Source organism: Myotis daubentonii, chromosome 9 (assembly GCF_963259705.1).
Source record: "Myotis daubentonii chromosome 9, mMyoDau2.1, whole genome shotgun sequence".
Taxonomy (NCBI): Eukaryota; Metazoa; Chordata; class Mammalia; order Chiroptera; family Vespertilionidae; genus Myotis; species Myotis daubentonii.
Window position 1 is genome coordinate 45,904,532 of NC_081848.1, and position 62,083 is coordinate 45,966,614.

A 62,083-nucleotide genomic window follows, 5' to 3' on the forward strand; every position below is an offset into this window, starting at 1 on the left:
GATAGCCCAGAAGCTATGATTTTCAGAGGTGCTGTCACACTCCAACCAAGTGGAAGAGGAAGAAATCTACACTTCCTCAACCCAAATGTGAGCTCAGTCATTCTCATGAAGTTCTAAGTTAAAAAGCCCTCCAGACAATAATTCAGTAAATAATTGTGACAAAATTCTAATCTTAAAGGGATACAGGTCTTTAAGATGTCCATATCCTTCTCTTAGGGGTTCCTCTTCAATAAATCTAGCCTGACAAAATAATTACAGATATGAACAAAGATGTATGCTATAAGATATTAGATTGCAAAAAATGTTGACAGTCCTGTCACTCACACACACACACACACACACACACACACACACACACCATATTTTGCCTTTCCCCTCTGGTGCATGAAAAGTGAAATCGTGGCAGCCAATGTTCATAAGCAATGAATTCTGTCAGCCTCCCAGCACAGAAAGCCTCTCTTCTAAGGCAGTTTCGCCCCCTGGTTGTGCACAGCTCCCCAAGGCAGCTGATTCCAAAGCTGTGCACTGTTCATCATAAGAACTTTCTTCCTTGCAAGCTAAAAATCCACCCCCTTGGGCATTTGTATTTTGTTTTGGATTGGGATTACATACATATCTACCATGTGATGTGTTTAGAAGGCTTTACCGGCACTCGCTTGCTCCTCGAAACACCTGAGAACAATTATAAGCCCTTATCTACAATTTCAAAGGTAAAAAAAACCTCTCAACAAACAAGTGTTTTCATAACTTTGGCCCAGAATGTCACCTGAACCATTTACAATTGTATTTATATATTTATATTTATATTTATATTTATATTTATATTTATATTTATATTTATATTTATATTTGTATTTATATTTGTATTTGTATTTATATTTATTTTCGAGTGACTATTCATATATTTAGCTGCAGATGTTGATCAGAGAGCACTGCCCTAACTCTCACTGGGGTATGTACGTCTCTGTACCTCGGCATCTGTCTCCGCCTTGCACTGTCAGTCCATTTTGCTCCGTCTGTCTCTCACATAAGGACACTATATTACCTTTCTAAAATCTAAAACATTCTGAATTACAGGCCTTGGCTGATGTGTCTCAGTTGGTTGACATTGTCTCGTACACTGAAAGGTCACTGGTTGGATTCCTGGTCAGGGCACATGCCCAGGTTGCGGGCTCCATCCTCTGTCAGGGTGCATGCGGGAAGCAGCTGATCATTGTTCCTCTCTCACATAGATATTTTTCTCTCCCTTTCCCTTCATCTCTCTCTAAAATCAATAAAAGCATGTTAAAATCTTTAAATAAATAAAAAATTCTGATTACAAAACACACTTATCCCTAAAGGTTTCAAATAATGGATGGATTAGAAACTTATACAATTATTCCTGTATCCTGAAAGAAGTGAAGACGTGTTAGGGTTCTTGATCACCCTAAAGCAGGGGTGGGCAAACTTTTTGACTTGAGGGCCACAATGGGTTCTTAAACTGGACTCAGAAGAAGGAGCTGCGGCCATGTGTCCCGACGTTGCCATGTTAACACTGCTGCTGGTGAAGGAACGGAGGGGAGAGCAAGAGAACCATCCGTTCTTTCGGCTCTGCGGGCCGGATAGAACAGCCGAACGGCCCGGATCCGGCCCGCGGGCCGTAGTTTGCCCACGGCTGCTCTAAAGTCTTCGCTATCCACACTATTCTATCCTGCCCTAGAGGTTGCCTGCAGAGAACCTCGTGTTCTCTGGATAATCAGTCCCACCAGTTGGTTGATCACATGATCTCTACTCTGGTCACCCCATACGCTGCAGATGATCTGTGTTTTTCCCAGGGAAGTCCCCAGAATTTGCCACACTGGAGGCAAACCCCATGAACAAAATATGGCTCACATAGCCCAGCTTCTGGGCTCATCAACTCCATCCAGAAATCAATTGTCATCTGTTTTCCTTCAGCGACTTTCAGTCTCAGACTTTCTGAGTCAAAAGGAAAGACAGACTTATTTAATGTCAGGATAGGGCAGTGTAGAATTTAGAAAACCTAGAGAATCATGGTAGCCCAGCCAGCATGGCTCAGCGGTTGAGCCTCAGCCTATGAACTGGGAGATCACGGTTCGATTCCTAGTCAGGGTTCATGCCCAGGCTGTGGACACAATCCCCAGTGTGGGACATGCAGGAGGCAGCTGATCAATGATTCTCTCTCATTGATGTTTCTCTCTCTCTCTCCCTCTCCCTTCCTCTCTAAAATCAATAAAAATATATTTTTTTAAAGAGAATCATGGTAATTAGACAATAAAAGACAAGACAGAGGTATGGACTTCTGGGTGCGAGGTTCATCAGTACTCAATTTCCCCTCAGCCTCCTCTATGAAAATTCAAAAGAGACCCTCTATCAACTTACCAATAGCCCATCACCCCTGCACCTACCTCATCCAAGCCCTTCTCATTCTGGAATCTTCTCAAGATATGGATGTGCACATTCTCTGCCAGTTTATCAATAATTCCCATTGTCTTTGTACCTCTGCTTCTCTGTCTCCTTCCACTGTCAGTCAATTTTGCTCCAGGTCTGTGTCTCTTGTCCATGTGTCTCTCTCTCTACCTCTGTGTACCTCAGAATTCCTTTCTGCAGGGAACAGAGGTACTAACCATACTACACCAGGTGACTTCTCCTTGTCAACCATAATTTAAAAATGTGCTAACTGAGCATTAGGAGAAACTTGGTTTCACTTATCTCAACAGGGCACGGGCTTTCTAATTTTGTCTATTGCACTCTTCTTTCCTCCTGCCCATTTCCTCCACTCCACCACTTTGCACTTCCATCTAGCATGTATGCACCTCTCCCATCACACACACAGGCGAGCAGAAGGAACAAGTGGGTTTCTCCCTTCACCAAAAGGAACTACTTACCACTTGATGTTAAAAGCTGGAATCAGGCAGACTTGCACTCATTTAACCACTCTGAGCCTGTTCATTCACTTGTAAAATGGGGAAATAGTGCCTACTTCAAGAGGTTACTAAAAGGATGATCTAAGACAGTGGTTCTCAACTTTCTGGCCCTTTAAATACAGTTCCTCATGTTGTGACCCAACCATAAAATTATTTTCGTTGCTACTTCATCTGTAATGTTGCTACTGTTATGAGTCGTAATATAAATATCTGATATGCAGGATGGTCTTAGGCGACCCCTGTGCAAGGGTCGTTCAACTGCCAAAGGAGTCGCGACCCACAGGTTGAGAACCGTTGATCTAAGATAATGCACTCAAAGTGCATAGCACAGCACATAAGAGTTCAACAAATATTTAATAGTAATTCCTCCCCTGGAGCATAGGCTCATGCCCACTGTCAAACCTTTGTTCAAGTACCTGGCACCCACATTCTTAGCTCTGTCTAGAGCAGGGGTGGGCAAACTTTTTGACTCGAGGGCCACAATGGGTTCTTAAACTGGACCGGAGGGCCGGAACAAAAGCATGGATGGAGTGTTTGTGTGAACTAATACAAATTCAAAGTAAACATCATTACATAAAAGGGTACGGTCTTTTTTTTTTTTTAAGTTTTATTCATTTCAAACGGGCGGGATCTGGCCCGCGGGCCGTAGTTTGCCCACGGCTGGTCTAGGGAGACCTGCCCAGTTACATCCTTTAGGAAACTTTTCTTGGCAACACTCTCCTACCATCTTAGGACCCTTTCCTGTGCCCCATACTCACACTACCTGGGCCAGCACGGGCAATGGCCAACTCTGTGGGATAGCTCTCCATGCTGAGCCAGGACAGGGAAGACCCCCTACATGAGGGGTCTTACTAGGCACACAGGAAACTCAGCAGAAGGACTCAAGAGAGCTCTTTGGATAGATAAGGGGCAGAGCGGGAAAGTAGCTATCAGAAAGACTCTCTAGAGCAGCGGTCACCAACCTTTCAGACCTCCCAGACCACCCGTGGTCCATGGACCACAGGTTGGTGACCGCTGCTCTAGAGTACTTCTTTTTAGGAAATACCACTCTTCTTTTCCAGCAAAAGAGCAGTTTGAGATCTCTAAACAGACACAAGGGTAAATCACACATAGATTAGAGCTGTAGTACGACAGTATGTACTAGAAACAATCAGGTGAGGACAGGGAGTGGAACATGAAGAAAAATTTCTACAAATTTACCTGAGTAATTCTGACTTCCTGAGAGCTCTCTCCAGTTACTAAGGCAACAGTACCCCAGTTAGAGTCTTACCCTCACACTATCACCATTCAGCATGGCACTCTCCTACACACACACCTGGTTTTCACTGCTATTGGAACCCACTTGTTAGTAATGGGTTTCATCCCAGGCTGCATATTAAAATTGCCTGAAGAGCTTTTAGAAATCCTGATGCCCACACACACTCCAGACCAATTAAATCAGAATTTTTATTGACATTTGTTTGTTTGTTTGTCTGTTTGTTTTTGAGAGAGAGAGGAAGGGGAGGGGAGAAACATCAATGCAAGAAAGCAAAATATCGATCAACTGACTCCCACACGCCCCCTATGGGAATTGAGCACGCAACCAGGGTATGTGCCCCTGACCAGAATCGAACCAGCAATCCTTCAGTGCACAGGATGACACCCAACCAACTGAACCACACAGGCCAGGGCCAGGCATCAGTAATTTTCAAAGCTCTCAGGTAATTCCAAAGTATGGCCAAGATTGAGAACCACTACTTGATTCTCAGTTTAAGTCCTGATCTATTCTTCTCCTGTGTGCTTCAGGACTCCAATGCAACCTCGCAAAGAAGTTATCTGCAGGTAACAAGACAGCATATCAAATTGTTTGAAGGAGGCTGCTGAAGGGAGGAAAGACCTGATCCTGTTTCCTTAAGGAACTACATACACACATACATACCCTAATGGTACCTGCATTTTCCTCCTCGAAAGCAGAATAAGTAGATGACTCAAAAGAATAGACTCAGACTGTGAGAACAGTGAGGCTAAGGTGACTGCCCTCTCCAACCCAATACCCCATCCCCCAGCAGGACCTCTATGACCTCATGCTGTAGTAGGTCAGAGCCTAAGGCCAAGCCTCACCTCTCTGGGCAGCTCGGGGTTCCTGCAGCAGCCATTGCCCTGCCTAACCCTTCCCATATCCCAACATGTTGGTTGGTACCCCTCAACTGCTAACACTGGATGAAGCTGATACCACATGGACCCTCATCAAAGACAAGGTAGGTAAAGTAAGAGGGCTAAAGAGGAAGCAACAAAGTGTGACCTAGGTGGGTCTGAGTAGCTTATGAGGAGGGAAGACAGAAGATAATAATAACTAACACTTATTCAGTGTTTGCTTATGGGCCAGGCACTGTACCAAGTGCTCTGTATAAACTGTCCAATTGAATCACAATTGCGAAAGCAGTAAGAATGGTTTCTTGAATGTAGAGAGAGCTATGAGAGCAGAGAGAAGTGCTAAGTCAGGGGCAGGACTTAGGAGGTCACTCCTAAAAAGAGTGACATTCTAGCTGGGCAAGTAGGAGTTATTCACACATAGAGGGAAGAATACCTGGCACATAAACAATGCTTAATAAACACCTGAATGAGTTCATGAGTGGTGGATGGGTGAGTGAACAGTGTACTAATTAAAAAGGCAGAACATATGCAAAGGCAGGAGAGGAAAATGGAAAATAAAGATTTATGAACTGCAAATACCCTCTTTGAGCAGAGTTCAAATTATTAGTGGTAAAAATAAGGTCAAAGAGGTGCAGGGGCTAATCATGAAAGGCCTTTTAAGTTTTCTAAAGTACCTGAACTTTACCTTTGACCTCTTCATGGCTAAGTGCAAAAGACAGTAATCTTCAAGTTTCCTCAGCTTATCCAAAGTACACACAATTCCATCAGTTAGCTACCCTCCTCTTATGCTAGGGGGCAGCACTGGAGGGGAAGAAAAACACAAAACTATATAGCAAAAAGCAGATCAGCCTTAAGGGACCATTGGTGAATTCTAAGGGAGGCCAGCCAAGTGGACAATGCCAATGCCATCAATAGGGGCACAGATGTGGATCTTGAGGGCTGGGACAAAGAGTAGAGCACACAGCATTTAAAAAATAGGGCTCTAACATGAAAGAGGCCCAAAGAAGGAATTTTGTATGCTCTCTAGCAAAACATTGAGCCAGAAGTCTCAGCCATCCATATCCTGGATGAGTTATCATACCTAACTACAATTACTAGAGAGGATCTTACAGGGTTTCTTAGTGGTCATGAAGTTAAACTTTCTATAACTGGGTTACCAAACCCAAAAAAAGCCAAGATAAAAAGGACAAAACCAAGAGGAACTACAATCCCTAAAAGCATATTGAAACTAGATTTACAAAGATGAAGCTTCAAATCCCTAAAGGAACTATGTCCTGCCACTAGGGCAGAAAGTGTATTTAAGGGATGCTAGAAATAGTGTAAGAATGGATAGTCCAAGCCTATTTTTGTACACCCATTCTTGGTAAATGACATAACCCATCTAACCAATCACCTAAGAATAATCCTTGAGTTTTCCTTTTCCCACACTTCTTAAGAGACCAAGTTCTCCTAATTCTATAACCTAGATATCTTCCTCCATTATTTTAGTTGAAGGGCTCACCATGTCTTGCCTGGAGTATTTTAATACTCTTAACTGTTTTTTCTCTCTCCCCTCATTTCATGCCTTCCTGTTCAAAATTAGCTTTTAAAAATGCCTATCTAATCCTGCCCCTAACCAGAGCCCTTCAAGTGGCTTCCCACTATCCTCAAGATGAAAGTCCCCATCACTTACTATACACGCAGGCCTCTCATAATCCAGTTCCTGTGTGCCTGTACCTCCTCATACCCTACATTTACGCGATATGAAATTACATGTTCCTGAATGTGCCCCTTAATTTGTAAGCTCAGGGTTTCTTACCAGCTATTCCTTCTGCCTGGACTGACCATTCTCCTACCTGGCTAATTCTTTCAAAGTTCAAGTATTATCACGTGGAAACCTTCTTTGATCCTCTTCTATCAAAGACAAAGGCTGTTAAATAACTTCTAATCACATCTTGTTATTATTTTACTTAGCTGACTACTACTTACATTTTTGTCATTAGACTGAGCTATATTAGGACAAGGATAACGTCTCATTCTTTCATGTATTCCCCAGAGTTTGGCACATGATAAACATTCAAGGTTTTGCTGCAGGACAGAAGTGGGAAGTAAGCAGGAAGTATGATAGTCTGAGCACATTGTGGAGATGTAATCAAATAGTGACAATGGGAGGGTCAATCTAGAGTAAGCTACCAGGTAACTCCTAACCCTAACCTGCTCCCATAAACTGGCTATCTGCAGGTTATCGAAGAGCGCTTTGGGTCCAATGTAGTGGCAGTACCTTTCCTATCGGATGCAGCTTGCTATGATCTACTGGGTGTGCTAGTGAAGCAGTACCGCCCAGGCCACAGCCGCCTGGTTTTGACAGGTCGGCAGGGCCGGCGGGCATTGCAACCAGTGGGACCACTACCAAACCTCCTGGAGCAGGCAGGGTCTGAGGGTGCCTTTGCCCACTGCACACGGGAATACTCACCAAAAAGCGGAACAGAGCTAGCCTATGAAGAAATGCGACTCTTGGACGGGCAGCCCTGCCGGATCCACCTACAAATGGGTGGCCTGCGCAAGAAGGTGGCCTTTCTGTTGCTGCCACCAGGGCAGGTGAGCCTACAGAAGACTCTTCCCTGGCTCCGAAGCACCCACAGCATCTATGTCATCTACCAGGTCTTCTCCTGTTCCTGGATGCAGCTGGGGTTACTGCCTACAGGTCATGAGCCCCAGATGCTCCGGTTACAACGGTCACTGCCTATTGCCTTCTCATGCCTCAAGTTTTCACTGCAGCCCAAGGGAGTGCTGGGACCACAAAAGGCCCTGACCAAAGGCCCACTACTCCATGGGACCAACTGGGTCAGACCCAACCTCAACATCATGCCACCTCTGGCGTCCCCATCAGCCCTTGACAATATCACTGAACCTGCTGATGTGCCCCCACCTGTCCCAGCCCCATCTACATCACCTCCCCAAGAAGGGCCAGAGGGCAGACTCACCAGAGTCTCCTACAAGGGTCGAAACCCATTCCGAAGGGGGCCCCAGATGCTATCAGGTACTACTGGGGAAATAAAAATGAAAGGGATGGGACAAAGTGCAGGGAGTATAGCTCAGGAATGTATGGGATACTTGTAACCCTGGTAAGGGGAATGGAAGGAGCCAAGGGACAGCAAGGTGGAAGCATGGTCTTGGTGTGGGGGTGGGCACAGCACAGAGAACCAGAGGGAGGGGCCAGGGAGGCAAAAAGGCCAGGATATTGAGTCAAGCTGTGACTATCCCCAACCCTGGCAGAGAACTGGCTCTTCAGCCCCCGCAGCCCCCCACCAGGAGCCCAGGGTGGGGGTCCCGGGGACCCCGACCGGCACTCCATGTCCCTGCCCCTGCTTCAGGGTCTGTCCTCGGAGTTCGACAGCGACGACTGAAGTTGCAGAGAAAGATGCAAGGGGCAAGGCCCCCAATATCTGGCATAAGGATACTGGTCCCCAATAAACATCAGCTGCTGCTCCCCCAAACCATCCTGCGCCCCTACTCATTCTTTCTTTTGGGGTCTGGAGAAGGGGGAGAATTCCTATATTTTCCCTAGGCTTCATGTCCCCTCACCCTCCAAGGCAGGGTGGGGAATCTTTTTCTGCCAAGGGCCATTTTGGATATTTATACCATTACCTGCAGGCATACAAAATTATCCACTTAAAAATTAGCCTGCTATATCTGGTCAAACATTTAATTAACTCACCCCTAATGTCTTGTCAGGGCCAGACCAAGTGATTTCAAGGTCCTTACACAGCCTGCGGGCCGGCCAGACATTCCCCAACCCTGCTCTAAGGGAATAAGGAGTACCTTGAAACTTTGGCATCAATGTTCTCACCATAAAGAAAATATCCCTGACCAATTCCCCATCTATGTACAACCTTTTTGAGTACCAGTCCCATAGAAAAAGGGTGGGAAAGAAGAATGAGCACAGAATAGAGATTTCCCTTTTATACATATTGCAACAAGTTCTCCATAAAACATTCATCTGAAATAAATTAAAAAGTCCTCTTGCCACTCCCTCCAAACATAAAAAGGAGCCTGTACCATGGCCCCAACCCAGGCCACTCAAGGCCCTGATTGTCCATGGAAGGAAGTTAAGGATTGAGGGGCCCGAAGCCTGAGACAGGAGGGACATTCCCCTCCTCTGAAGTATCCAACAAGAAAGGCGAGGTGACAGCATGGGCCTGGGAGATGGCAGCCAACTCCTTGAGAAACTCCGGGAAAATGACTGCACAGTAGACAGCATTCTTGACTCGCAGAGCCTCACCTTGGCGCTCAGTGGCCCCGGCCCGGGGAGGTAGAACCGGAGTGGAAGCCCCAGGGGAGCCCCCACCTAGGCCAAGTCCTGCGCTGTCTCTCCCAGGCTGATGAACCAACTGTGCCGCCTGCCGGGCCCGGGTTGGACTGTGTGCATGTCGCAGGAGCAACTCCCCCAAGGATGGCCTCCGGCTCTTCACTACAAATAAACAGAGTGAAGGTGCAGAGGTCAGGCAAACTCCCTTAGTCTAAGAGCTGAAATTTCCCCACCCCTCCTAGGTGCATGGACTTCTCAACTAAGAGTCTAACTAACACCAAAATGCTGCCTGCCCAGCCTTCTTCCCTCTATCCAGCCTCCCCACCCAGCAAACCATCCTCCGTCTTCCCAGTCAGTTAACACTTCAGCCACTATACTCCCAGCCAAGATCCCTTCCTTTTCCATGACCCTTCACCCTGAGGGATTCGCTTACCTCTCCTCTTTCCAATGACTATTCTACCATCACCAAGCTGCTTCTCCTCAGTCCATAACACGGCTTTACATCATACTTCCTATCACCCTCTTGAACTAGTCAACCACTTCCACCTTCCCCCATCTATCTCACCTGACCCATACCCTCTCTCTTTCAATGCCCACAGATGCTACCTATGCAATCATACAGTTCAGTGACTTTATCATTTCTGTCATATTACACCATCTATCCAAGATCTGCTCTCCTGTGCCACTTCGCCTTCTACCAGTCCCTCTCCTATATTCGCCAAAGCCACCTTCCCACGGGTTGTGGCCAGACAGCTTCATGTCAGCTTAAACTCAAATAAGCCACTTATAATATTGACTTCTTTCCTCTAACTCTCTGTCTAGATTCCTGGCTGTGGGTCTCCGTCCGTATCTAGGACATAACTCTAAGCATCTAGCCTCTAGGTCATGATATGGTTCCCTTTCTCTGCCTCCAATTTTGAGTGATGTTGGACAGATTTATTAAAGTTGGCATTCAGAACTCTTCACCACACAACCAGGCCTACACTCCCCCAACCTCCTCTCAAAACTCTCTAGACCTGCTTTTGCACCCACATCTAGCTGCTCTTCCTGGAACCCTCCAAGCTCTTGCTGTGCTTCTGTAGCCCTCTCCACCTTAATTCTGCCCTCTCTACAGTTTCCATCCTTGGACTAATTTCACTATCTCCACCTCTCTGAAAAATCCTCTCTGATTTTCCCTCCACTGATTTCCCATTTCACTGCCCTAATCACACTGTATTACTAACTTGCTTACATGTCATCTACCTCATACACTAATCTGTGAGCTTAGGGCTTGGACTCTGTCTCATTTACCTTTGTATCACTGGCCCCTTCACAGAGAACACAGTACTATAATGTGGAAAGAAGAAATATGCACAGCACTAGACCATCAGGAAATCATGCAAAGGAACTTCCTGGGTTTTCACAGCTGCATAATAACCCTTCTAAGGCTCTCTAACCGCTCCATGCACTTTTTTCCTTAAGCCCCATTTGACATCTGCACTCTTGGTCTTGGCATATTATTTCGGCTCCTTCTTTGAATAACAAAGGGTGACTTCAATACCCTAACTTTCCCTTCCACACCTCACAACTCCTTTGATACATATCATTTCCTCCTTTCAATTGCCCTCATTTGCCTCAAAGGAGGAAAAAACCTTTTCCTATCCAAAGTTAATCCTTCCTACTGCTCTAGATCACACCACCTTTGGGACCTTGCTCCCCTGGTTATGAGATTCCTCTAGTCTCTCTCCCCTCCTCTCTCTCCAGACTGTAAGCTCTTTGAAGGCCAAGATCTCATCTTGTCCCTCCCTGAGTCCCCTGTATCAAAGACAATACATAACACATATGGCAAGTGCTCAGATATTTGTTGATGAAAGATTTAGATTTAAAATTTCCTTCTTTCTTATACTTCACAACCACTCACCAAATTCTGGGGTTACTTCCATCCCATTTCCACCTTATCAAATTCTTCCTTTCTATTTCTACTATTCTAGCCTTAGAGGTCACATCCTAAATACATTTCCTCCTACCTCCAATTCACCTAGCACATGAACTAATATACTTACCTCTCCACTCCCAGATCTAAGAACGTCCAACGGTTTCTCACAGCCTAAAACTTCACAACTTCTACCCAGCCCAACTTCAACTCTGAGAACCTTCTGTTCTAGTCAATCTTTCTAGCCTTACTACCAACTGTTCCACCACCTTCCAAATCCCCTGCTCCAACTAGGTAGTTCATGCCGTTTCCTAAACAGAGGAATAAGGCCACCCCACTCCTTGCCTACCCAAATCCAAGAGCAAGAGAGCAGATGTCAATGGGGCTTAAGGAAAAAAGAGCATGGAGTGGTTAGAGAGTACCATCAAGCCCATGTCAAATGGCACACCCTTTACAAAGCTGTAACAATACCTAACCTAGAGACTACTCTGTCCCCTGGCCTGACCCCAACTACTAGAGCAGCTCTTGCTGGTACTGCTGCTTTGGCTCTTAGAGGACAGAACTGTATCCTGATAACGAGCCTGAAAACAAACACCAAGACTCAGTTTGTGGCCAGTTCCCAGTTCCCAGCACAAGGCTTCACCCTTAATAAGTGTTCACTTGACCTACATTAATTAGCTGTGTAGGGAGGCTCAGGAGAGGGGTGGTAGCGTAGGCTTTACCTAGAGAATCAGAGCGGCGAGGAGCAGGTCCTGCTGCAGGGCCCTCAGCCCAGTCCAACTTGCCACGAGCAATGAGGTACTTCTTGGCTTTGGAGAGCAGTGCTGGGAAGTCCTCCTGGGAGGCCGCAAAGCTCTCAATCTTATTCTTCACGGAGCCCAACACCTACAAAGCACAACTTCATGACATCTCTGTGTAGCGCTAGACAGACATTCCTTTCTAGAAACAGTGGGCCTGTTCCCAGCCCCCCAGGGCCACTCCAGCTGCGGGCCTGGCCCACCATGGAGCCTGGACGCACCCATGCATGCATGCATCGCACACCTGCAGCAGGGACTTGACACTGGGCTGGAAGACCATGTTGGTGTTGAGCAGGAAAGAGCGGAGCAGGGGCTGGGGGTGACAGGCCAGCTGGGCCACCAGCCCTGTCAGCAGGAAGTTGACATAGACGGAGTTCTGCAGCATGTTCTCAAGTTTGGCAAAGAGCACAGCCATGAAGGGGCCTGGGGGAGGTGGGCACAAGGATACAAGGCCTGAACACAATGCACATAGCAACCATTCCTCCCCAAAACAAGAGACCCCAGACTAGATGATAATTATTTGTATGTCAGTCTTTGGGTATGTTTAAATATCCTGTGACCACCTATTCTGGAGAAGATAAAATGGCAGACACCATATAGATGCACAAGAGTCCAGATACTAGCTTTACACACACTTGAGCGGAAGAGCCAGATTGTAGACTCTGGAGTCAGAAAGAGCTGGTTTCAAATTTCAGCTTTATCCTTTACTAGTTATTGGAGGAGTCAAAACTCTCCAAGAATAGTTTCCTACTTGGTAAAATAAGAAAATATACCTACTTATAAGGTTATTAAGAGGATAAAAAGGAGACTAACATAAAGCATTTAGTCTAAAATATAGCAAATTATAAGTATTCAATAATAACTATAAGCTACATAACATTTCACAGGTCTTTTTAAAAGCTTCACCCAAGAGGCACAACAGAAGAAAGAATGAGAAAGTGAGTAAAACCAAAAGAAATCAGGTTACACACAAAACAGAGGATAACATTAGACTTGGGTCAAAAAGAAAGCAAGGAAGTATAACAAAGGCAAACAAGGTGACTATATAGGTCAACTTAAAGTTGGGGAGAAATCTTTGGAGGACCAGAAAAGAAATCAGCTCTTTTGAGGAGCTGGGAATCAAGAAGGTGGAAAAGAATCTGTAGAAAAAAAGAGCTTGAGAGTTGAGAGCCAACGAAAACCAAGTCACGGCAGCCTCTTTGATAGGAGACAGAATAACAGAAGGGGTTAGATAGTTCCACTGGGAGAACTGGCCTCAATGAGCCAGAGCCCCAGCCTGAGCACTCCAAACCATCACAGTCTGTCTGACCAGAGATCTATGGGGAAAAGAAAGTGTACCTAAAAACTGCACTATGAACTGAAACAGGAGAGCAATGAAAGGCAAGAGGCAGTGAATCCTGGAAAATATTTTAGAATGTTCTCCACTTCAGATGCACATAACTAGCCTTAGCTCCAAAACAACTCTAGCTTAACAGGGTCCTAAGATACCCCATAACTTTGTCCTCCTGTTCCTCTCATTTCCTGGCACTTTCTTATAAAAGAAAATTCAAAACGCTCAGGTGAGTTCACAAAGTAAGAAGGTATAGCTTCAATTAATGCTTCAAAAATGTGATAAAATCTGCATGCCACCTTCTAGTGGTACTGAGCAGAAAGTAGCAAAGCAAAGACTAAATAAATAACTGAAAATACATAGTTTCTGAAGCCTGCAAGAGGGAGTCATCATGAATCCCTGATGCTGTGCAAGCAGGATGGCAATATATCTCAGGCCCAGTCAGAACAGGTACTGATCAAGGCATGACAACTAGACTACAAACAACAAGAGATGGGTGGTTGCCTTGGTCAACCAATATCTGCCATGCACTTGCCCTGGCTAGTGTGTCTTATTGGTTAGGCATCATCCCATGGATCGAGAGGTCGTGGGTTCAATTCCCAGTCAGGGCACATACCTAGATTGTGGGTTCGATCTTAATGGGGGCATACACACCGCAGCACATACAAGAGGCAACCGATGTTTCTCACATCAATGATTCTGTTTCTCTCCTCTCTCTCTCCCCACCCCCCACTCCCTTCCTTTCTCTTTAAAATCAATGAAGCATGTCCTCGGATGGAATATATATATATATCTGCCATGGACTCAAAAGATGATAATCGTAGTGAAAAGCTACCACCACCTGCTGAGTTCTCACAATGTACCAGCATTGTAGTAAATGATTTACATGCATCAATGGCATGGATGGGACCTTAATTCAAGGTATGTCTAGTCCAAAGCACTACACTGCTTCCCAGAGGTGGTTTTTGATTCATTTTTCTTCCCCCTCACACAGGTACAGAGTAAGAATAAGAACCAGCTGAGGGCTGGGCTGGATAGAACCAGCTCTCAAACAAAAACAAAGAGGAGTTAGCCTAGCCACTCAGGTCAGGTCTAGCTCCAAGGGCATCCTGCAGAGATCAAAAGAACTCAGCAGAGGAGCTCAGGGCCACACTTGATCATCTTCCCTAAAGAGGTATTTTACTATCTGCGTCATTCCTTATTACTAATCATAAATCTTTAAGTCTTATTAGACAGTAATGGCAACCAACAAGGTGCAAGGACAGGGAATAGGAGAAACTTGAAATTCAGTCCTTCTGAGAAGAGGCTGGGAGAAAGGAGGCCAGGGATGGGTAGGGGAAGAACACCAGAAGATTCTGGGCCACAGAAGAGCTGACAGGAGAGCTAAAACCCAGACAGATACCTGGTGGGGACAGCATGATTTACAGATAGGTGCCTCCTACACAAGGCAGCAGGTATGTCTTCCACATGGTTCGGATATATTGCTGTGATTCACCAGAAAGCACCAGACAGAAATATCCTAATCACAAATCCCAGGAACTAGCCAGAGTGGGGAAGAGGAGGAACATGCACATAGGACAGACATACAAGGCTCAGACGTAAGTCAATACTCAAAACAGCACAAGCATGGAAGATGTACACGCAGACACAAAGACACAAGAATGACATAATGTGAATCTGGAAGGAATGCAAGCAAAATGGATGATGAGCTAGGCAAGTATACAGAAATGACATGGCCAAGAAACCTCAGAAACCAGCATAAACACTTCAAAAACATGCAAAGTACACAAAGGAGAAGGCTTAGGCTAAGTAGCTTACCAGTGAAGGGCTGGCTTGGCAGCGGGTTGAGAGTCCGCAAAGGGCTGTTGAGGAAGGGGCAAGGGGGTTCAGGGGGACAGGTGAAGCTTGCGTAGGCCTCCTCCTCCTCAAGAGGTAGTGGAGGCTCTAGGGGAGGCTCTGAGCTGGCCCCCCCATTACTCAAAGCCACCTCCAGATCCCGGAGCTCCTGCCCAAAGCCCTCTAGTCCTGCCATGCCCTCAGAGGTGCCCTCTGGCAGGTCCCCTGCTCCCTCCTGCGGCACCCGACGAACTTTCTTGGCCCCCTCAGGCCATGGTCCTGGCATCCCATTGAGCTGAGGAGGAGGCAGGTGGCCAGGGCCCTCCCCTGCACCCCCAGCCAGTCTGCCACTCCCCAGCTCCTCCTCCTCCCCTTCTCCCACATTGTCCTTGTCCTCCTCAGGCAGTAAGCTGCGTTTCTTAGTCCGGGAGCCAACAGGACTGGGCTCAGGAGGAGGCCACTCGCCATCATAGGGAGCAGACCAGGTACGGCAAGCTCGGACACAGCGGTCCACACCACGGCGCGCCTCACGCAGATACTCCAGGTAATTGTCTTCCAGTTCACCAGGCTCCTCTGCAGGGCTTGCCCTTCGGCCAGGGCTGGAGGCGGGGGATGAAGCAAGCCCTGGTGAGCGAGGGGCTGGGGCTGGGGACTCGGAGCCACCTAAACTCTGCTGTCGCAGGAAGAGGGCCAGACGAGATGGTGTAGAGGGCCGGGGTACGGTCACCACAGAAGAGGAGTCAACACTTGGGCTTCCAGGGCCTGCAGATGGGAAAAAAACATAAGAGGGATCGAAGGGACAGAGGCCCAGGAAGAAGGATGAGACATCTAGGGAAACTGAGAGAGAAGGTAACGAGGCAGCAGAAACATGGTACAATTCAGACAGCTAACTCTCCACCCTCCAAATAAAGCTTTTCCTCATCCATTACTCCATCTCACCACCACCAACACCAAAGAAACAATGGATACAGAAAGAATACTGGACTAGAAAGGAACAATTTACCCCAAAGCTAAATTTCTTTGGTGAAGTTAAGGGTCCACCCTGCAAGATTCCTCATTTACTTCCCCAAAGATAGAATGCCACTCATGACCACCTCCCTAACCCTCCATTCTTGTTAGGCTCCCCCAGAATCCAGGCCATACCCGTGATGTCCTCCCTTCTCCCTGACTCTCTGCTAGGCCCACCTCGTGCCCACGAGGCATGCTCTGGACGGGGTGGGCTGGGGGCACAGTGCCGACAACAGCGTGGGATTAGGGAGAGAAACTTGTCTGCTGCTCGTCCATATAGATCCACATCACGCACAGCTGGCTTCTGGCTCAACATCACATGGTTACATGGGACAAGGTACCTAGGAAAGACAAGAGAAAAAGGATACAGGATAAATCAGGAAAGAAGGACCGGGTTTTGGAAAACATCAGGCCAATGGAATTGCCTCCAAGAGGAAACACATGAGCAACCCCAATACAACCCATTACCCCAGCAATGCACAGGATTCAGGATCAGCCATCCCTCAGCCCTGACCGCACAGGTACCTGAGAACCAGCTGCAGCAGGACATCCTCACAGCTGAGGTTCAGTAGGGTCCTGAAGAGACTGAGAGAGACCATGCAGAGCTGGAGGGGTGGGAGAGGAGGGAAGGAGTCACCATAAGAGCTCTCTACCCTCCATGATGTTTCCCAAATGGGAACCCTCCCAGCCCCTGGCCCAACCAACCACTTCTAGAACAACAACGTGCACAGGGCCTAGCATATAAAAGTCATTCAATAAATGATAAAATGATGTTTGTGGGCAAGACTTCACTATTAACAGATAGGAATGAACCATATGTCAAAGTCAATGTATTTCTATAGACCCGTGGTCGGCAAACCGCGGCTCACGAGACACATGCGGCTCTTTGGCTCTTCCACAAAATACCACGTGCGGGCGTGCACGTACAGTGCGATTGAAACTTCGTGGCCCATGCACAGAAGTCGGTATTTTGTGGAAGAGCCACACTGAAGGAGCCAAAGAGCCGCATGTGGCTTGCGAGCCGAGGTTTGCCGACCACTGCTATAGACCATACACATATCAGCAAACACTCTAGCTATATTCACCAGTCAGCAGAGATTCCGGCAATACTTAAATAGAATGAATATCCATGAAAAGAGACCCTAGGAAATACTGAAACTGAATAAGTAACAAGATACAATAGCAACATGATAACTAGGTGAATACCTGTCAGCAGAGATTGTAGCAGCACAGTAACTGAATGCCTACCAATAAGAAAACAGAGGGAACCTGGAAAAATACCAGCTGGGATATGGGCGGGGCTGTGAACAGGTGACGAACAGGCGGTGAGTCACCTCTCCAACACCAGTGTTATCTCTCAGAAGGTAGGCTAAAGAAAAGCTCACGGGCAGCTGACAGGAAAAGGGAAAAATAGGTGGGTCCAGAATAGGGGAAAGCTTTTGTTTCAGAAAAGAAAGGGAAGAGAACAGACACACGTAAAGTCTCCCTCATTCTGAATCCCCACAGCACTTTGTATAAACTTCCCTCATGGCAAGTATGTCAGACCTTGAGTTCCCTAAAGACAACTATTGGGTCTCAGTCTAGGGCACTACATGCATAGTCTAGGTGCTCATCATTTACTAAATGAGAATTAAACGACAGCCACAGTGGGAAAGAGATGAGATAGCAGTTCACATTTTGGACAGCATGGTTGTCTACATGACAATTTTAACTGGCAATAAAAACATTCGGACTCACTGAAAGGTCCTAATCTCCAGAACCTGCAAATATTTTGCCTTACATGGCAGAGGGGACTTTGCAGATATGATTAAGGGTAACAGAATTTGACATGGGAAGATAATCCTGGCTTATCAAAGTGGCCCAATCAAATCACAGGAGTAAGCAAAGAACCTTTTCCTGCTAGGTTCAAAAAAAAGGAGGGCGGGGGGGAGAGATTTGAAACATGAGAGGGACTCAATCCACCATGGATGATTTTGAAGATGGAAGAAAAGGGCCCTAAGCCAAGAACTGGTGGGCCTCTAGGTGGAAATGGTCCTCAGCTGACAGCCAGCAAGAAAACAGATCTCAATCATAACTACAATGAAAGAAATTCTACCAAAAAGCCAAATGAGCAAGAATCTTCTCCTAGAGCCTCCAGAAAGGAATGTAGCACCCGCAACACTGACCTTACCTGGAGAGATTGTGGCAAACATATGACCTACAGAACTGTACTATGATAAATTTATGTTGTTTTAAGTCACTATGCTTGTGGTAATTTGTTATTACAGCAATAGAAAACTAATACAAATAGGCAGACAGGCTGGCTAGTGAGCATGATTTACTTTAAGCCACAAATGAGGCCACAGAAGTTATGAAGTCCAGCCAACAGAATCAAACTTTAAAAGGCCAAACAACAGAAAGGAAAGATCTGCATGATCAACACAGGCATCCTGAAATCAGAAGAGATCTGGTTCATCCAAGAACCAGGAATCAAGGTTCCTGAGGACAGGGGACCAAATGTGAGACTAATAGAAACATATGCTAAAGACAATGAGGGAGAATCAAAGAAGTTAAGATTAAGACAAAAGCAAGATGGGTACAGGCCAGCACAGAAGAAGAAAATGACCTAAAGAAGGAAATCAACAGTCCCAAAACATAAACAGGATATTCCTTGAGGTCAAACATAAGCATAGTGAGAAATAAAATTTTTTATATCTTTGTAAAATTAAAGTTTTGACATCTATTCTCTTGGTTTATACCAATAATTCTTAACCATGACATCTATCATAATTACTTTTTGAAACATTTTTAAAAATACACATTGTACGTCTACTCCCAAAAATTATAACCCGAGACATCTAAGGCAGAGCTTAGAACCTGTTGTAGTTATTTTCAAATTTGGAAGTGTATACTTGATTCAAAACACTGGTCTGATCAGAATGAGATTCAAATATCTCACATATACTCTAACTTAGCTATTCAAAAACCTCACCTATACAAAACGTATCTATTTGGGAACCTCACCTACCTGGAACCCTACTACCAAGCATGTCAATTATCTAGAACAGTTCTCTAGAACCTTTCATGAACCAAGAACTTCTGTTTTAAACACAAGGACCCAGGGAACTCCAATTATTTGTAATTAAAGGAAACCAAAATGACTGCAGAGCTAAAATAAATGCTATGAAGTCCATGGTTAAATTAATGCTTTACTCTCCCAGAAAGACTTCAGGTCTTTATCACTTGGAAACTATTTGCTCCTGTTTTATATACATTTCTATTGGTTAAAATACAAACTTCTTATCATGGTCTGAACCCTGCCTACTTCTCTACTTTCATCTCATTACCTTCTTTCCCTTGCTCACTACACCTCCAGTCACACTGGTCTTTCATTTCCTCAAATACATTAAGCTCTTCCCCATTCGTTGTCCTTTGCATGTTGCTCCCTCTGCCTAGACCAGTGGTTCTCAACCTTCCTAATGCCGTGACCCTTTAATACAGTTCCTGATGTTGTGGTGATCCCCAATTTCATTGTTACAAATTGAACATAATTAAAGCACAGTGATTAATCACAAAAACAATATGTAATTATATGTGTTTTCCGATGGTCTTAGGCGACCCCTGTGAAAGGGTCGTTCAACCCCCAAAGGAGTTGCGAGCCACAGGTTGAGAACCGCCTAGACTATTCTTCCATTTGCTCTTCAATAAGCTACCTCTCTCATGACCTTTAAGTCTTAGATCAATCTCACCTCCTCGAAGAGGTTTATTTGTGTGGCTTTTTTTTTTTTTTACAACCATTTTATTTTATAAGCACCCTGTTTGCTTTTTCACTACAATGACTACAATTTTCAATTATTTCAGTAATGTGTTTATTTGCTTATCTATCTCCTCTATACAGGAAGCACCGTGAAGTCAGCATCCATGTCTACCTAATATACCATTATATACTCAGTACCAGAGAACAGTATGGCACATAGTGAACAATCATGTTCAAGAGGAAGTAATGTAAGTAGATAGATGGAGGTGTACCCCAAGTTATAGCAGCTCAAATGCAGCAAATCCAAAGGGGGAAAAAGATAAGCATGCCAGTAGCAGCTGGGCCAGCTATCAAAGCAGACACAAACCCTGAAAAAGCAATCTTAAGTCACCCAAAACAGGCCACACTACATGACTATTTCATGTCAAAGATGTATCATGTCAACGATACATCACAAGTATAGTAAAATGGAAAAACCTAAAGCCATGATGAGCACCCAAAGTCATCCAGAGAAGGAAATTGTGTTCTAGAGTCATAAATTACAAAAGCAGGGAGGCATATTAAAACCTGTACCAAAATGGTTAAAAGTTAAATAGTAGAAAGTAAATGCTGTCAACTTTAAAGTGATCGCTGGAGACAAAGGCCAAAGAAGGGCAGTGACACCCTCCCAGAACAAAGGTCAGAGAGAGAAGATGGCTCACCCAAGTAAGCCAGGACAGAGGTAGGGGCCATACCCGGGAGTTGCTGCCAATACGGGCAACGAGGGTGTCAAGGATGGTGTGGGTGTCATGCCGGTGTAATAGCAGGAATCGCAGGAAGGTACGGAGCAAGGCAGGCTCTGAAATACTCCGTAGGAAAAGTTCCAGATAGGCGGTACTGGCGATCATCTCCTCCACAGAGGTCTGGATGAAGGGAAGGGAAAGTTTGGAAATTTAGGGCTTCCCTGCACATATACTGGAGTCATTTCCCGAGTTTTAAGGAGGAACTAGGAGCAGACAGGGAAAAGGGGATGAGTGCCTAGACCATTGTTTCCCATATTCATCCTGGCGGTGAAGTTGCCATCATCAGCCTAATCCCCTATTCTGTCTTGCTACCCATGACTCTCACCTTGTGCAGGGCAGGGCCCATGACAGGTACCAGGAACCCATTATGGATATAATCAACCAGCTGCTTCTGCACCAGAGGGTGAGCCACCTACAGGGGTACGAGAAAGAGGAAGGAGGACTGTGAGGGGAGCCACTGTCTGAAAGGGAATAGAATGGTACAGTAGGCACCCTACCTTCAAGATGACAGAACAGCAGAACTCCAGGGAATGCACCCCCTCCCACTCCATCACCCCAGAATGCCCAAGCGCCAGACCTGCTGAGAACCCCAGTCCCACCTGAATGACTGCATTGCAGAACTCTAGGGAACTCATGAAGAGTGCAAGGGCTGGCACTCCCAGCCAGTCCTCCCGTCGCAGACAGTGCCAGTCATCCCCTGGAACTTCAATCTTTCGGGGCAATGAAGAGTACAGGGCACTCAGCCCTGTGGCCAGCACCTGGGGGCCATCCCCAAGGATAGGTTACCAAAGGTTCACACAATATAAGAAAGGGGAACAGGGCAGCTATTAACCCAGAGTCTTGATTAGAGTAAGGGGAAGGTCTATGACCAGAGCAGGTATTTAATTACCCAACATTCCAAGACAACCTGGAAACACTGGCCCATGTAGAGCCTTAGTTCCTGCCCTATGCACCTAAGCCATGGTTTCATCCCCACCCAATTCCAGGCATTCCTTTCAAAACCAGGGTCTACTTCCTGAGGAGAGCCCTGATACACAGACCCTCTACATCTCCGATCCAGTGCCACGCACCATATCCTACCCCCCATCCCAGGAGGTGCTGACCGGGCAGAAGTAAGAGTGATCTGCGATGTAGCGGCCCACGGTGGGGCTCCCAGCTGACAGGGCCATAAGCAGGAGTAGGGCATCTCGGGCCTGCTGGCCCAGGGCGCCCTCTCGATGGACGAAGGGAACAAGGCGAGAAAAGAGGAGAAGACGTGGAGCAGCTCCAGGCTCAGGAGGTGGCTGCAGGAAGAACTCAAGCAGTGAAGGCTCCCGGGCCAGACACACACACAGCTGGCTGAGAAGCAGCACCAGGCCATCATCCAGTGCTGGGCTACTGGGCACAGGGCGGCCACAGGCATCCAGCAAGGTCAGCAGAGCCTCACGAACTGGACCATGCCGCAAGAGTGGCTGGCGAGCTTCGCTCACCAGCATCTCAAATAATTTCAGTTGCTCAGCCCGCCGTTCCTCAACCCCATCCCCAAGCTCATCCCACTGAAGCTGCCATGCCAACACACGGGTTAGCAGATCCTCGCGCAGAGCAAACTCCAGCAGGGGCCCAGGGGCATTGGGGGCTGAAGGGACTGCATGATCCTCTGCCAGCAGCGTCAACATCTGGTAAGTATGGTTGCGCACAGCACTGAGATCATCCGCACCCCCAGGAGCTACCCGAGGGCCTTGTCGCTCCAGGATTCGCACCACCTGGGGACACAGGACAGAAGATAGAGGGAATCTAAGATGATAAGGTGACTAAACGACACACTGAGAGAACAAAGAAAGTTAGGAGGACTCAGGAAGCCAGTAGACAAGGCCCTTTGGCATATATTCTCCTACCTGGGACCAGTGATTCTTGAAGACCATAAGGCAGGTCTCAGGGTCAGCCACGACAGGGGTCTGCAGACTGGCCCCTGGAGGTACACGGTGCCCGGGGCCCCGGGAGGCCAGTCTGCTCAGCCAGTTCATCCTCTCCATGAGGCCAGCTGGGCAGGGCCAGCGGCCAGAGGACCACACTCTGAGAATTTGCCAGCTGGAGGCTTTCTCCACTTGTGTTTCCAGTCAGCTTCATCTGGTCTATAGGAGCCAGTAGCTGGCCATGGAGCCAGAAGATATACCAGGCTCCGAGTGACAAGCCCAGAGGTTGCTGACCAGTCCAGACTTGCAAATCTAATTCAAAAAGAGAGAATGGAAGAGATCAACAGAAGTTTGCCACTCTCTCCTACCCAGCAGGAAGAACTCAGAGCCACCACGCCACTGAAAATTACACACACACACACACACACACACACACACATATAATCAGCATCTTAAACTTAACAAGTCTAAAATAAAACTCATTTCTACCACTAAACCTATTATTCCCCCAGCCTTCCCTATCTCAATAAATAGCAACATTTTCACCTACATGATCAAGCCAAAATCCTGGATATCATCCTCATTTCTTTCTCTTACTTCTAATATCCAGTTCATCAGCAAACCCTATCATCTCTATCCTCAAAACACATCTCACTATTACAATAGCTTCCAATCTGGCATCCATACTTCCAGTCTTACCCCTGGGAGTCTATTCTACACACAACAAGCAGAGTGATATTTTTAAAACCTAAATTATCTCTCTCCTAGTAACTATCCAATTTCCCTACCTTGGCCTATAGAGCCCTATATAATCTAATCTGTGCAACCTCCTACCATCCTCCTCCTCACTCATACTTTACTCATACAGGCCTTTGTGAATACTTCCCCATTCCCTCTACCTGATGTGCTCTTCTCCTAATCTTCACGTTACTCAGTTCTTTACAAATGCCATCTCCTAAGAGAGGCCTTATTCAACAATTCTATCTAAATAGCACATCTTCCCACCTTCACTCTCTAGCTTCCTGATCCTACTTTCTTCTTAGCAGTTTTCACTACCTGAAATTATTTATCTATCATCCCACTAGAATGTAAGTTCATAGAGGGCATAGTTTATCTGTTTTATTTAAAGTTGTATCCTCAGTGCCTGAAGACTCAATATTTGTTAAATGTATGAATGCTTAAGTGAATGAAGTAATAAATGAATGAGTGAACAAATGAACAATCAAGAAATCCAGTCCTGATCTGACTACAACCCTCTGATACTGTTGAGGAATAAACTTGTTCTGCCTATCACAGTTCCCTCCCTAGAAGCCTACCCAGTAGGAAGTGGACAAATAGACCCTTAATGTCTGAATACTCTTAAAAGGTGGAAATGCAGAGCCAACTGAAAGAGCACAACAATTTTAACTCTACCAAGGAACACAGGGACACACTCCCATATACACACACATTCCCCACTCTTGTCAGATACATTCAACACTCACTCTTGGGGATATGACATGACACCTTCACTAAAGAAAGGGAAAAAGTAACAAAATAGTTGTTGGCTCACAGTTCCTTCTCCATCACACCTACCACCCCCCTGAGCAGTATTGTCTCTCAAGAAAGTAAAAACTTCAGAGGAAAGGTGTGGTTCAGTTGCCCTTCCTCTTTATACTCAACAAGGGCTGAAGAAACCCAGAGACCTGGCAACAGCCCCACATTGCCATCCTCTTCAACCCAGATATTCTCTCTCACCATTACCAGCTCACATATAAAGGAATGTAGCAACTATGCTTAAGGAGGCCTTCTATAGAACCGGAGACAGTGTGTATAACGGGTGGGACCAATCCTAAATAGCAAACAAGATTAACTCAGTATACATCCACACTGATAAAGTACTGAGCACTGTGCTGCATAAGCACTGGAAATACAAAAATGGATAAAAACTGCTGGGGGAGCATAAACAAAAACTCCAGTAAAAATTATGAACAGAGGGATTTACAAAAGTGCCAGGGGAGCATAAAGGGAAGCAACTAATTCTGCACAGGAGGTTATAAAATTTCAGAAAGGTGTTATCTAACTTAAATCTTTTAACAACAGATACTGGCCACAAAGAGAGCAGAGGGAAAGAAAGGCCTTCTTCATATTAAAAACAGTATGTAAAAAAACATGGCACTATAAAAGAGCATAACGAATTTGAAGAACAGTTGCAAGTTTGGTGTGGCTTACAGATTATCTAGAGAAGAGAGATACAATATTGAGTTGAAGCGTAAATATGGGTGAAGGTTATAAATATCACTGAATATCATATTAAGGAGTTTGGGTTTTATCTATGGGTACACTAGAAACAAAGGAGGTTTTTAAACAAGGAAATTACAAGATCAAAATTGCCTTTAAAAATATGCCAGATAGCAATATAAGGTGGAGCAGAGAGACAGATGGGAGTGGACAATTTATAAGAATCTGTTTCAACAGTCTGTTTTAACCCATTGTATGCCATGAGCATCTGTAGAAGCAAGCAGCGGGCCTTCCCCACACGCCATTAACATCTATTAAAAAAAAAAAAATGTTTTCCCTAAGTGGCAGCCCTGACCAACTTTAAAATCATTTTCGTGAGAATTTTCAGCTGAAAATACTCAAGAATTATGAGTAATGTATTTACTTTTATAACATTCACTGCAAACTGATTTTTTTACTTAAATTCAAAATATCGTGGCGTGTAGGGATGGTTTCCATTTGGGACACATGGCAGTTAACTGGTTAAAGAAAAAGAAATGGAATGAACTAACATGGTAAGTTCAAGATTAGAAAAGAAAAGGTAAATCTGAGGTTCACCTCTATCTTAGCATGTCATATACTGAATTTACACCTATACTATATCTGCCATTAATAACAAGCTCCTTAATGAAAGTGACCATATCATTCATTCTTCCCTGAAACTCAATGGCAACATAGTGCCTGGCATTCAAAAATGCTTGTGGAACTGAATGATGAATTAAAAATAATTATAACAGCTAACATATACTGAGTACTTCCTTTGAGTCAGGCTCGATTCTAAGCACTACATGTAGTACCTCATTTAAACCTAGGTGTACTATTATCTCCATTTTAGACATGGTGAAATCAAAGCCTAGAAGGTTAAATAAATTGTCAAAGCGAGCCAGCTAGTAAGTGCAAGACTGGGATGCATACGCAGAAAATCTGCCTCCAGCTTTAACTTATTCATGAAATAAAAGCAACATGACATGGCAAACAAATGGAAGATAAAAGAAGATCTTAATATGAAGTATAGGAGACTCAGTAAAAGATAATGCCATTAACAAACTAGGAGTATACTAGTATAACAAAGAGAATTGTGTTTTAAAAAAGAGAATGAGTACAATTTTGACATACCTATAGGATATCTATCATGTCCAGGATTTAAGAAAGTAAAGGAGGAGGATTCTTTAAAAAAAAACAAAAAAACTGTGAAGGTAATCAGAAATAGAAGGAGAAATCCAAGAAATAGTGGTAATCTAGAAATCAAGGGTTAAAAAAAATGTTTCAAGGAAGTGGTGTTTTTACCATAAGGTATAGTCTACAGAGAGATTAAGTAGAATGAAGATTGAAAATGGTCAGTTGGTTTTAGCAATCGTATTTTAGATAAACTTAGGAAAGTAAATGGTTAAAGAATGACTAGGAGCTAAAGATGAGTAAGATGCAATTTCAGGAAATTTAGTAATACTAGGAAGGATGAAAATAGGGCAATAGTTTACAGAAGCTGGGAGGGAGGGCGGGGAGTCAAGAAGAGTTATTATTGTTTGGTTTGGTTTGGTTTGGTTTGGTTTGGTTTGGTTTGGTTTGGTTTGGTTTGGTTTGGTTTTGGATGGAGAGCCTCAAAGATATTTATCAAATGAGGAAAAGAAATCTGAAGAAAGTAACAGGTTATGAAGAAAGTAAATAAGGTGAGAATAACTTAACAAAAAATAAAGTATAGGATTAGTCTGAGAAAAAGAGGTATATTACTTTCTCTAAGAAAGATCAACAGTAATAAAGAATGGGTGCTACTTTAGGTAAATCCAAACTCTGAAACAGAGAAGCTAATATCTACCACTACCTCCTCCACCCAACCTTTTCTCCATCACGCACTCAAGAGAGTGGGGGTGAGGGAGAAGAGAAGGGGTGAGAAGGTGGTAGAGACACAGAATGGATGCTCAGCCTTTCACACGTGGTTTTCTATAAACCATCAAACACAGTCATTCAAACTAGTAACCATCAGCAGCATGAATATACCAGAAAAGGACTTACCCATCTTCCCAAAAACTTACCGTCCCAAGTAAGCATGGGTTGGAGAAGGCAAAGACTATAGCTGAGAATCTTTTTACCAAGTCCCCTGTTACTAGCCTTACTAGCCCTCTCACTGTTATTAGCCCTGAGATGCTGTATCATCTCTGCTGAATTCCTTAAACTGCCCCTATCTCCATAAATATCATCCCTTTATTAATTTTTTCCAAACCTAATTTGTGTTATCTGCTATCTAAAAAGATCCTGACTGAGACAAGAGTATTACTGTTTACAGACTGCTTTCTCAGTCACATCTCATTTGAGGACTGAAAACAATAGAGGCCGTAAGCTCAAGAAAGAGAAACAAAAAGAAGTAGGCAAAGCATGAGTTCTGGAGTCCCTCAAGCAAAGGCTTGAATCTCAGTCCACATTTTCCAGCTATGTGACCTTAAATAATCACGTCACACATTGGAGCCTCAGTTTTTTCATCTATAAGTTTCTCATGAAATAAATAGTGACTGTTTTAGGAATTAAATAAGATAACCTATGTAGCACTCCAGGCATAAAGCAGGTGCTCTGTAAAAGACATTTATCTTTCCCCACTTCCTGCTCCTGATTCTGTCTCACCAAGGTGCCCTCATCTCTGACTGAAAGACCTAACCAGTGCGGGAATATCCATTCTCACCACCTCACACATGCCCTAGGGAGCTGAAGAAAGGCCAAGCATCCAGTCTCGGCAAAGTAAGGCAGTAACATGTTCCAAACTAAACTGCTTCCAGCTTCTAGAACTTAATTCCAAAAATTAACAAACCTACTTTGCAATACTTGGGGTGCCCACTTCTGCTCCACTGCTTAACTAACAAAGGGCACTGCTTACAGGCCCAAGGGGAACTGGCCTCCTGTACCTTTCCTCAGTCCCACCCCATCTCCTTACAAAGACCTCAAGGACAAGAGCCAGGCTGGAATCAGTGTCCCAGAACCTAAAGCCAACACTTAACCTGGGCCCTGTTTCATATACTGCAGAAACACAAGAAATCATAGCTTGATGTCCCTTATCACCTAGTTAGACTTCCTCACTCCCTGTTAACCCTGTAGAGTTCAGAATAAGACAAAGACGACTGTGGAATCACCACTCTATTACAGATTTACCTTCAGGTTCCAGCCACAAAGAAAAAAGGGGAAGAAGGCAATGATCTTTCAGACCCACAAATAGTCAGGCACTCTTCTTAGGGCCCAAAACACTCAGCAAGTGTTCACCAACCACAGAACAGCAAGCACAGGGCAGGAAGTGGCTCGGCCTCACTTATGAACCTTTGCCCTGGGAGAGGCATAGAGGAAAAGGGAGCTGGGGGCAGGGATACACCTGCCAACATGTACAGCAGGCAGAAAGGGACCAGCATGACCTTCTAACAACAGGTCAATAAAATCCTAAGGCTCCTTCTCCCGCAGTGGCTCTTTCTAGGCAAGATGACTGATACTGATATAAGAGGTATGGGTGGGCTGTTATCCTAAACAGTGAAAATAGAAAGGCCGGATTAAAACCTAATAGGAATAAGGGGATAGGGAGAATGGGGGAAGATCTACTCCAAAGAAGCCTAGAGCTCAGCTTACGTATCTTGTCTATCCCTCTGCCTATGTGTGTAAAACAAATGGGCTATCAGTATATGGTCCTAACTCACTACCTTACCTCTCCCCAGGACCTCTGCTTCTCACAGGGAATCCTCTCATCTGACTCCAGCAAAGCACTTATAACTCACAACATGAATCACATCTTAACTTCCATTTATAACAGTGAATCCCCATGTCTCACATGATTATCTCTACCCCTGCTGGGTATGTGTGCCAAAGAAGGTGTCATAAAAGAAGTGAGGCTGAACTAGATCTTAAAAATGAGTAAAGTTCACTGAGTAGAGAAGAAAAAGCATTTCTAGTAGAGGAAGCAGCTATTACAAAGATTTCAAGGCTCAAAAAAGTAACAAATGTGTTAAGGAACTGTGAACAATTTCTTCAAGCTAGAACACAGAGTAGGGAGTGGCAGGAGATGAGGCCCGAGAGGTGAGTTCAGGCCAAATGATGCATATTAAAGAATTTGGATGTTGTCCTGCAGTACACAAAGAGCCAAAAGTTTTTAAGCTGAGGAGTTCCATGATCAAATTTGTATTTTTAGAAAGATCATTCTAGGGACAGACTAGAAAAAATCAAGTTTGAAGGCAGGAGATTGTTGGAGGTAAAATATCTGGATGGGAGAGAGGAGGAAGTAAACTAAAGCTTTTAACAGTGGAGTTATAGCAGTGGAAATGAAGATAAAAGAAATAACAGAGAATAGAATGTATTAAGATTTTAGTGACTGATTAAATGCAAGGACTGAAGGAGCAGAAATAATGGAAGATGACACCGAAGTCTGGATTGAGATGGGGCCTACAGTGCAAAAGCATGCTTTCAGAGCAAAGACAACTTCTGTTTTGGACATGTTAAATTTGAGATACCTTTGGAGATATATAGTAGATCACTGAATACTTGGATATATAATTGGAATATAGGGAGAGACTGAGACTACATACAGAGAAGTAATCACCTCACGATGTATTTTTTATTTCATATTCTCTCTCTAAATTGAAATTATTTTTTCATGTGTCTAACTTTCCCAATCAGATTGAGAATTCCTTGAGGTCATCACACCTGCGTGGCATAAAAGAGACCTCAGAGGATCATGTCTTCTTTATCTTATGATCTAATAAAATGTGAGCATCACGCAGGCAGACTATATGCTAAAGAAGTATTTGCTGAATGAATAAATGAATATATGAATGAATGAATTTGTTCTCCCAGCACTTGGAAGAATGCCTGACACTAGCAGAGGTGAAATAAATGGTTACACACATGTTTCTATCTCTACATTCTCATCCTCATCTATGTTCCAACTTCCCAGATCTACCACTGAGCTGTATGTCATAAGTCAAAATCCATTATACTTAATGTATTACTATTCAACAAAGAGTTCGTATAGCAAACAATAAGCTTACCAAACCCAGTGCTTTCTCCAAAATAATCCAGAACTTGGACAGTCCCAAAGAACCCTCTGACACGTGACTTGACTCATCCTATCACTATCATGTGATCCAGGTATTATGTATACCTGTTCCTATGTCATTGCGACAATTTAAGCAGAACCCTCATCCCTGTCACCCTCAAACTAGAACAATTGCAAATCATTAAAAAAAATGCTTTATGCCAGTATAATGTCCTCCATGTCATCACAACCCTTCCTATACGCCATGTGTCTTTTAGTCCACATCACCTTCACTCTCTATTACGAACTTTCTCTCTCCAAGTCACTCTTACTCTCAGAAGACCAAATTTGGGTTCAGCTTTGACACTGTATCAGTAGGTGACCTCTGGCTTCCTAATTTGATTCCTCATCTATAAAATAAGAATTCCTGCCCTTGCCAACTTCACAAGCTACCTATGTAAATCCAGTAAAATTTGAGATTGTGATGTGAAGTATAATACTGGTTCAGATGTCAGAAATTATATAGAATTACTATATAAAGACATGCTTCCTCAACATAATAAAACACTCTAAATGTCTGGAATTCACTAACCAGTAGAAATAATTTTCTTATTAAAATATAGGGCTGTTACTTTTTATTTTGGCAAATAAGGCCATTTTTTAAAACCCACCACCTACTATCACTATTATTTCATTAGTGGGAGAGCACTTTAACACCAAAAGAATAGAAATAATTATCTCCAAATAAATTTCTTTATGAAAAAACTCATGTTTCCTATGTAGTCTTTCTCTCCTTCCACCTTGGATGGATGAAAACTTTATCATGGGCTGGCAAAAATCCTTGGCCCAATGTTCAGGAATCACTGCTCTAAACCCTGTTGTGATACATATAGGTTCTACAGGGTTCTGACTGTCTGGGCAGGTTGCCAAAGGTTCCACCAGCATGAAAACCTGTTTGGCCCCAGAGAGAAGCAATGAAAACATACCATGGGACAGAACAGTAGTTGGTTCTGAAGCTGGGAATCTGGAGCAGAATGGGAACTTGGGCTGCCCCCAATTCTCAGAGAAGGGTCTAGACAGGGAAGGCCTCGCTCCTCCTCATGTTGGGGAAGGTGTCTAGCCTTTGTGGTAGACCGTCAGCACAGAGGGGAATTTATTGGTGTGAAAGTGGCTACTATCACTGAGTGCCAACCCAGCTTTCCAGAACTTTCAAATTTTTCCTGTGCATGTGGGTTGGCAGGGAGATAGGAAACCTGTAAAATGCTAATAAAGTGAAACCAATATCCAGTCGTGGAGGAAAGAACAAATTGCAAAGGTACAGAAGAAAATTGGGGGGGGGGGGAGTAGAAGAAATGTTCAATATCTTAAAAGTGGTGATGACTTCACAGATGTAAACATGTCAAAATGCATCACACATGTACATTTTAAATATGAGCAGTCTACTGTACCTAAAATGTACCTCAATAGTTTTTGTTTTCGTTTACCTGTAAGAATATGAGAGCAAACGCTTCCTGATTGGGAGCCTAAATATAGTGTCGTATGCAATAAGCCATGTGATTCCCATGGACGTAGAATCTGAGACCAAACTTGGTTAATCCAGTCTATATGACAACCACCAAAGCCCCATTGCTCAGCACAGGTGAGGAGCAGGTGGAGAGAAAATCTAGGCAAAAACAGCCCCAAAGAATTCCATGAGAGGGACCATCTTCAAGTTCGCAGTCCCAAGGAGGAACCGGAGGGAACGGGTCCCAGTGATTACTCTGTTGAAGACTAAGACTAAAAACATAAAATTAAATTAAAAAAACAAACGATTTCATAGCTACTATCAACCCATGATGCCTTTCTTTTTTCTTTCTTTTTTTTTTCCTCCGAAATGTGTAGGGCCCACGGGAGCAGAAGTGCCAGGTGCACAGCACTTAGACCTCAGCTGTCCTACTCAGGCTAGAACTACCGCTCTCGCTGGCCAGGACAGTCCACTGCAGCAGCCCCGGAACCAAGCTCCCACCCTTATCCAAACCGCACCACCCTCAGCCCTTCCTCCCGTGCCCCGCCCTCAGCTCCCTCCCCAAATCACTGCCAGCCCACCTTCGCCCTCGCCTCTCCCCCTCCCCGCACGGGCCTGACTCCCACACTCGGGTCCCGGGGCGGCCCTCACCCCTGCCCGCAGGAGCCCCCGCCCCTCCAGTTCACAAGTCCCTTCCACCGGGCCCTTCGGAAGGCGCCGCAGCCCCTCCTCCAGGCCAGCGCCTCACCTGCGCACACACCCCTATCTAACCCGGCTCCCCCACCTGAGACACTCACACCCGGCCGCTCGCCACACGCCAGCCCTCGCCCTGTCCCTTCACCACCCCTACAGTCACCAAACCCGGGGCCGGGATGGCCAGTGCCTCGTCCCCTCGCGCGCTCTCCGAGCCCTCCCACCCCTACTTACCGTTCACGCACGGAACCCGGACCTTGGCCAGGCCCGACCGCCGTGGAACCGCTAGGTGAGTTCAGGCCGCCGCCATCGCTCTGGAGGCGCACCAGCCGCGCCCCGCCCCGCGCCCCACGCAATCCGCGCCCCCGCGCACCACACGTAACCGCCCAGAGACGCACGATTGGGCAGTGGCGCGCCAGCTCATTGGCTAGACCGGGTCTGAGCCAGAGCGTCGCTGCCCGTTTCCCGGCAACGGCCGAGCGCCGGGGCGGGGCCACCACGGCCTTCCGAGCGAGGAGTTCCGCCTCTTCCCCCCCGACCCCGCCCCTTCATACTGTACACCCCGCCCCTCGGGAGGACTCCGGCATGTCACTGGGGAAGACCTCTGGGGAGGCGGAGGCCCACAGGCGAGGGGCGGAGCCTGGAGGGTGCGGGGGAAGGTCGATCCGCTGGACCGAAGGCGGGACTGACTTTAAGAGCCCGGAAAAGGCCTGAGAGCGGGGGATTAGGAGAGAGATGGGCTGTAAGAGACGAGCACGGAAGGGACTGAACCCCGGGTCCTGGGCGGTGCTTGGAGTGGAAGAGTGGGCGTGGAAGGGGCGGGGCGAGCACGAAAGGGCAGGTCTGGGGGGAGTGTCAGGGGGTGGGCGGGGCCTGTGAGGAGCGGTGCCACGGAAGGAGCTGACCGCTAACAATCAGGGTTGTTTTTGCTCCGACTGTGCGCAGGGCTTGGACAGTACCTGGGCGATGACCGCTCCTCTGGGCTGCTCAGCACTTTGCTGCCCCGTGACCCCTTGCGCCCTGTCTTACTCAGTTACTCAGGAACACGGAATAAGCGCCTCCTTGTCAGGCGGGGTTCCAGATGAATTAGAACCGGCCTCTGTCCTCCAGGACCTCAGTCCTTTAATGAGACGATTGCAGCATAGAATAATAAGTGTAATGGAAGAACAGCTCTTAGCATGGAGATTTGTGGGTATAGAGGGTGAGGGGAAAGAAGAGCTCAGGAGGAGATAATGTCTGAGCAAGCTTGTGAAACAAGCAAGAGTAAGATAAACTAAGAGATACGGATGTTTCAGATAAGGTCTGCAGTTTAGCTGAAAGTATGGTATCAATGTTAATTCCTTGGTTTTGAACATTGTCCTCTGGTTATATAAGATGATAACAGAAATGTGGGTAAGAAGTTTACAAGAACTTTCTGTACTGTTTTTATAACTTTTCTGTAAGCCTAAAAATAGTTGAAAATAAAAAAGTATTTTAAAAGAAGTGGAAGTTTCAGTTCAAAGGCACATACCAAGGCAAGGAAGAATGAACAACATATCAGGGGTTGAAAGGCCAGAGACAGGGATTATAAGAAAAAAAGCAGATGGGAGGAGATAATTAGCTCAGATATAGACCCCGTGGGCTGCAGGTGACTGTGGGCTGGGTGATCCAAGCAGGGACATACAGTGAGCACTTACTGGCATTGATAGGTCTGCAGCTAAGAGAGAGTTCTTAGAAGTCACTAGATGGGAAAGGAAATCCTGTGGCTGACCGAGATTGGCCAGAGGGAGTTGGGAAGAGGAAAGGCCTCAGACAGAGTCCTAAAAACACCAACGCAAGGAATGTGCAGAGAGGCTTATGGAAGAGACTAAGGAGAAATAAACAAAACCAAGAACTATGGTGTCACAGAAGCCATGGGAAAGAGGATTTCAAAAAACTAAAATGAAGTGTTGACGGCTATAGATGTTTCTTCCAAGAAACACTCCGAAACCACAAATCTGATCACATCACTTAACTGTGCAGAACACTTCATAGGTTCCCTGTTGCCTTTAGATAAAACCCTACGTTTATAATATGGCTGACAAAGCTCTCCCTGAGCCATCTTCTGTTCACCATTCAGCCTCATCTCACACTACTAGCCCCTCAAGTTCTCTTCAAAAAACAATTGCTGTTCCCTCACTGACCCATGCTTTTTGAAGTCTCTATACCTTTTCACACACTATGCACGTTGCCTCTAATGCTCTTCACTCTCCCACCTCTATACCTAACTCCTGTTCATTCTGTAACACCCAGGCTCAGTTGGGAACCTTCCCATGTACTGCAATAGCCCTCTGAGTACCCACCTAATAGAGTACCCATCACATAGATAGATGTGTATTTACCTATCTATCCAACTATTTCCTCTACCAGACTATGAGTTTCTAGAGGCCAAGGATTGTTTCTCAATTGCAATTTAACCTCAATACTTAGTATAATGTTGGTCTGGCACATAGCAGGTATTCTCATTATGACTTGTTGACTGAAAAATATGATAGTAGTAAAAGGGACATCAATTTGAAGAAGAAGTTTTAGGTTTTTTGTTTGCTTTGGTATGAGAGATTTAAGTATATTCACAGAAAGGAAAGCAAAAGAGTTGGAGCATCTAGAAAACACATCTAATAGCTGGTGGGATCAGGTACTAGAAGTAACAAGAAAGGAATGGTGCAAAAAAAACACCTCAGCTGAAACCGGTTTGGCTCAGTGGATGGAGCGTCGGCCTGCGGACTGAAAGGTCCTGGGTTCGATTCCAATCAAGGGCATGTACCTGGGTTGCGGGCACATCCCCAATAGATGTGCAGAAGGCAGCTGATCGATGTTTCTCTCTCATCAATGTTTCTGACTCTCTATATCTCTCCCTTCCTCTCTGTAAAAAATCAATAAAATATATTTTTAAAAAAAACCACCTCAGGATGGCACCTATCACCCTCATCCAGCAGCAATTAGGAAGGTGGAGGTGGTTGTAAGATAGGGTACAGATAATGAAAACAGAGCTCACATCTGATATGATAGGTGTTTGTCCCTGGAGACTAGTTCAGCACCTAACACAAATGATCCACTGGATAAATATTGTTAAATGAATAAATAATGAGGCCCAAGCAGGGAACTTGCACGAAGTAAAACAGAATGAAAGTCTGAGCCTACACTGTCACCAAAGTCTTCTGTCTAGAAGGTCCCTGTGTAGTCCAGCTTGGCGGTGGTGGTGGGAGGGAGGAGGGTAGAGAAAAGGCCCAGCCTGTCTCTGAGGCATGCACCCCCACCTTCTCCAGGGACCTCATTAGAGATGTTTAGCTGGGCAGGTGTAAACCCAGGACCTGGGAGACAGGGCGGGGTGCTGGAGCCACACTGCCTCCACCCCTCCATTAGAGCTGGCCCTGGTTGTGTTGCTAAGAGCTTCAGAAACCAAAGACAGAGAAGCCACAGCTGGAGACTAAGGGCTGCCTCTTCCAGGCAGGCAGGCAGGCACTAGTCTGCACCTCCGGAAGCAGCCTGCCAGCAGAGGCCCTGGATATCTCACACCCAGGCCACAGAACCATGAGCCAGGACAGCAAAGTGAAGACGACAGAGTCCAGCCCCCCTGTCCAGTCCAAGGCCAGGTGAGTGATCCTGGTCTCTTGTGTCAGATCTGTCTGCCTCGCTAGATGGAGCCTGATTCTTCTTGGTGCCCCTAGTCACAAACTCAACATTGAATGATGAATAAATGTAACATGGCTTCCCCTCTTGCCACAGGAAGACGCTGCCTGTCCTGGACCCATCTGGGGATTACTACTACTGGTGGCTGAACACGATGGTCTTCCCTGTAATGTATAACCTCATCATCATCGTGTGCAGGTTTGGCAGGACTTTAAGGGAGGGGCTTTAGCACCGACAAGGGCTAAAGAGCAAGGCTCAGGAGAGGGGCGGGGTCAGGGGGAGGGGAGGAGCCTAAGCAAAGGCCCAGTGGGGAGTGCTCAGTGGCTTGGGGAGACCACCTCAGGCACAAAGGGTGTCTTAAGCCAATCCCTTCTATCTCCGCCACACAGAGCCTGCTTTCCCGACTTGCAGCATGGTTACCTGGTGGCCTGGTTCGTGCTGGACTACACTAGTGACCTGCTGTACCTACTGGACATCGTGGTGCGCTTCCACACGGGTCAGTGAGTCCCACGACTGACCCTTTGTTTCAAGTTCCCTTCCCAAAGAGAGCCCCTTAGTATCACGAAAGTGCCCCCCCCCCAAAGCACTTTCACATGCCTCCATGCTGACGACATCCTTATGCATACCGGAAACCCTGCAGCAGGGTTATACCTGCCCTCCCGCCCTGTGACTCTCTCCCTGTCCTACCCTGGCCTGCCCAAGCTCACCCTTATCACTGGAGCAGGCAGGTGCCCGACTCGGCCCTGTACCTGACCCCATCCTACCCCTGACCCCATCCCCTCCCTCTCTTCCAACAGGATTCTTGGAACAAGGCATCCTGGTAGTGGACAAAGGTAGGATCTCCAGTCGCTATGTTCGCACCTGGAGCTTTTGTTTGGACCTGGCTTCCCTGGTGCCCACAGACGTTGCTTACGTGCGGCTGGGCCCGCACACACCCACGCTGAGGCTGAACCGCTTTCTGCGTGTGCCCCGCCTCTTCGAAGCCTTTGACCGCACGGAGACCCGCACGGCTTACCCCAACGCCTTTCGCATCGCCAAGCTGATGCTCTACATTTTCGTGGTCATCCACTGGAACAGCTGCCTCTACTTCGCCCTGTCCCAATACCTGGGCTTCGGGCGCGACGCCTGGGTGTACCCCGACCCCGCGCAACCCGGCTTTGAGCGCCTGCGGCGCCAGTACCTCTACAGCTTTTACTTCTCCACGCTGATCCTGACCACCGTCGGCGACATCCCGCTGCCGGAGCGGGAGGAGGAGTTCCTCTTCATGGTCGGCGACTTCCTGCTGGCCGTCATGGGTTTCGCCACCATCATGGGTAGCATGAGCTCCGTCATCTACAACATGAACACTGCCGACGCAGCTTTCTACCCTGACCACGCGCTGGTGAAGATGTACATGAAGCTGCAGCATGTCAACCGCCGGCTGGAGCGGCGCGTGATTGACTGGTGAGGATGCTGGGGAGCCAGGACCCGGGCAGGGAGACCGGATAGGCTCGGAGGCAGGTGTCTGGGTTCTTATTGCCGGTGCGCCCAGGAAGGCAGCCAGGACATGGCACTCATCGGGGTGGGGGGAGCTCACCGGGTGGGGCTTGGGAAAGGATATTATCCACTAATTGTCTCTGGGCTTAGGGGAAGGGGCTGGGTAAGAGACTGATGAGAGAGACTCTGCACTAAGTGATAGGAACTGCCACTGCCCGGTAGAGCCCCAGGAGGCCTAAGGGAGAAGGGAAATACCGCCCCCCCCCACCCCAGGGCATGGCCAAAAGCAAGATGGTTGACTATGTCACGGTAGTCCACACTGTGGGCTGAACGAAAGGAAGTGTCACCAACTAGAGCAGACGCCTCTAGAGAAGATGGGGCTTGGTGACTGAAGTGGATTTCAGTTGGCTGGTACAAGACATCACTGGTGGATGGGGTAGAAACTGACAGGAGGTCAAGCGTGTCTTATTCATTGTCTTCTGGTGGAGGCTTCGAGGCCCTGGGTGAGGGAGAAAAAGTAAAAACATACCTGTGACCAACAAAGGAGATTGTGGACTGAAGATATTTCATCAGCCAACCCTCAAGTATTCCCATAACCCCTGTGAAACCTCAGAGTGGTTGGGCTCTTGGCTGAAGTTGAGATGAGCGCTGAAGGAAGGAGACAGGGAGGCAGGGAGGCACATAGGATGCTGGTGAGAAACTGGTGCTGCCCTTGTCTCCAGGTACCAGCACCTGCAGATCAACAAGAAGATGACCAATGAGGTGGCCATCTTACAGCACTTGCCAGAGCGGTTGCGGGCAGAAGTGGCTGTGTCTGTGCACTTGTCTACTCTGAGCCGGGTGCAGATCTTCCAGAACTGCGAGGCCAGCCTGCTGGAGGAGCTGGTGCTGAAGCTGCAGCCCCAGACCTACTCACCAGGCGAATATGTCTGCCGCAAAGGGGACATTGGCCGAGAGATGTACATCATCCGCGAGGGTCAGCTGGCCGTGGTGGCAGATGATGGTGTCACACAGTATGCCGTGCTTGGTGCAGGGCTCTACTTTGGGGAGATCAGCATCATCAACATCAAAGGTGGGCACCCCAGCATTGTTCCCAGATAGGGCTGGGGCGGGGCAGGGCGAGGGTGGGGAGAGAGACAGCAGAAACCTGTCCTGAGACCAGATGATACTTCAGAGTCTACACAGATTAAGGACATGTGGCCTTTACCTGAATCACTAGAGGGCTCAGGGCAGAAGCAGGACATAGAAACAGGACATGAGAAGCTGAACCAAGATCAGTAAGAAGGGTGAGTTCTTGGAAGAGAGAGTAGACCCGCTCTGTGGATGTTGACCTGAGGCATCAATGAGCCAGTGGAAAGTGGCAGAGATGATAATAACAATACTTATTGTGTGCATTCTACATGCCCTTTTTAAAGTGCTTCTCATATACCAACTCTTTAAATTCTCACAGCAACTCTTAAAGCAGGTACCATTATCTGCATTTTAAAAGTAAGGAGCCCTGGCCACTGTGGCTCAGTTGGTTGGGGGTTATCCCATGCACCAAAAGGTTGCTGGTTCAATTCCAAGTCAGGGCACACTCCTGGGTTGCAGGGTCAGTCCCGGTAGGGGGCATGCAGAAGGCAGCTAATCAATGTTTCACTCTCGAGTCGGTGTTTCTCTTCCTCTCTCCCTTCCCCTTCTTCTCTCTCTAAAAATTAATTTAAAAATAAAAGTCAGGAAATTAGAGCGCAGGGAAGTTTAGGAACTTGTCCAAGGTCACACAGGTAATAAGTACACACACTTGGGTACAGTACAAGGAACAACTTTCTCACAGCCAAATGGAAATGGAGATATTCCAACTTATTGAACTCCATTCAGGGCCAAATGCTGTCTGTACACTGGCTCATTTATTCCTCTTATCACTCTGTGCAGTAGGAGTTGCCTAATCACAGGTAGACACTGAGGTCATGGGAGATGGGACAGCCTGGAAAGGGGGTGAGCACAGTCACTGACTGAGGCTAGATGCTGTCTCACTGGGGGACCCCATTCCTCAGTTGTCCTGAAGGCCTCACATCTGTCCTCCAAGGGCCCCCTAAAGCTCCACATCCTGTATGCAGTCAGCTGCTGTCTACCTGACTTTGGATAAGTCACTTCCCTTTTTTAGGCCTCACCTGTCCAATAGGGTGACATTAAAAACCCAAAAAGTTATTTGTGAGGATTAAAGGAATAGTGCCCGGCGTGTAGCAAGTGCTCAACAAGCAGTAGCTCCCTTGCCTCTTCTCGGGTCCTTCTAGCTCTGAGAGTTTGCAGCATTCGGCCTAACCTTTCTTCCCGCCCACCCTTCCCCCACAGTATCTTCCTAAAATGTTAATAATGCCATACAGCTTTCCTGCTTAGAATATTTCAGGACTTTCCCATTGCTCTCAGCATAGGATCTGAACTGCTCACCTGGCTGTCCCCTCCTCTTTCCACTGTCCTCATACCCTGCATTTCAGCCACTCTGGACTGCTTCCTGTTTTCTACTCCAACCTAATTCTTTCCTACCTCCATCCCTCTGCTCATGTTCTCCCCTCTGTGTAGCTGCTCCAACCCCCCTTTCCCTAGCTGCAGCCCCCTCAGTCAGGCATCAATTACTCCAGGCTTCCCTGAATTCTCCACCCTACAGTTAGGGACTCTTTGTCTTCCCACAGAACCACATGCATATGTCCACACTGCACCAGCAATACTGTTATGTAACTATCCAATTAAATGTTTGTCTCCTCTAGACTGTGACTTCTTGGAGGCAGGTCACTAATTCCCTCCCCAGCACACAGCTTGGTCCCAGTAAATTACTGAAGCAGAAAGAGAGGCTCAGAAGCACAAATATGGGGGGAGGGGTCCCTTGTTCAGGAGCGAAATGCCCCCTCGCACCCACCCTGACTACTTTTCCTCCCATCTGTCTGCCCATGTGCCACAGGGAATATGTCTGGGAACCGCCGCACAGCCAACATCAAGAGTCTAGGTTATTCGGACCTGTTTTGCCTGAGCAAGGAAGACCTGCGGGAAGTGCTGAGCGAGTATCCACAGGCCCAGGCCGTCATGGAGGAAAAGGGCCGTGAGATCCTTCTCAAAATGAACAAGTTGGACATAAATGCTGAGGCAGCTGAGATTGCCCTACAGGAGGCCACAGAGTCCCGGCTACGAGGCCTCGACCAACAACTGGATGATCTACAGACCAAATTTGCTCGTCTCCTGGCTGAGCTGGAGTCAAGTGCACTCAAAATTGCTTATCGCATTGAACGGCTGGAGTGGCAGACTCGAGAGTGGCCAATGCCTGAGGAATTGGCTGAGGCCGATGACGAAGGCGAGTCTGGGGAGGGAACTTCCAAGGATGAGGAGGGCAGGGCCAGCCAGGAAGGACCCCCAGGCTCAGAGTGACCCCATTCCTATCCCTAAGAATCCAGAATTATAGGACAGCCTCCCTGCAGAAACTCTGCCATCCAGTCTGCTAGGTTCCAGAGATGGGAGTGAATTGGGTCTGCAGATGCCCACCTGGAGATGTAGGAGTGTAGCACACATTCATTCCCCACTCACAAATGTGTGCACGCATGTGCACGTGTGCACACGCACATACACACACACTACAATTGCACATACTACTACATACATTGGCCCCAAGAATGTTCATTCCATATAAAATGCTCTAGAATTTCCATTCTCGGAGCACACATGCTTGCTCACAAACATAGATATGCCTTATACCTACATGATATATGCACATTCAGTCATGCACCTCATAAACACAGATATACTGAGAGTCATACACCAATAGACACACAGATGCCCTCCACACACTTGTAAATACACAAAAGCACACCCAGAGCCCTCTTGTTCCAAGATATCCTTTAAATGCCCCCGTCACAGGTGTACCTTGCAAGTTGCACTTCAATAAAGTACGTGCCTTCTCACTACCAGCCGTGGGCAAACTATGGCCCACGAGCCGGATCCGGCCCGTTTGAAATGAATAAAACTAAAAAAAAAAAAAAAAAAAAAAAGACCGTACCCTTTTATGTAATGATGTTTACTTTGAATTTGTATTAGTTCACACAAACACTCCATCCATGCTTTTGTTCCGGCCCTCCGGTCCAGTTTAAGAACCCATTGTGGCCCTCGAGTCAAAAAGTTTGCCCACCCCTGCACTAAGCACTTAGGGAACTGATGGGGAAAGGCTCTTGGCTTTAGTAGTGGGCCAGATGACCTCTCTCTGAATTCTGAGTCACAGCAGTGAGGGGCATGGAGCTGTGTTATAGCTGGTGGGTTGGATTCAAAGGGGCTGGAATACCTGATGAATTGAGGTCTTTGATTTCCTTGAAATAATAGCCCCTAAGTCTTTCTCATTTTCCAAATCTCTTACTTCCCCTCCTATGACAAAGCGAGAAAGAGCTCTGCTTTTTAGGGCTCATGTGATAGGTCCACCCAGATAATCCAGGATAATATCCTGATTTTAAAGCCAGGAGTTAACCTTAATTATATCTGCAAAGTCCCTTTTGCCCTAATCACAAGAATAAGCCAAAATTCTACCTATCATAGGGTTTCTGGGAAGGAAAGCAGCCTGGACCCCACTCCCACAGGGGTCCCAGGATAAGGAACACTGAGAATTGTGTCTTTGGAAACTGGAGAGAGATCACTATGGCCTAGCTGGCACTGGGGCCTCAAAGCAGCACCCCCTAGGTGAAGAGCCAGCTTGAATAAGGTGCTTAGCAGCATAACCCCCATGTTCTAAAGGCGAGAACCCTCCAAATATTCTATCCAATATAAAATCCCCAGAAACTTTTGCAAGACACTAAGTTGGAGAGGAAAGAGAATGGAAAGAAAGCCCCAAAACACAACTGAGATTAAATCTTCCATATATTGGTGTTTAAAAGCTTAGATGAGAATTGTTGATTTAGAGCAGTGGTTCTCAACCTTGGCTGAACATTAGAATCACCTGGGAATCTTTTTAAGATCCTGATTTCTGGGCCTCATCCTCCGGAAATTCTGTTTCTTTGTTATGGGGTGGGGCCACAACATTAGTAACAAAGAAACAGAATTCCCGGAGGATGAGGCCCAGAAATCAGGATCTTAAAAAGATTCCCAGGTGATTCTAATGAGCAGCCGAGGTTGAGAACCACTGATTTAGAGAATCAAGAAAATGACCAAAATTTTACACAATTACGAAATCACTCATAACTGCTATATGTACATACATTTCATTTGATTCTTAGAAAAATATTAGGAAATTTAAATTATTATTATGCTTCTTTTTCTAGATCTGAAAACTGAAACCCATAGAACAACTAAAAATATTAGATCCAATTTATTGTCAAGCCATCTTATGCCGGATCCTGGGCTAAGTGCATTGTCTCATTTAATCCTTACAACTATATGAGAAAGATGCTATTATTACTCCATTTTGAAATGAAACCGCAGCTCTGGGAGATTAAATACCTTGTCCAATATCACAGGAAACTTAAATGCGATGAAATGAAACCTAAGTCTGCCTTACTGTTTCTCTTAGGTAGATAAGGAGAGGATCACCTCAGCTTGAGGCCAGGCAAGCTGCCTTTTTTTTTTTTTTTTTTTTTTGGAATGATTGTTAGAGACACTAACTGGTGGTAACCAGGGAGAAGGAGCCAGTCAAGCAGAGTAAAGCTTGTGAATCACCAGCTAGCCTGCCCAATGTGCTGAAGTGTGATCTCAGGGATAGAGCCAAAGACAAGGGACCACCCACTGCTCTAGAGAAAAGCTGCCAATTCCTGCTCTTCTGACTGCAGGCATGCAGCTGTGGGAGGAGGGCAGGAGTCAGTGCTAGAATCCTACAGAGGTGTCAAGAGCTGTCCAAGGAGCCTCCTACTGAGAGCCCAGCTGCTTTGGATTTAGCTCTTCTTCCTCCTACAGGACCTGAATCTCACCCACTTTCCTCCTTGGGTCACAACGCTCAGGACACCTCAGCCTCGCTAAGAATTGGGCTGTGCACTCCTCTTCAGTGTTCCTAATTAGCTACTCCCCCACAGATGGTTCTTCAGCCCTCCCCCACTTCATCCTTTTCTTTCTGAGGGTTTGGCTGCTAGCCTCCCCCAAGACAGATGAAAATAAAGTATCAAGGTTAGAGGAAATCAGATTCATAGGGAGACCTGGTGCAAACACTAGGAGCCAGGAGCAGGGGGCAGGGTGGGTAGATTCTAGCTTGGGGCTGAACCTAGGGTTTGGCTTGAGGCTTGGATCAGAGACGAATAGTCCAGCTGGGGTCAGAGTCATGGCCCAAGTCAGGGTGAACAATAGGCTGGCCTAAAAGCACAACAGATAGGAAAGAGCTTGGAGCCCATGAGAATCAGCTTTTTGTTTTGAAATATCACTAGCTGGAGGATTCTCGGCCTCCTTCAAAATCTTTCAGTGTTGTTGAAAGAAATGCTTGGAGAATTAAAATGTAAATAAGATAGTGAATGTAGATTGCTTATAAGTGCTTGGTAGATAGCAATTGCTTAATAATGAACAGTAGCTGTAACCATTATTCCTATCCCTCTAGCAGCAGTTGCGCCTTTGAGGGCCTTGGGGCACAGGTTGCCTGGCCTTGCTAGACCCTGGGCCTCTGGGCTGTTCTGGCAACACCAGACATGACCAGCAGAGGGCGCAAGGGTTCCCCTTCTCTTCTTCCTCAGGATAATTCCCAGGCCTCAGGAAAGTTGGAATAATTACCCTAGGAGAAATGAAACCTTAAGGACCAAGGTCGGGGTTTGGAACCTTAAGGACAAGATCTACTGTTTATGAAACCCCTTGTTCAGATTTTTTTTTTTTAAATCCTCACCCAAGGATATTTTTCCATTGATTTTTAAAGAAAGTGGAAGGGAGGGGGAGAGATTTTTAAAGAAAGTTAAAATTCAGCAATGGTACTGAGAGACATTACAGAGGAAGTTGTGGCAAATCAGAGCCTGAGGCAGTCCTGTTGGGGGTGGCACCATCTAATGGCCTGGAGCACACAGGACTTGAAAAATCTTAGTGCTTCTCACCCAGAAGGCATGGGCCTCTCTGTGTCTGGCATTGCCTTCCCAGTTTCAGTACCTTGGCCTCTTGTCCTTAGCCTTGCTGTTCACCAAAGGGTCCCATGGAGCCCCACCTGCTAATGGCAGGGATGTGTTCATGGAAGTCCCCTCTGGGTGACTTCCTGAGTAAGCCTTCGAATGGCTTTAGTAGCCCTCAAATGAGGCCCTGAGCTGGTAGATCCAGGCCCCTCTTGGCCTACCTGTAAGAGTTTATGTCTGAAACCAAGTGTACCCATCCAGTTGGAGTCAGTTCCAGTGTTGCCTCTGCTTTCCCCAGCACAAGCCCCATGCTCCAGAAAGCCTGTCCTATCATCCAGTTTTTCCCCTTTGCCCAACATCTCTGCTTGCTCTGGCTCCAGCCGGTCTGTCTTCTCAGCCTGCTCCTTCTTTGTTAAATTATCCCAAGAGAAGGGCCTCCTATGTGGGCAGCGAGTGTGTGGGCAAGAGCTCAGCACAGAAGAATTGTCTGCACATCACAGAAATGCAGAGAGAAGAAGACCTTGAATGATGTGGAGAGAAGGCAGCTTAGTCAGCCACAGAGAGAAGGGCTGAGCCTTGGGGCGTGGGCACCCCAAGGACTAAACTGTGGCTTGGTTTCTCTCGGAGATTGGATCCCAGCTGTGTGTGTGTGTGTGTGTGTGTGTGTGAGAGAGAGAGAGAGAGAGAGAGAGAGAGAGAGAGAGAGAGAGCCAGGAGAGCTGGAAGCAGAACCTGTTCTGTGACCTTCACACCACTGTGTGTATTAGCACTGGGTTTCTTGAGTAAAATGCTATTTTGTGGACCTGCAAGCTACCAAGAATAAGCAGGTTTATTCTGGCTGTGCATTGGGCACTCTATTCTCGTCTCTTTAGTTGTTTCTGCTCAACACTTACTGGTGTTGTTTAAATGTTCCCCTCTTATCTCAGTTGTGATATAGAATATTGAAAGAAGGGCTGTGTGCCCACACTTGGGCAGTAGGGCAGTAGCTAGGTTATTGAACTTCCTCAAGGAAAAGGTAAATTGTTCTACCTACAAGAGTCAAGCTAGGTGGGCCGGCACCCCCCTCCAAAATGAGAGAGAGAGAGAGAGAGAGAGAGAGAGAGAGAGAGAGAGAGAGAGAGAGAGAACACAACGACAAAAAAAACCTGACAACCTTGGCAGGTCCAGGCTTGAGTCAGAGAGGTGGTGTCCTTCAGGACTGAGCCTGGCCCTGCTTCAGGACACCTTGAACTTTCTCCCTTGATCTCAGGTTTCCGACTTGTTCTGGGACAAGGGTCCAGGTGTCTCTCCTCTGGCTACCCACACTGACTTTGCAGTTCCCTCCTTACTCTGATCTGAAGTCCCCATTTCCTGGCCCGGAGCAATCCCTCACTCTATGAATGCTGGCTTAATCCTTCGCATAGATGGGAGTCCTGATTTTGAGAAATGAGTTCTGACCTTCTCAGCACTCCATTTTCATTCCCTCCTCTGCTAATGGTCTGTCCCCTTTCTCCACTGTACCTGTTACTTGGAGGTTTTTCCCCTCTTCACAAACCATCTTCTTGAAACCATCTATGTCCTCCATCTCCTGGCCCTCACCTCCCATCACCCAACTGCCTTTAGTTAGAGGGGTGAATGTAAACGAGGTGCCAGGGTGATGAGCAATATGGAATGCACCATGAAACTATAAACAATTCAAGGTTCCTTGAGCATAAAGAAAAGGTAGAGAATAAGTAATGAGAGTAGTATGAGAGTGGGTTGAGAATCTGTAGGAGAAAAGACCAGAAGCAGATCCTTGAAATACAAACAGCAAAAGGGCAAGTATAAGACTTATAATTGTAAGAATTACCATCATGAGAGGCACAAGTGTTACAGACGTACACAGGGGAGGCACCTAACCCAGACTTGTGTGGTTAAGAAAAGCTTTTCAGTCCTGGCCAGTGCGTTTTAGTTGGTTGGAGTGTCATCCCATATACTGAAGGGTCTTGGTTGCAGGTTTGATCCTGGTCAGGGCACTTCAGGAGGCCACCCATCGAAGTTTCTCTCTCTCTCTCTCTCTCTCTCTCTCTCTCTCTCTCTCTCTCTCTCTCTCAAAATCCTTGGGTGAGGATTTTTTTAAAAAGCTTTTCAGAAGAGTTTATTCATCCTCTGAAACTTCTTTTCCAATATCAGCAAACTCTTATATCTTCAACTTCTTTAAACACTCTCCCAACTCCTGTGTTAACTAAAACCAGCAATCCTATAAGGATGGTGCAGAAAGGGGTGGCTTCTGATCCCCTCACAGCCCATGTACATAGCTTTGGCGTCCTCTGCACTCACTGATGCCGCTTCTTCACTCCCAATAGATCCCTGCTCCTTGGCATTCAGGTGTCCACTCTTCCCTTTCCCGATGCTGGTAACTCCACCCCTTCTGAAGCCTACCTATTACTCGCATTAGACTTTGTCAGCTACCCCATAGTTGTCTTCTCCGTGTCCAGCTGAGATTTCATGGCCCATTATTTCATCCTTGTGCCTCTGTTTTCCCATCCCATCCACCCAGTGAAATCTCAACTTTGCATGAATTGAGCCATCAGCATTCTCCATGCTTGCATCCAACCATCTGAGCTGTGTTGGAGAAACTGCTACCACTAGAAATTCTTGGTTTATAACTCTTCAGTGGGTCCTTAACACTTTCCTAATTGCATACATATCTTCCTACATTCCTCTGGTCTCCACTTTCCCTTTCCCATTATATACAGTGTTTCAAACTATCTTGACTCCTAAAATTTCAATACTATCCACTCATACACACAGACACCCACCCAACTCAGTGTAACCAGATCTCCAACTTCATAGAGAAAATAGGAATTATCAGACTGCAGCTCTGTCTCACCAAATCTACACACTTACTGTCTTAATGAAGATACAGCTCAAGTTGCTATGACACAAGAGAGGGGAAAAATTGTGTGGCCTTAAAATTGTAGTTTCTTTTTCATACTGAAGAACCAGGAGTGATAAAATGTCTTGAGAAGTAGGGGAGGGTGGGGGTAAGGGGAAGAGATCAACCAAAGGACTTGTATGCATGCATATAAGCCAAACCAATGGACATGGACAACAGGGGGATGAGAGCATGAGTTGAGGGGGGGAGGATGGGGGTTAATGGGGGGGGGGGGGAAATGAGGACACATTTGTAATTCCTTAACTAATAAAGAATTTAAAGATAAAAAAAATGTCTTGAGAGTATAGGAAACCCAGGCTCCTTCCATCTTTTCACTCTGCCACCCTTAGTGTGTTACCCTCACTGCATGACTAAAGAAAAGTGGCTTAATGTCACATCCTCGTTCAACCTGCAGAAAAGGACAATTAGGAAGAAGGAGGCTACTCCTCTCCTTTAAAAACTTGATCTAGGAGCTGAATGTATCACTTCCATACACAGCCACTGTTCAGGACATAGCCATAAAGCCACATTTAGCTGCCAAAAATCTAGAAAATATAGTTATTATCTGGTTGGCCATGACTTATTTCCACCTATAATTATTCTCTTCTATTAACTTCCTTTTACAACTGAATCTCTACTCCTATCAAAATCTAGAACCCTCCATATGTGCTCTGGATGCCATACCTCCCTGCCTTCTCGAGAAATTTGCAATGTAGCTGAACACGTGAAGGTTAGCCTACTTCTCCTATTTCCACTCCTCTCTCCCCTACATTTCCTTTGCTTCCCAGCACCCACACCCACGGTCACCCAATGTGGGAAAAGTTCAGCAGGCTATCTGAGGCCCCACCTGTGCTGGAGTTGAACAAACAGCAAATCAGGTTCTCTGGCCCAGAGCTCTCGGATGGAGAAGGCAGGCAGTGCTGGGAGGAAGGTGGGGAGAGCCGGTGAGGACATCCCCACCCACCACAGGCTTCCGTCCTCCAATGCCCAAGCCCCTTTAAACTCAGCGCTAGCTGGACCAGGTCCTCTCCAAAAGACTGGACAGGGCTCTGTGAATTCCCCCACAAACTCAGACCCATTCCCAACCTAATCTGCTCTTTTGGCTGAAATATTAGAGGAGGCAAGTCCTGCCCCAGGAGCCGAACCAACCTCAGTCTTGCGCTTGCCCCCATCAGCTTGTTTCCGCTGCGCCCCAGTGATCCAGCCCCCTTCCGGCCCCTCCCGTGGGAACCTGACACACCACACAGGCTGCTCCGCCTGCGCTGAGAGCAAACAGGGACGTCAGGGTGTCAGGTGAGGGTGGGCGCTGCTTGGAGACACGGAGAAAGCCAGCCGCCTTCTCCCTCTTATGCTCGCGCTGAGCCGGATTACAGCCTTAACCCGCCGTCACCCCCACCCCCACCCCCGGTGATCTTGGGCAGTGCTCACCGCTGTCTCCACCGCCCTCAGCACCCAAGTTAGACTCTCCCTCTGGGCAGCCCTATCCCTGCCAGGCTTCCCCGAGTCCGCCGCTGCTCTCCCGCCCCATCTTTGCCCGAGGCTGAGGGTGTCCTGGGAGCTTTAGGTGGGGGCCTGTGTGTTGGGCCCGCGGTGGGAAGTGTGGCACGCGGGGTGCGGGGGCAGATGCAGGGGCTCCCCCGGCCCAGCGGCAAGGAGCTGCAGGGCAGCAGCGAGAGTGTCCCGGCCACTGCGGCAGGTCGGTGCCCGCAGCTCCGCGTGGCCTCGGCATCTGCGCCCAACCAGTGACCCCGCACCCGACCACCAGGGAAAGATGCTAGACCCCCGGGCGCCGTCCCCTACCCCTTCCTCACCCCTCCTACCCTCCTACCCTCCCTCCCCCGCAACCTCCCTCCTCACTATCGCTCCATCCACCCAACCCCACCCCACCCCGCACACACACACACACACACACACACACACGCTCACACACACGCTCACACACACGAATCCCCGGGAGCCGGGACCGTGGTGGGGGGAGTGGGAGGAAAGCCGAGAGATCGAGGGCGGGGACGAGGGGGCGAGGGGGGGAGCCTGAGGACAGTCCCGCCGGGGCAAGTCCTGAGCCGGGAGGGGGCGATCACCTGGCAGGACCCGGCCCGGAGCGAGGCGCAGAGGCGAAGGGCAGGGGCCAAGGTTGGGGGCGGGACGAGGCGGGAGAGGCGGGGCGGGCGCCTCCGCGGAGTCTCGGCGTGAGCAGGTGGAGCCGCCGCGGGAGCCCGCCCGGCCGAGGGAGGCGGCGGCTGGGCCGGGGCCATGGAGCTGCTGAAGCTGAACCGGAGCATGCCAGGACCGGGACCGGGGCCAGGGGCTGCCCTCTGCCGCCCCGGGGTCGCCCTCCTCAACGGCAGTGACACCGGCAACCTCAGCTGCGAGCCGCCTGCCGCCCGAGGAAACGGGACACGAGGTGGGTGCCTCCTCGAGCTCCCTCCAAAAGCTCCTTCTCGCTGCACCCCACCCCACCACCCGAATAGCGAATAGCGGGACCCCACTGCCCCCGCACCGCCGCCTCCAGCGCTCACACCATCCTCGCAGGGCGCGTAGCTCCCCTGACACATGTGTCCCCTGCAGCTCAGAACATTCCATCCCAGCATCACCCTACCTGGTCAGAGTCCCTTCACACCCTGATCCCGCCCCGAGCTGCCTGTAAACCCAAAACACAGCACCCTCCGCACACACAGCCACAGGGAGCTACACACGGAGGGTGGGGGAGCAAGGACCTCCTGCTGCCATTCCTTCCAGGTCTCTCCTTTCCCTTTACACACAACTCACAGAGCCACATGAGGGAGGACAGAAGGAAGGCAAGATTGGGGGGAAGCAGGGGCTGTGTGAAGGAAGGGGCACTCTGGAAGACCTGAGTGGGAAGTTAGAATCATAATCTGTGTCCCCCTCCCCAAGCCCCAACCTTCCCTAAAGAGATCCTCCAACTTGAATTAAGCTGTAAGTTAGGCTGGATGCTGCTCCCTAGAGCTGCCTGTCTCCATTTCACTCATCCTCAAATCCCTTCCAGGCCTCCTCTCCAACTTGCCTCTCCTTAGGTTGCAACCCCTCCCCCAAGCTGGACTACCCCTTTCATCACCCCATGCCTTTGTGCCGCCATCTCCTCATCCCCCCCACCTTCAGATGATATCCATTCACCTATTCCCCAAAATAACTTTCACTCTTCCCATGAGTCAACATCCTAATTTTGTTTTTTTGATGGCCTGGATCAAGATGTTTTTCCCCTTCCTGGGCCTTTCCTTTCCTTAAATGTTTACTGTGCACCTGTTATTGTAGTCCCTGGGCTAGGAGCTGGGGACACAGGGATGAGCTAGACCTTGCTTGGACCCTCATCCCTGCAGAGGGGAGACAATACCAATGGAAAAATCACATGAAGCATGGGAAATCCCACAAGAAGGTCTGAATGATCAGCGTCCAAAGGAAATGGGGTCCAAGAACTTCATAGAGGGAACCTGGAGATGGGTCTTGAAGTTGGAGTTTGTGAGGCAGAAAAGGAAGAAGTGGGATTTTAAGAGAGAAAGCAGTGGTAAGCAGAAGGAAATTATTCTAAGCCCAAGAAGGGAATGTGGGAATAAATTATAATTCAAGTTTTTTTTTAACTGACACGGTAAGACATGCTTTTTCAGACAGTTATTACACATTCTCACTTAGATTCTTTCATTCAACAAATATTTATTGAACCAGGGATTGTGCTAGGCACCGAAACTGACACTGTTCCTATTTCATGGAGCTCACAGTTTAGTGGAAGAGACAGACAAGTAAGCAGGGAATTGCAGCACAAAGGGGGAGGGGCCTTGAGAGGCTTTGGGGAACACAGAAGAGGAGCACCTCTAGCCTAGCCTAGACTTGGGAATCAAAGTTGGCCTCCTGAGAAGGTGAAGTATGATGAATAAAAATAAAAAAGATGAGAGAGAGCCAGCCAAGTGAACAGGGAAAAAAGGCAAAAAGCATCCCTAGCAGAGGAACTGTATATGTAAAAGCCCAAAGTTTAAGTCCATGTCACCTTTGTTCAGTATGCCCTCTTTTACACCATAAAAGAGGAACAATTAACACTCAAAAATGAAGACCAGGCTAAAGGGTTTATGGAGAGCCTTATAGACCTGGCTAAGGAGTGTCAATTTTATCTTAAGGGCAATGGGAAGTTTCAGTAGTCCTGCCAGGATTTATTCTGTAGTGTGAAGGACGGCTTGCAGGACAATACATGTGTAGAAGGCAGGGGGTGGGAAAGGTGGACACATATAGAAGGTCATTATATTACACTGATCCTGGTGAAAGGTGATGCTGGCCTAGAGTAAGGTACTGACAGTGGGGATGAAGAGTAGTGGATGGATTTGAGAGGCATTTCTGGAAGTGGAATCAACAGAATTTAGTGATTTGTGAGAAACAGAGGGAGGAAGAGGTCAAAGGGAGACATTCAGGTTTCTGGCTTAGATAATTGGATGGATATTGGTACTGTATAATGAGAAGGATTACACAGGAACAGAATCAGGTTTAAAAGAGATTATAAGTTAATTCAATTTGGAACCAGCAGAACATAAATGCTGGCAAGATACCCAGGTGGGATTGTCCAGTCAACCGTTGAACCCAAGGGTCTGGAAGCTGGGGGAGAGGTCTGAGCTGGAAACACAGACTTCAAAGGTCTTTGCTTAGAGGAAGTAATGGAAGCCATGTGAATAGGTAAAATTTGTGTAGAATAGAAAAAAATAGAGAGATACTGGGCCCGGCTGGCATGGCTTGGTGGTTGAGCATCGACCTATGGACCTGGAGGTCATGGTTCAATTCCCAGTCAGGGCACATGCCCAGATTTCGGACTTGATCCCCATTGTGGGGTGTGCAGGAGGCAGCCAATCAAAGGTTCTCTCTCATCATTGATGTTTCTCTCTCTCTCTCCCTCTCCCTTCCCCTCTGAAATATATAGATATAGATATAGACATAGATATAGATATATAGATATAGATATATCTAGATATATACATACATACATACATACATACATACATACATACATACTGGGACAAGACCCTGAAGAAGACCAATATTTAAAAGCCAGGCAAAGAAAGGAAAGTCCATGTGGGATGGAGGTGCAGAAGACAGCAGGGATAGTGAATAGAGCAAGGATGCCTGAGAAAGCAGAATGTAAAGCGACTCAGAGCACGGATGCAGGAATTGGCCTCATTCATCTGGATGTTGTTACCCACACAGTTGAATGTTACACAGGCCATCAGAAGTTACCCACAAAGACTCTATTAGCCACACTCACTCATATATTACCCTCACAAGTCCATGTTACTCAGGCTTACTCCAGTGTAACCAGTAGAAATTTGGATATTACCCACACTATTCTGATATAACCCACACAGACTTGAGTGATACCCATGTTCACTCAGATGCTACCAACAGAAAAACAGATAGTGTTCACACTCACATTAATATTGCCCACATCAGTTAGCTAGTACTCATTCATTAAACACACTCACTTTCATTCTATTATTGTCCACAGACAATTAGATATCACCGATGCTCACTTAACTAACCCTTCTCCACATATTGCTCTCACACATTCAGATATTACCCATCAGACTGAGATCAGATTAACTCAATCAGATTAACATCTCACTTAACATCTTAACATCTCACATTTATACTCACTTAAATGTTGTCCACTTGAATATTACTTCTGTCTCCAAAGAGACAGAGACAGAGGTGAGGGCTGCTAGAGCTTTAGAGGCACAGCGGTGAAGGCTGGATGAGGAAGGACAAAGCAGGTGCATTTGTGTGCAAAGTGACAGAGATTCATTCCAGATTCACTAGCAAGCATGTGTTGACACTTCTTGGTGAGGGACATTATGCCAAGTGCTAGGGATATGCTGGAGGACGAGATGGGCATTGCTCCTGATCTCCAGAAGCTCACAGTCTAGTGGGGGAGACAGAGGATTACACATCGCCGTCATACAGTGAGAAAATGCTGTGATGGAGAACAAAGAGAGAGAAAGAAGCACAGATTGAGATTTTATTGGGAGAAGGAGGCTGCATGATGAATGGCACAGGAGTGAGAGAGCAGTAGGAGGCGAAGCATTTTAGAGATCTGGAGACTTAGCTTCTATTCTGATTCTGCCCCCTACTTATTGTATGCTCTGAGCAAGTAATGTCACTGCGGGGTTTAGTTCAGAGTGCTCTTGTAATTAGCATTGACTTGACATCTACAACAGTTTCTGAATAAGTTGGTATTTGTGATGAGAAAAACAGCTTAATTTGGGGGCTGAGGCAAAGTCAGCCAAGGAAGAGAGAGTTGTAGCTCTGAGTCCTTCCTTCCCCAACCGGGAAGGCTCTGCCCCCTGCCCTCTTTCCCTTTAAGCTCTAGTGTCCCTCAAGCTCAGGCCATGGGTGTGGGTGACCAGGCCAATTTAATTTAATTCAATTCAATTTTGTCTGGGTCTGCTTAGTTACGATATAGAGGCCCAAAGATGAACCCATATCCCAATACTCAATTCAAATGAATGGAGTCAGCCCTCTGTCTAGCCCAGAAACTCTAGTGTCACTGCTGTGAGTTCCTGCAGCACTTTTTGTGTTCCTCAACCTTCACTCCTCATCACTCTGTGCGGCAATTATCTGTGTATATATCTGGGTGTTCCTTCCTCTTTCCTGTTCATCTCTGTGCCCAATGCCTGGCATGCAGATGTTTACTGAGTGAGAATGATTGTTTGGAGATCATTAAAATACAAGGCAGAAAATAAAAAGCATTCTAATAGATGTGTAAGGAAGATGCATAGTCAGAGGAAGGGGAAATTAACTCCAAAGGAGATAGATGTCCAGAGAAGTGGGCACTAGATCTCAGTCTTAGGGACATAGGTAAGTAGGAATTCACCAGATACAGAAAACATATTTGCGATGGAGGTGGGGGTTGGTGAAAGAACTTTCCAGGCTGATAAACCAATGTAAGCAAGGGAGGGAGTCATAAGTGCACATGATGCCTTCAAGAAACTGAGTCATCCAGTAGCTTAAGTGGGTGCATTGCAGGGAGGGGGTTGTAAGAGGATAAGGGCAGTTCTCAGAGAACCTTCACTTGCTAAAGGTTGCAGACAGTAGAGAGTAGGGGAAGGTGTTTTTTTAGACAATAAGGACCTGACCTGACCTGTCGAATACTACAGGGAGGTCAAGTAGAATAGGCTTAGAAGAGACCTTTGGATTCAGCAGTTAAAGCTTAGTGACCTTGGGAAGAAGTGTCCAAGCAGTGATGGCAGGACAGATGGGGCACTGGATTATAATGGACTGAGAAATGAACAGAAAGATGAATATAATCCTTTCAAGAAGTTTGGCTGCAAAGAGATTTGGAGTAAAGCTTGAGGAAAGATAGCCTTTCTTAAGGAAGAGTAGAGTTAGGCCAATTTAATTAAGTCTTGAGGGGTTAGAAGGGTAAAGAATTCAAGTTCATCATTTACTGAGTTGGGGGGGGGCGTGATTCTCTTGGGAAGCAGGGGATCTGGCTGGGATTCTCTTGGGAAGCAGGGGATCTGGCTGGGTAGTGGGCATTGGGATGAGTGGGATTGGAGGGTCTGGCTGAGCCGGGGACACAGGCCCCCTATTGCTACCTCTCTCTTTTCCTTCCCAGAACTGGAGCTTGCCATTAGGGTCACCCTTTACGCAGTGATCTTTCTGATGAGCGTTGGAGGAAATGTGCTCATCATTGTGGTCCTGGGACTGAGCCGCCGCTTGAGGACTGTCACCAACACCTTCCTGCTGTCACTGGCCGTCAGCGACCTCCTACTGGCTGTGGCCTGCATGCCCTTCACCCTCCTGCCCAATCTCATGGGCACATTCATCTTTGGCACAGTCGTCTGCAAGGCGGTTGCCTACCTCATGGGTAGGTGAGACAACCACCCTGCCCCCCTTGCCCCTCTCCTCCTCTACAGTCCTTGCCCCATGTCTGCGGTGTTTCCCTGGAGACAGTTGAGAAAGTCACACTGATGATTGTGTGGTTCAGGTTTCCTAGGTGACCCCTTCTTCCTTCCTTGCTTAGGGGTGTCAGTAAGTGTGTCCACGCTAAGCCTGGTGGCCATCGCCTTGGAGAGGTACAGCGCCATCTGCCGACCACTGCAGGCCCGCGTGTGGCAGACACGCTCCCACGCTGCTCGTGTGATCATAGCCACGTGGATGCTGTCGGGGCTGCTCATGGTGCCCTACCCTGTATACACCGTCGTGCAGCCAGTGGGGCCCCGAGTGCTGCAGTGCGTGCATCGCTGGCCCAGTGCGAGGGTTCGCCAAACCTGGTAAGGGTACCCACTCCTGGGAATCCCTTCTCCAGCTCCATCAGATGCTTAGGGCCATTCCCCAGAACCTTCCCCGGAAGCTGCTCCTAGAATTACTACTCCAGTTCCCTTTCGGCACCCCCCTCCCTGGGATTCCCATTTGGGGCCTCTCCGCAGTTCTCTAGGCCTTCCCAGCAGCACCCCCAAATCCTAGAAACATCAGTCCTCGCTCGGCTCGTTCCTCATCCGCCGTTATGGCTGGACAGAGCCCCGCGTGACCGGCCTGTGCTCTGCTTCCAGGTCGGTACTGCTGCTCCTGCTTCTGTTCTTCATCCCGGGTGTGGTTATGGCTGTGGCCTACGGGCTCATTTCCCGCGAACTCTACTTAGGGCTTCGCTTTGATGGCGACAGTGACAGCGAGAGCCAGAGCCGAGCCCGAAGCCCAGGAGGGCTGCCGGCTGGGGCGGGACCAGGTGCGTGAAACCCAGAGTGAAATCCATAAGGGGCCGGGCTTTGAAAAGTGGGGGGTCTACGGAAAGGCTGGAAATGGGGGGTCAGATAGGGGTTGGTCTGGAGTTGAGAGGGCTGGGCTTCCTGCCCTGAGCGCCCACTGTCGGTGCCTAGGTGTTGCCCTGCAGAACGGGCGTTGCCGGCTGGAGACCCGGCTGGCGGGCGGCGAGGACGGCGACGGCTGCTACGTGCAGCTCCCGCGCTCCCGGCCGGCTATGGAGCTGTCCGCGCTGACCGCACCCACTCCGGGGCCGGGATCCTGCCACCGGCCGACCCAGGCCAAGCTGCTGGCCAAGAAGCGCGTGGTGCGAATGTTGCTGGTGATCGTCGTGCTCTTCTTCCTGTGTTGGCTGCCGGTGTACAGCGCCAACACGTGGAAGGCCTTCGACGGCCCCGGAGCGCGCCGAGCACTGTCGGGCGCGCCCATCTCTTTCATCCACTTGCTGAGCTACGTCTCGGCCTGTGTCAACCCCCTGGTCTACTGCTTCATGCACCGTCGCTTTCGCCAGGCCTGTCTCGACACGTGTGCCCGATGCTGCCCGCGGCCCCCGCGAGCTCGCCCCCGGCCTCTTCCAGACGAGGACCCCCCCACCCCCTCCATCGCTTCCCTGTCCAGGCTGAGCTACACCACCGTCAGCACGCTGGGGCCTGGCTGAGGGGTGGGGGCCGGGTGGGGGCTAAGGCAGGACAGGCCGATTTTTCAAGCACTGACCCATTCAGACCCACAAGAGACACAGACGCCCCCTCCCCCTCGCAAAAGACTGACACCTAACAGCATGGACTTACCCCCAATGCACAGGAAAAGGTGGCTTCTTGGCACAAAGTAAACAAAGCGGACCCACACACAGGAAACGAGGCACACTCTCTGTGGCATAGAAACAGGGCACTGACCTTGGACAGACTATCCCTCCGCAGCAGGACCTCTATGACCGGGAAGACGGGCCTCGCACACGCAGCGTAATGGCACTGATTCATTCAGGGATCTGGAGCCCGGCACTGGGCTGACTCCTGAGATGCTCCAGGCTGCCCCCCGTTTGACCTCGCAGTGCCCTTCCCCAAGCAGCACTGGGTACACCAACCTCATCTCGCAGCTCCCTGACTAACAGGCTGTTTTGCACTGAGAAGTCCCTTCATTCCTTTCCAATTAAATACTATGTCCCTGACCCGCCGACCTCTTCAATAAATAATAAATGCCTTGGCTTCCTCCTAAACTTCCTTTCTGGACTCTTCAGGGGCAGGTGGGGAGGCAAGGGGTTTTGTGATCTTCCCTGTCGTGTCACCCGCAGCAGGACCCCCTGCCAAAAAGCCCACGGTCTGAGGCTGGAGGAGGCTGTGTTGTCTCTGAGTTGTCATCCTGGACCCACCACCACACCCATGTCATAGGTAGCAGCTAGACATGGGGGTAAGGGTGGGAGGTAGGATATCCATGACACTTCATGAGTCTAAGCACATTCTCCTAAAGTGGCATCACTGTTAAGGTACTATAATAATAAATGCTTATTAAACATTTAATGAAAAGATAAAAGAAGCAGCACTGTATAATGAGATTCCATTTGTTTAATATGTGTTTGAAACACCAGGGGTCAGACCATGATAAGTGAACAGAGACTAATTAAAGAGTAGAGCCTTGTCGATGCGCTCTTATCTGGCAGCAGTACCTGGCCACGCTTCTGCTCCACAGAAGCACCCTTCCTGGTCAGCAGCAAGAAAGGGGGGGTGGAGAGGGCTGGCCCTGAATAGGAGTCCCAGAGCCCAGCCTCTCTTTTGGCACGAAGACACCCAGCCCTGGCCGGTGTGGCCCAGTTGGTTGGGCATCCTCCCATGCACCGAAAGGTTCCTGGTTTGATTCCCTGTCAGGGCAAATGCCCAGGTTTGGGGCTCCATCCCCAGTAGGGGATGTGCAGGACGCAGCCAGTCAATGTTTCCCTCTCACATCGATGTTTCTCTCTTTCTCCCTCTCCCTTCCTTGCTCTCTAAAAATCAATGAAAATATTTTTTTAAAAACTGATCCAGCCCCAGAGAGATAGAGACAGAAACATCACCCCCTACGCACACACAATGACAGACAGACAGAGAAGAACCGATGAGCTCATTAAGGGGACATACATGGATAATCATGTATGGCCTGGTATGTTGGGAGAGGGCTTCCTTGACATTTCATCTTGTAACAGATGGGTGAACTAAGACCCAAAGAAGAAAAGAAAACTGCTCAAGGTCATTCCAGAAATAGGGGCAAGACAGAAATAACCCTTTTAAAGTGGGCACTGAGTTGGAGATGGGAAAGAAGCCATACCCATCAGGGAGCAGACCCAAATGCGTGGTACTTATAAAATTGGGAGCCCTTTTTCAAGAAAAAGAATACAAATACACAGATACAAAATTGCCAGGGGACTCACCAGGGCCTTGGAAGAGGCCTGTGTGAGTGAGGAGCCCTGATATTTAAGCCTCATTAGCTTCACAGCTAATAATGCCTCTACCCACTAACTGCGCTGAACAAAGGCTGGGAGGGGCGAAGGACAGTGAGAAAAGAAAGTGGGTTTTCTGTTAAAGTCGCTGCGGTGGCTCCCAGCCATCCTTTTTACAAGCTCTAGGCTGCAAGAGGCAGGACTAAGGAGAACGGAGGGAGAAGGCGTTCCAAGCTGTCAAACACAGTGCCGGTTAAAAATAGAATCCCAGCTGGTCTGAGGAGCTGAAGGCAAGATATTGGGCCTTTCTCTCTCATGCCAATTTTTCCTGGATGGGGCTGGAGGGAGAAGTAGGGTTTCCCATAGGGTTCGCATCCCTCCTACCCTCCCACCCCCATCTCTGCCATCCCATTTGAAAGCAATGCAGCCTTGACCAGGGTCAGCCCCTTTAGCTGGGGCCTGGGCTCCTGTTGACCACCAGATGGCAGTGGGGAGTCCAAGGGGGCTGGCTGTGGAAAGGGCTAGCCTAGAACCCAGCACACTGTGCAGCCCTTTAGTCTAGTGAATACGTACATATTCACTCTGTGCTCTATCTAGTTACCAAGTGTGGAATCCCAGGAGCCTCCCATCTTTTGAAATGTGACAAAACATTTCAGGTCCAGATTTAATGTTGCTGCCTCCATGAAGTCCTGCTTGGCCATCCTAACAAAGCTCATGTGCTCATGCAGTACTGACTACCTTCTCTCTTCTATCGAAGTTCTTTGTGTCCCTGCCTGATTTCCGATATTGGAGTGGAAGAAGCATGAGGTCATAGGAGGATGACTGAGCCTAGATCTAGATGGTGAGGTGATGGAAGGCGTGGAGATGAAATATGCTTCTCAGTGCTATGCGACAGGTGTTTTGTATACACAATTTATTTTATTCTCAGAACTCTTCAAAAGAACATTTCTCTTCATTTCACAGAAATGGAAAGTGAAGCTGAAAAATTTAGGTCTTGCAGCTAGAATGGAAGCAAGAATTAAGCTCAGGTATCTGCCTCCAAAGCTTTTTCTCTTTCCATTATGCTGTATTGCCTTCCTTCAAGCCTTGAAGACCTGGGCAGGTTCTAGTGGTCCTGCCTTTCAAGAGTTGTGTAATTAAACAAAGAGAGAGATCCCAAATAAATACAATCAGAAACGAAAGTGGAGGAGTAACCACTGACACCACAGAAATACAAAGGATTGTAAGAAAATACCATAAACAACTATATGCCAACAAGCTGGACAATGCGGATAACATAGAAAAATTCCTAGAAAAATACAATCTCCCAAAACTGAATGAGGAAGAATCAAAAAATCTGAATAGGCCAATAACAACTGATGAAATAGAAGCAGTAATAAAAATAAAAATAAACTCCCACCAAACAAAAGCCCAGGTACTGATGGTTTCACAGGGGAGTTTTACCAAACATTCAAAGAAGAATTAACACCTATACTCCTCAAACTATTTCAGAAAATCCAAGACAAAGGTACACTTCCAAACTCTTTTTATGATGCCAGCATTATCCTAATTCCAAAACCAAATAAAGACACTACAAAGAAAGAAAATTACAGGCCAATATCCCTGATGAACATAGATGCTAAAATCCTTAACAAAATATTAGCAAATCACATCCGGCAATATATTTAAAAGCTCATACACCATGATCAAATGAGATTTATTCCATGAATGCAAGGCTGGTACAATATTCACAAATCAATAAATGTGATATATCACAAGCAAATTGAAAGACAAAAATCACATGAACATATCAATAGATACAGAAAAAGCATTCGACAAAATCCAACACATATTTTTGATAAAAACTTTCTGCAAAGTGGGACTAGAGGGAGCATATCGCAACATGATAAAGGCCATATATGACAAACCTATAGCCAACATCATACTTAATGGGCAAAAACTAAAACCATTTCCCTTAAGAACAGAAACAAGACAGGAATGTCCACTTTCACCACTCCTGTTTGACATAGTACTGGAAGTGCTAGCCATAGCGATCAGACAAGAAGAAGAAATAAAAGGCATCCAAATTGGAAAAGAAGAAGTAAAATTGTTATTATTCACAGATGACATGATATTGTACATAGAAAACCCCAAGGACTCCATCAAAAAACTACTAGATTTAATAAATGAATTCAGCAATTTACTAGTAGCAGGATACAAAATTAACACCCAGAAGTCTATGGCTTTTTTTATACACTAATAATAAACTCACAGAAAGAGAAACTTAAAAAAAACAATTCCATTTACCATTGCAACAAAAAAATTAAGATACCTAGGAATAAACTTAACTAAGGAATTAAAAGACCTGTATTCGGAAAACTACAGGACATTGAAAAAAGAAATAGAGGAAGACATAAACAAATGGAAGAATACACCGTGTTCATGGATTGGTAGAATCAACATCATTAAAATGTCCATACTACCCAAAGCAATCTATAGATTCAATGCAATGCCCATTAAGATACCAACGGAATACTTCACAGACCTAGAACAAACTCTCCAAAAATTCATATGGAAAAAAAAAGACCCCAAATAGCCGCAGCAACCCTGAGAAAGAAGAACAAAGTTGGAGGGATCACAATACCAGATATCAAGCTATATTACCAAGCCACTGTTCTCAAAACTGCCTGGTACTGGCACAAGAACAGACATATAGACCAATGAACAGAACAGAGAACCTAGAAGTCAACCAAGCCATTATTCTCAATTAATATTTGACAAAGGAGGCAAGAGCATACAATGGAGTCAAGACAGTCTCTTAGGTAAATGGTGTTGGGAAAATTGGGCAGATACATGCAAAAAAAAAAGAAACTAGACCACCAACTTACACCATACACAAAAATAAACTCAAAATGGATAAAGGACTTAAGCATAAGACAGAAAACCATAAAAATCTTAGAAGAATCCATAGATAGCAAAATATCAGACATGTGTCATAGCAATATCTTTATTGATACAGCTCCTAAGGCAATGGAAACTAAGGAGAAAATAAACAAATGGGACTACATCAAAATAAAAAGCTTCTGCACAGCAAAAGAAACCATCAACAAAACAAGGAAGCCCACTGCATGGGAGAACATATTTGCCAATGTTATCTCCAATAAGGTTTTAATCTCCAAAATTTACAGGGGACTCATACAACTTAACAAAAGGAAGATAAACAATCCAATCAAATAATGGGCAAAGGACCTCAATAGACACTTTTTGAAAGAGGACCTACAGAAGGCCAAGAGACATATGAAAACATGCTCAAAGTCACTAATCATCTGAGAGATGCAAATCAAAACCACAATGAGATACCATCTCACATCTGTCAGAATAGCTATCATCAACAAATCAACTAACAAGTGCTGGCAAGGATGCTGAGAAAAAGGAACCCTCTTGCACTGCTGGTGGGAATGCAGACTGATGCAACCACTGTGGAGAACACTATGGAGTTTCCTCAAATAATTAAAAATGGAACTCCCATTTGACCCAGTGATCCCACTTCCAGGAATATATCCCAAGAAATCAGAAATACCAATCAGAATGGATATATGCACCCCTATATTCATAGCAGCACAATTTACAATAGCTAAGATTTGGAAACAGCCTAACTGCCCATCAGCAGATGAGTAGATTAAAAAACTGTGTTACATCTATACAATGGAATACTATGCTGCTATAAAAAAGAAGGAACTCTTACCATTCACAAAAGCACGGATGGACCTGGAGAAGTGAAATAAATCATTTGGAGAAAGATAAATATCACATGAGCTCA

The 62,083-nt window shown here is 46.9% G+C and overlaps 4 protein-coding genes across 9 annotated transcripts; 3 read left to right on the forward strand and 1 right to left on the reverse strand.

The window, feature by feature from the left end:
• Positions 1 to 5,089: 5,089 nt before the first annotated feature.
• On the forward strand, positions 5,090 to 8,443 carry C9H11orf42 (chromosome 9 C11orf42 homolog). The gene is made up of 3 exons (XM_059708741.1): positions 5,090 to 5,161; positions 7,278 to 8,076; positions 8,313 to 8,443. The coding sequence occupies exons 1-3, from the start codon at positions 5,090 to 5,092 to the stop codon at positions 8,441 to 8,443; spliced, it is 1,002 nt and encodes a 333-aa protein (XP_059564724.1).
• Positions 8,444 to 8,984: 541 nt separating this feature from the next.
• FHIP1B (FHF complex subunit HOOK interacting protein 1B) lies at positions 8,985 to 32,456 on the reverse strand. 6 transcript variants are annotated; one of them, XM_059708739.1, is made up of 12 exons: positions 32,325 to 32,456; positions 22,621 to 22,950; positions 21,850 to 22,488; positions 21,346 to 21,504; positions 21,072 to 21,158; positions 20,699 to 20,866; positions 16,750 to 16,833; positions 16,406 to 16,565; positions 15,203 to 15,982; positions 12,299 to 12,477; positions 11,980 to 12,142; positions 8,985 to 9,507 (listed from the first exon to the last, which is right to left on the reverse strand). In XM_059708739.1, the coding sequence occupies exons 2-12, from the start codon at positions 22,756 to 22,758 to the stop codon at positions 9,146 to 9,148; spliced, it is 2,919 nt and encodes a 972-aa protein (XP_059564722.1). In that variant the 5' UTR covers positions 22,759 to 22,950; positions 32,325 to 32,456; the 3' UTR covers positions 8,985 to 9,145. The 6 variants fall into 6 exon arrangements, with proteins under 6 accessions (XP_059564722.1, XP_059564717.1, XP_059564718.1 ...); XM_059708734.1 differs by having other exon boundaries at positions 16,364 to 16,565; positions 20,666 to 20,866; XM_059708735.1 differs by lacking the exon at positions 32,325 to 32,456 and adding an exon at positions 31,378 to 31,533 and having other exon boundaries at positions 16,364 to 16,565; positions 20,666 to 20,866.
• Positions 32,457 to 35,536: 3,080 nt separating this feature from the next.
• CNGA4 (cyclic nucleotide gated channel subunit alpha 4) lies at positions 35,537 to 41,108 on the forward strand. The gene is made up of 6 exons (XM_059711096.1): positions 35,537 to 35,701; positions 35,835 to 35,936; positions 36,128 to 36,234; positions 36,536 to 37,181; positions 37,937 to 38,286; positions 40,150 to 41,108. The coding sequence occupies exons 1-6, from the start codon at positions 35,640 to 35,642 to the stop codon at positions 40,608 to 40,610; spliced, it is 1,728 nt and encodes a 575-aa protein (XP_059567079.1). The 5' UTR covers positions 35,537 to 35,639; the 3' UTR covers positions 40,611 to 41,108.
• Positions 41,109 to 49,288: 8,180 nt separating this feature from the next.
• On the forward strand, positions 49,289 to 57,090 carry CCKBR (cholecystokinin B receptor). The gene is made up of 5 exons (XM_059708742.1): positions 49,289 to 49,530; positions 54,733 to 54,984; positions 55,141 to 55,390; positions 55,670 to 55,842; positions 55,994 to 57,090. The coding sequence occupies exons 1-5, from the start codon at positions 49,380 to 49,382 to the stop codon at positions 56,533 to 56,535; spliced, it is 1,368 nt and encodes a 455-aa protein (XP_059564725.1). The 5' UTR covers positions 49,289 to 49,379; the 3' UTR covers positions 56,536 to 57,090.
• Positions 57,091 to 62,083: the final 4,993 nt, after the last annotated feature.

Coding starts and splice junctions, on each gene's coding strand:
- C9H11orf42 (XM_059708741.1), top strand. CDS start 5,090: ATGTTGGTTGGTACCCCTCAACTGCTAACACTGGATGAAGCTGATACC. Junction 5,162..7,277: donor GGACCCTCATCAAAGACAAG/GTAGGTAAAGTA, acceptor GGCTATCTGCAG/GTTATCGAAGAGCGCTTTGG. Junction 8,077..8,312: donor GGGGCCCCAGATGCTATCAG/GTACTACTGGGG, acceptor CAACCCTGGCAG/AGAACTGGCTCTTCAGCCCC.
- FHIP1B (XM_059708734.1), bottom strand. CDS start 22,758: ATGGAGAGGATGAACTGGCTGAGCAGACTGGCCTCCCGGGGCCCCGGG. Junction 21,159..21,345: donor TCTGCAATGCAGTCATTCAG/GTGGGACTGGGG, acceptor GTACCCCTGTAG/GTGGCTCACCCTCTGGTGCA. Junction 12,143..12,298: donor GTGTCAAGTCCCTGCTGCAG/GTGTGCGATGCA, acceptor TGTGCTTTGTAG/GTGTTGGGCTCCGTGAAGAA.
- CNGA4 (XM_059711096.1), top strand. CDS start 35,640: ATGAGCCAGGACAGCAAAGTGAAGACGACAGAGTCCAGCCCCCCTGTC. Junction 35,937..36,127: donor CTCATCATCATCGTGTGCAG/GTTTGGCAGGAC, acceptor TCCGCCACACAG/AGCCTGCTTTCCCGACTTGC. Junction 36,235..36,535: donor CGTGGTGCGCTTCCACACGG/GTCAGTGAGTCC, acceptor CTCTTCCAACAG/GATTCTTGGAACAAGGCATC.
- CCKBR (XM_059708742.1), top strand. CDS start 49,380: ATGGAGCTGCTGAAGCTGAACCGGAGCATGCCAGGACCGGGACCGGGG. Junction 49,531..54,732: donor CCGAGGAAACGGGACACGAG/GTGGGTGCCTCC, acceptor TTTCCTTCCCAG/AACTGGAGCTTGCCATTAGG. Junction 55,391..55,669: donor GCGAGGGTTCGCCAAACCTG/GTAAGGGTACCC, acceptor CTCTGCTTCCAG/GTCGGTACTGCTGCTCCTGC.